General features: G+C 43.8%; 1 protein-coding gene across 6 annotated transcripts; it reads left to right on the forward strand.

Moving 5' to 3' along the window:
* Positions 1-3,166: 3,166 nt before the first annotated feature.
* Map3k8 (mitogen-activated protein kinase kinase kinase 8) lies at positions 3,167-23,447 on the forward strand. 6 transcript variants are annotated; one of them, NM_053847.2, is made up of 8 exons: positions 3,167-3,460; positions 7,177-7,535; positions 13,114-13,281; positions 14,414-14,675; positions 15,545-15,651; positions 20,405-20,557; positions 21,075-21,321; positions 22,317-23,447. In NM_053847.2, exons 2-8 carry the CDS (start codon positions 7,200-7,202, stop codon positions 22,445-22,447), a joined length of 1,404 nt encoding a protein of 467 aa, NP_446299.2. In that variant the 5' UTR covers positions 3,167-3,460; positions 7,177-7,199; the 3' UTR covers positions 22,448-23,447. The 6 variants fall into 6 exon arrangements, with proteins under 6 accessions (NP_446299.2, XP_063132092.1, XP_006254110.2 ...); XM_006254048.3 differs by lacking the exon at positions 3,167-3,460 and adding an exon at positions 3,526-3,781; XM_039095293.2 differs by lacking the exons at positions 3,167-3,460; positions 7,177-7,535 and adding an exon at positions 3,718-3,781.
* The last annotated feature ends 48,642 nt before the right edge of the window (positions 23,448-72,089 follow it).

Raw genomic sequence — 72,089 nt, forward strand, 5'->3', positions numbered from 1 at the left:
ATCCTTAGTCATCAAGGAAATGTAAATCAAAACAACCCTGAGATTCCACTTCACACCAGTGAGAATGGCTAAGATCAAAAACTCAGGTGACAGCAGATGCTGGTGAGGATGTGGAGAAAGAGGAACACTCTTCCATTGTTGGTGGGATTGCAAGCTGGTCAAACCACTGTGGAAATCAGTCTAGCAGTTCCTCAGACAATTGGGCATAGAACTACCTGTGGACCCAGCTGTATCACTCCTGGGCATATACCCAAAACATATAACAAAGACACATGTACCACTATATTCACAAGCCTCATTTATAATAGCCAGAAGCTGGAAAGAACCCAGATGTCCTTCAACAGAGGAACAGACATATAAAATGTTGTACATTTACACAATGGACTACCAGCTATTGAAAACAATGACTTTATGAAATTCTTAGGCAAATGGAGGGAACTAGAGACTATCATCCTGAGTGAGGTAACCCAGTCACAAAAGAATAAACACGGTATGTAGTCATTGTTACGTGGATATTAGGCAAAAACTTCACAATATCCACGATCCAACTCACAAACCATATGAAGCTCAAGAAGGATGACCAAAGTTCAGATGCTTTAGTCTTAGAAGGGGGAACAAAATACTCACAGGATGTAGAGGGTGAGAGGAAGTGGGAGGGGGAAGAAGGGGACAGGATCAGGTATGGGAGGAGACAGTGAGAAGTATAAAGAGTTAGGAAATTGAACAGAGATGTGTTGCAATCAGGGATGGGGAGACCCTGATTTCCAGAAAGTCCCAGATGCCAGAAAAGCAAGAGATTCCCAGGGCCCAGTGGGAATGAGACTAGCTGAAATGCCCAACAGCTGGGAGGGAGAACCTGTAGACACCATATCCAGAGGTTAGGCAAGGGCCCCAGTTGGATGATGGGGCCACCTACTTATCTCCAAATTTTTAACCCAGAACTGCTCCCGTTTAAAGGAAATAAGGAGACAAAGTGTGGAGCAGAGACTGAAGGAAAGGCCATCCAGAGACTGCCCCACTTAAGGATTCATCCCATATGTAGACACCAAAACCCAGACAATATTTCGGATGCCAAGAAGTGCTTGCTGACAGGAGTCTGATATAGCTGTCTCCTGAGAGGCTCTGCCAGAGCCTGACAAATACAGAAGTGAATGCTTGCAGCCAACCTTTGGACTGAGCTCAGTGACCCCAGTGGAGGAGTTAGGGAAAGGACTGAAGGAGCTGAAGGGGTTTGCAACCCCATAGGAAGAACAACAATATCAACCAACCAGACCTCCCAGAGCTCCCAGGGACTAAACCACCAACCAAAGAGTACACATGGAGGGACCCACGGTTTCAGCTGCATATGTAGCAGAGGATGGCCTTATCTAGCATCAATGGGAAGACAGGCCCTAGGTCCTATGAAGGTTAGATGCCCCATTGTAGGGGAATGCCAGTGTCCTTAGGTGGGACTTGGGGGGGGGGTGTGGAGCACCCTCACAGAAGCAGGGGAAGGAGGGATGGAATAAGGGGTTTGTGGAGGGGTAACTGGGAAAGGAGATAACATTTGAAATGTAAATAAATAAAATTTAAAAGTCTGAAAGTTGCCAGGAGTAGTTTATATGTACTTTTAACCCTAGCACTCCGGAAGCAGGTTTCTTAGTTCGTGGCTGGCCTATGCTTCAGAGTAAGTTCCAAGCCCAGCCAGGGTTGCAGAGAAAAACCCTGTCTCAAAAAGACAAAATATAAAATGTCTGAAAGTAAGTTTTCTAATTCACCCCACAACATAAAGTCCGTGGCTACTTTTGCCCTAAGCAGCCATTAAAGTACAGCTGTACTGGGGAGCCTTCTGCAGGGAACTCAGAAACTCACTTCCCAAAACATGCAGGGTGTAATGAGCTCATCCAACGGGGCGGGGCGGGCGGGGCGGGGCGGGGCGTGGTTTCAAGATTCTATTTTTGAAGTGTTTATAAACCCATCCTTTATTGCCTAAGTCAGCAGACAAGAGAGAGACGAATCTCACACAGCAGTAGCGGCAAACTCATTTCTAATCTGGGGTTCTGCAGAAAATCTAAAGGGTACTTTAGTTTCCACAGAGACTGGACCGATCAGCTCTCTGGCTGGTGCAGGATGCTTTTGCAAATTCCTGGGCTGCTTGTTTGGTGCAGGCTATGCTAGCTAGCTCTCTGTGAGAAGAGAAAGGTCATGTTGTCCAGAAGGGGAGCTACAGAGATTCCTGTAACCATCAAAGTATGTCAAGTCACACAATGCTCTCACATTCAAAGTAATTGCAGACGGGCCAGGCAACTTTCCTCGCCAAGTAAATCTAGTCTTGCTTGTATGTACCTTAAGGTTCTATAACGTGGGTGCAGTTCCTCACCCCAGCTTTCTGTCCTACTTCTGCCAGAAATTTTCTTAGGATGTTTTTTTAAGGGCAACTCATTTTGCAGAGGGATCATAGAAAGGTCATCATAAGGGGTTGAACCTGGTGAAGACCATGAGCCTGGAGACTGTAAAGGTCAGACTGAATACCTCAGTCAAGGGAGTGCTGGCTTCACACCTTAGCCATGGTCTCACAGGAATCATCAGTGGGATGCATATTAGATCAATTAGATCACTCTCTTGTTCTCTGGGATCTTGCAAAGTACCTGGCTGCTAGTAGGTCTTCGTTGATGGGTGGGTGGGGGGCGGGTATTTGAAAGGAGGAGCAGGAAAAGCGGTGACTGGAGTTTCTTGAAGGCGCTTTCCTTCAGTAAATTTTCTAACAAAGGAGCAAACCCCTAAATTATTACCTGGAGCTAAGGGGCCAGAGGGATCCTAGTAGGCAGCTCTAATAGTGGAACTGTGCCATTGAACAACTGGTTCCAGGAGACTAAAGATCAAAACTAGTGCTAGCAGAGACTACCGCAGGCGACTTTGGCCGAAACTTTTAAGCACAGCCAGTGCACCTGAATTGAATCAGGGCGAGACCAATCCTAGCTGCTCAAAAGACTCCCGCAGAGACTGGGAGAGCGCGTCTTCCGGGCAGGTCCTGGGGAGGATCTGGAACCGCAAACTCCGGGTGCGAGGTCGCGCTCCATACACAGATTGGGAACACAAGCTCAGGGCGGGGTGGATCCGCACGGCCGCGCCGCCCAGTTCCGCCTTCATCTCCACCCCGCGCCCCGGGGCCCGAGGGTGGGAGGACGGAATTTCCCATCGCGGGGGCTCGGGTGTCCTGGGCCAGCCGGCAGGCCCTTTCTGTTTACGGAGAGAAAGGGGAAATGGAAAAGGCGGGGAGGACGCTGGCGTCGGCTACGCCGCCCCGGGGCCAGTTCAGACGCCGAGAGTCCGGGGCTGCAGCGTACCGCTCCTCCCGCTGCGGATCGCCCGGCCTTTGGTCGGCCGCCGGTCGTCCGGACGCCCGTACGTCTGGCTCCCGCTGGCAAGCCACCCGCTGCCCACCAAGCCCGAGCTCCGGGCGGGCACACGGAACACTCAGGTAACAGGGCTTGGGGTGCCCTGAGTGTGTTTCGGGGGCGTTCCACCTGGATGCCTGGGGGTTCCCACTCTGAAACGGAGCGTGCCTCCCACCAGGGGACACTGGGGTGGCCCGCTGCACGCAGGTACAGCTGGAAAGCACCTTGCTCCGGGCCGCGGGAGGTGTGGACTCGCGGCTCCTCCCCCTTCCTCCTTCTTCCCGGATTCCGGGTGACCAGTCAGTGTCGGTCTGGGCTGAGGTGGTGGACGGGAGCACACGCACTCACCGCGTCTCCTGCGGGGGACGCTGCCTGGACGGCTGCGTTCTGGTTGCTGAGCCTGGGTGAGTGCAATTTGGAGGCTGAAGGATCCCACTATGGTTGTTCATCGCTGGGCTTCTTTTACCATAAGCAAAATTTGCTTATCTGAAGGGGCCAAGTGGGTCGAGAAGGAGTTGTAGGAAACATATTTGGGACCAGAAGAAAAACAAAATAAGTTTTTTGATAAAATGGAGGTGGGAGGGGGGCGAGTAAAGCCAAACTTGCTTAGCATTATAAGACTTCTGTTGAGGCACCCGACTTTGATGGATTGAGGCTTGTGTGTTTTGGTCCTTAAAGACTTTATCCTAGGAGAATAGGGTCAGGAGACTTGAGGCATCTTGAAGTTTTGTACCAGAGTGAATTTGATTCTGCAAGGCCAGAAAGCATGTTTCTGGGACTTTTTCAAAAGAAAAATATATTAAGAGATTATGTCCTAAGGAGCAATGGGTTGTTTCAGTGGGGGAAAACCCCTCTTTAAAACGGGAACTAACACAAGCATCACCCCCCATTGTAAGGCAGAATGTCAAGATGCTAACAGCCCAGAGCCTTACATTCCTGCTTTGGGTTTTTACAGTTGCTTTCTGAAATAATGCTAAGTTAATTTCTAGTTAATGTTTTGAAATTTAATTACCAAAAAGCAAGTCTCTGCATTTGAAATACCGATCTCTAAAACTGCACTAACTCCGTCCTGATGGCCATTTGGGTTTTGGTGAGGATTTTTACCTGACTCCGGGATCAGGCACTTTAAGCTGAGCGTGTTTGTCACTAAACTGAGGTGGCTTCACCATGCACGGAAAGAGGTGCTGGTCTTGTGTAACTCAGAAACCATTAGCTAGTCTGTGGTCTGCTTAGTTGAGCCAGGAGGGTGCAGGGCCTTTTTATGTTCCAGAGGCACCTTTTCACGATGTTGGGGCATCGGGGAATCAGATCTTTGTGACAAGAGCCTCTCAGGAACTGAGCAAGCTCTATAGAAAGTTTCAGAGTTAAATACCCCTCCATCTCCCTGTCCTCCTCCGCCCCAGTCTTGTCCCCATTTTAGTCCTGTGTGTGTGTGTGTGTGTGTGTGTGTGTGTCCATTTGGTGTTTATGTATATATGTGTGTGTCTGATGTCTTGGGCTTTGAGGAAGGCCTATAAAAGCACACATTTTGTTCAAGCCTTTCTGCAGGCTTAAAAACCCAAACTGGTCTCCTTTCCAGAACAGTGCCATAACTTGGAATTGTTTGAACCCCCTCCCCCATTTTTCTCAAGTCACACACTTTATTGCTTTCTCTGTTCGTTTATTTGCCAGTTCAGTTTAGAGTCTTTACCCAGGGGGCCTTAATGCCAAATGATTTTTAACTTCTGTTTTCTTAGTAAATTCTACAGTTGAAGAAACTGCAACTAATGGTTGTATGAAACTGAGGTTAAAGGTTCTCTCTCCTATCAGCTTACAAGACTTCCTGTGTAGCTTGACACTTAGGGGACTTGAATCACAATCTTCCTCAGCGATGTCTAAGACATCTGGGAAGGGATCGTGTGGACCATAGTCTCGATTTAAGTGTGGTGAGAACCAATACTGGTGGACTTTGAGGTCTGGGCTTGCTTTCCCTCTGTGTTTCAGCGTAGACATGATCTTTAAAAACTTACCAGTCTGGAGGAATAGGGAGTCAAAAGGGACTGGCAGATGAGAAAGGGGGCCCAGCATGGTGTCCGCTGACCTAGGTCTGTATCCTAGTGCTTGGCACAGTGTAACTTACTGCACGCCAGACACCAATTAGCTTTTTGCACGGAGCCTCTTTAATTGGATGGTAGGTGCTGTTATCATCTCACACCTTGAAGCTGAGGGAAATCGCGGCACAGAGAGAATGAGAGACGTGCCCAACCATCTCATAGGCAGAGAGGTGGTGAGATTCAGGCATAAGGACAGGAGTATTTTAGTGTGGGATGGATGCTAGATGCCTTCTTCAGTCACCATTTGTACATCAGAAGCACATGACTTGATCACGTGTGCAGATGCCCCTGGTGGAAATTTCCAGGAACTTTGAGCTGAAGCTCCAAGTTGATACAGGTGCCTGGCTTTGGTGGAGTAATACTTTGTTACTTTGTATGTGAGTATTAGTATACTGTATGCACGTGTACATCCTTGTGTGTGTGTGTGTGTGTGTGTGTGTGTGTGTATCATACAGGTATACATGCATAGTACATGTGTGTGCTGGTACATGCGGAAGCTGTACGAAGTCAACATTGGCTGTCTTTCTCAGCTTACTTTTTGAGGGAGATCCTTCATTAAGCCTAGAGCTCATGGGCCCAGTTGGAGTTGCTAGCTCGGGGGCCGCCTGCCTCCACACTCCCAACACTACAGAACTTGCCAAGTACCCGAGCTTTTACAAACCTGACATATCTTCCAGAGAGGCTGAAGTCAGACAGGTTTAAGTTTGCTTAATTCTCGTAGGTGCTCTTATTTTTTTCTCATTTGTTGTGGAGTGGAGTTATCTTGGGACCCAGAGGGACAGCATCACTTTTCATTGTCACTTTTTTTTTTTTAAATCAGCTTGCTTGACTTTTGTCACTTACATTTCCTAAGTATAGCACCTGACCATGTGGGACTGAAGTGTCACTTTGCCTGGTGAAGTCAGTTGAACTGCACCGTGGCTTGCTTAGAGCAGGTTTGATTTTCCTGGGCTCTTTCTCCTACGAAAGCCTCTCCAGGTCAGTTGATCTAGGTATTAAATTAGCTTTCTGGGACCCTGAAGATGTGTGCTTTGCTTTGTGGTATTTGGAGGGAGCTGTGACTCACAGGTCAACAAGTCACCTTGCTGATAGGTTGTTTATCTTTGGCACATCTAGGATCCCAGCTCCTGCCCCTTTCTACACAGCTGTTTAATTTCTTCCCACCAGGTTTTTCCCACAAACTTAACTTCTTACCATTTCATGTGCTCTGCTTAAACTCTGTTTCACATGCTTCCTTCTCTTTGGGACTGAGCTTGTTTGCCAAGTTAGTTCCTGAATTTTAGTCAAGTGGTTCTTTCTCTTTCAAGTCGCTTTTTCTTTAAAGCCACACTGAGCTTGGGCTGGGGGCAGGCAATGAAGTTGTGCGAGGTCAGTGATTATAAAAGGCAGGAACCTCAGTCTGCAGAGAGACCCTTACTGCTCTCTGCTGTGTTTGTGTGAAGTGAAAGTTTGTTTTCAGTGGCTAAAGCGGATGCCAGAGTGAGTGGCTCCCAGGCCGCAGCATCTCAAGTTTCCCCTACAAAGCGACCTGGGCTAAAGACTAACTAAGGTCCCTTTGAACTTGGCACTGTCCACTCGAATTCCCATGTGTGAGCAAAGAAGAACCCACGTTATGAACAGAGGCACAGAGGAGCCGATCCCCAGGCATTGTGGTCTCCAATACAAACACCTTAGAGTGAAAGAAGTGTTTGTGTTTCCTTCTGTAGACTCCCCAGCAGGCACCACAGTGATGGAGTACATGAGCACCGGAAGCGACGAGAAAGAAGAGATTGATTTATTAATTAACCATTTAAACGTGTCGGAAGTCCTGGACATCATGGAGAACCTTTATGCAAGTGAAGAGCCTGCAGTGTATGAGCCCAGTCTGATGACCATGTGTCCAGACAGCAATCAAAACAAGGAACATTCAGAGTCGCTGCTTCGGAGTGGCCAGGAGGTGCCCTGGTTGTCGTCTGTCAGATATGGGACTGTGGAGGATCTGCTTGCATTTGCAAACCATATCTCGAATACGACAAAGCATTTTTACGGATGTCGGCCCCAAGAATCTGGGATTTTATTAAATATGGTATGTTTCTTCTCATCAGTTGAGTGCTGTGTGTTCAGCTTTGTGTCCATTGATGGCACTGAACTTGGCTTAGAATGGCTGCCAGATGCAAGTCTTAAAGAATGTAGTTACTGGTAAGACTCTCGCCTCTTAAAATGGGAAGGGAATCTCCACGCAAGTTCCACTATAGGAGCCTGTGATTTAGTAGTGATCTTACAAAGAAGCAATTAGGAATATGCTTTGTTTATTAGTGGGCGTGGAAGGTAAGCATTTTACCCTAACTGTACTTCAACCTTCCAGATTTGTTTTGACAATTCACTTAAAGGCTCATTTGCTATATACACGAAAGAGAGGGTCTTAATTAGAGTTCATCGGCCAGGAGACAAATGACTTCTGGCTTAATAGTTTTGAAAGTGGAATTATTCCCTTCTCACCTTTGGTTAAATTTGGTTCTTGTAGAACTGCAGCTTACAGCTGGCAAATAGCTACCCGAAGATTCACTCCCTTTAAGTGGCCATGACCCACGGTGATGGAGGTGCTTAGTCATCGCAAGTATGCAGATACTCCAAAAATATTGTGACAAGTCTTTGTTGCCACAGTTGTCGGTCAGGTGGAGTGTTTAGGTGTGTCTGGCATTCTGTCAGGTCCTTATTGTGTCAGAGGTGAATACGTGGGCGATGGTTAGAAGGTGATCTAATTTTGTAAAAAGGACAGTTTGCAAAGGAGTAGGTAGAGAGTCACAAACGTGCCTGTTGGTAGAGATGGCTCTCTGTTGCTTGGTGCGTAGCATGGCCCATGCTGGGGGTCTTCCCAAAGAGCCTGAGTTGGGACAAAGAACATCGCAACAATAGCAACAGTAATAATAATCTTAACCGTCTCGTTTATTTAATGAAAAGTAGCACAGTAATTTAGGTCAGCTGTGAAGGGAGTTGTTTGTGACCTGTGTTCGGCTCAGTAAGACGCAAGCTTGCATGCTGCATAGGGGTGTGACTCCCTTTGGTGTGGGTCTACCGCTTAACAGTGGACTAAATGCTTTGTCTGTAGGATATGACTTCATTCTACAAATGGGAATTCATTATTTGAAGCAGTAGCCATCTCTGGTTTTCCCAGCCAGGGTAAAGCTAGAGGAGTGTGCGTCAAGATAGCACAAGCGGTCCATGACAAGTGCAGTGTGCACGCACTTCTTCCATTTCCTTAAGTATTTGATAAATGAGGACAAGCGGAATTAACTAATCGTCCTTGCTTGTAAATACATAGAGACTTGGGTGTGCTCACCCTCACTGAGGAGAGATGGACCATGGTCCGTGTACACAAGGAATACTGGGATACTTTAGAGATTCCCAGAACATGGTTTCTTGCGTCTCTTTGGGGTAGAATCAGAAGAGCGAATGCAGAATGGGCCAGAAACCAGTCATTAGGAGGACAGACAAACTTGACCAGCAAAGGTGCGAAGGAACAGTTGTCATTTCCTGCTAAGGAGCCCATGCTCAATATATGAGCAGATCCAAACTAAAAAGAAAATTACAAATCAAAGATACTGTGAAGGCAGAGCGCTTGATAATGTTAAAAAGCACTTGTATTTTCTTTTCATGCTGGAGAATATAAAATATAAGACAAGAAGACCAGAAAGAATGGGATGATAGGAAGCAGTATCGCTCATGGGCAAGTGGAGTTGTCTCCAGGCCTCTCGGGACTGTGTTTGACTTTCCTGATACTGGCATTAAAAACGAAACTGTTCCCTGTAGGTGGTGGCAATCTGTCACAGCTGTGTGCCTCATAAGTGGTCTCTGGTAAGAGCTGGTCTGGCATAATAGCCATAGGCGTGGCCTGGCACCTTCTGTGGAGCCGTCTATCGTCTAGTCAAGAGCTTTCTTTTTTCATCCTTCATCTACAGGCTTAGCAGAGCTGTGTGCTTTGGGCTAGCTTGGCTGTTCCTTATCTCTCTGCATTAGAGAATCAGCTGCCACCTAGGTTGGGTCCATAGTGAAATGCGTCTGTAAAAACTTCCTACATAGGGATAGAAACCTTTCTTTACCTACTTGTTCATTTGGTAGACATACCTGCTAGACAGAGTTCTGGTAGTCTGTGCCCCGGGGAGCTCACTGCCTTGTGCTGCAATAGCCAAGTGAATAGGTAATATAACAGCACACTCGGCCACAGCGTACCTGTTTTCTGACAGCCGTGGGAATGCTTAGACAAGATTTCTCACAGGGGAAGGAAAAAGGAGGATGTTGGCACAGGCTTGCAAGAAGAACTGGCACCCATGCCAAGGTGTAAACATCACGTTGGAGCCAGCTAAATGAAGTAAAGAGTTTTCTGTGAAGGAACAGCATGTGCAAAGGCTCACAGGCATAGAGACCTGCGTGTTCTGGCTGCCAGCACACAGAGTACTGCAAAGTTAATTAGACAGGGTGGAGAACTACAGATTAAAACAATAACCCAAAGCATGGGTATGTTGGCTGGTTCTCCCCAGGTGTGTGTTTACATGCGTGCTACTTCCCTTAAAATAACATATGTTAACGATTGCACGACGAAGCCAGGGGAAAAGCCTAGGAACTGCTCTGTGTCAGAGTGCCAAGTTATTTACAACCAGTTCCCATGTGATCTGGAGGCAAATAAAAATGAGTCCCCAGGCATTCGACCCTGGGGATTGTATGTGGACACCCCCTCCACACCCCACAAAACACACCTCCCCCTGGATTCATTCACTCAGGGTTACTGGTGTGGCATTCGGAATGATGGCCCTCTTGGAGTTGAAGAGTTCAACCCTCCACTTGGTGCTTGAACCAGGTCGTTCACAGCTCTGGTGGAATATTCTGGTTTGTTCTTCCAGACCCACTGGGAAGAACCATCACCTACCACACTCAGTGACACATTTGTCAAGTTCTGACCATAAGAAAGTCTGTTTTAATGTATAACCAAATACATCTCTGACCTCCCCCCGCCCCCCACACACACCTTAGATTCTACTCCGTGCCCCGTTCCCATCCTCTCTAAGTATATTTGATGAACCTCGGAAATTCTCACTCCCTGTCTTACTAACGAGGGTCTGAATATATGTCCTCCTCCATGTCCCCAGGAGGGTAGCAGAGATGTAGCCTTGCCTTTGTTTCAGCTAATGTGTCTCGATGGATTTAGCCAAGCCCACTCCTACTTCAAAGAGACTGAGACACACAGCTCACTCAATAAAATACCCAAGACATGTTCTCAGGTACCGCCTTGTGTGGTTTAATATAGAAATGAGTGTCTGGATGAGAGACTAGATGGCATAAGTCAAGTGTCTGTCCTGGAAAGTGACTTTGGTACATTGGAGAATGGGCAGAAATAAAGGCACAGTGTCCCTCGAGGTTGTTTGGAGCCCTAGGAAAGGTCAAAATCCATGGCAAACCCAATCAGGAAAGGCCTGGAGCTAAGGAGAGAGGCAGGAATGCTGTGACTCGGTCACTGGCTGGGACTTGGCCTCGATGGGTGAGTTTGGACGGCTTTGAAGAACTGAGTCTGCACTCTAGCGTGGCTTTAATTACAGCCATCTGGAACTCTAAAGGCTCTTACACAAAATGTGAGCACTCTGGCTGTGGGGTAAGGCAGAACCAAGTGCAAAACCTAATCCTGGCACCAATCGGAAAGTTGCTTCACGCCTTGGAGCCAGCCTCAGCTATGCAATGGAAAGAAAAATTAGAACCTAGCTCAGGCTGGCTGTAGACTTTAATGAAATGATGCAAAACAGCTAAGTAAATAAGCACAGGTCGTTACTTAGCTCCTGGAGTGCAGTGGCCGATCCTTCTGTATGTCCTCTTGTGTAGAATAAGACGGGTGGAGTTGGGTCATAGCACACTTAGTTTGGTACAAAGCCAAACTTTCATGAACATGGGTTAAACCCTGAGATGGTTAACTGGAGCATTCCGTGATGACAAGAAGGAAGGGGAACCCAAGCAAGTGTGGCCAGGGCCCTAGCCCTGTCTGAATGTGGAAGAGACTACCACCACAATGTCCTCAGCAGTGAGGTCTACAGTGACAAGAGGTAATACTTCTTTGGGGAGTCATATTTTAAATGAGATAAGACCATGGTCTCTCTTTATTTCTTGGAAGGATATATACATGGTTCCACCTCAGCAAAGGCACCCTGTAAACATTAAGTTTTAAATTTAGTGATTTTTGCATACCCAAGTATTGGGTTATTTTTCAGTTCCTTCTTCCCTGGCTAACGGCAAGCACACGTTTGTGGACTGTGGAGCTAAATTGGCAGTTCTGGAGGCTGAGGTAGCAGCCCTTTGGTCTGCCCCCAGTGGTGAGCGGACATGGCTGCATCTACAGTGGCATCAAGTGCTTGTTCTTTCCTGGGACAGGCTTAGGGGCTGCACATTCTTCTTCAGCTCTTAAGGCAGCTCAATACACTTTCATTCCTAAGGCCTGGAGTGATAGCTCAGGCCATAACATCATTAACCACACTGAGGAAACTGCTGGCGTTTTAGGAGACAGTTCCTCAGAACAGTTTAGATCAGCGGTTCTCAACCTGTGGGCCACAAGCCCACAGGGGTTGTATGTCAGATACACTGCAGATTGGATATTTACTTTACAATTCACAACAGTAGCAAAATTACAGTTAAGAAGTAGCAGTGAAGTAATTGGGGGGAGGACACTACAACATGAGGAACTATACTAAAGGGTCAAGCATTAGGATGGTTGAGAGCCACTGCTTTAGACATTTTTAAAACATATTCCAGGCCATGTTTCCCGTGGACTAGCATGTTATTTCCATTAGGGTGTTCACTCTTCATTTATTTATTTAATGTTCTTCCCGTGTCGCCTTGGCTGGCCTAGCCCTCACTATTGTCTTGCCTCTGCCTTCTCAGTGCTGGTATTTCTGGAGTGTCCTGCCATGGAGGACTTGGGTGGACATCCTCTCATCCCACGTTACTCTCAGGATATAGCTCTTGATGTTTCGATGGGACTGGTTTTGTTCTTGTTCTTTGCGCCAAAGCGGGTTTTGTTTGTTGTTTATGTATGCGGTGCTGGATGTCAGTCCCAGGACCTTAGGAGAACTAGACAGGTGCTTTACCACTGAGCAACACTCCCAGCCCCAGGTCTGCTTATCCTGAAAGTCCTGAGTCTAAAGGTTTTTGCCCATGAACCCTTTGAGGTCTGGCCCACCAATCTCTACTCATGACTAACTCCTCAACACCACACCCATCCCAGGGCACTTAGTAGGCAGGCATTAAATTAAGCAAGGAAGCCAAAGAGAAGCAACTCTGCCCTTCCTTATTTATGTCGCATTGCCAGCTCATGACTGGTATCACATTCTAATAGGATCGAGTCAACCACCAGGCTGAGGTGCAGCCTTTATTTTCAGTCTTTGGGTCACTGTCGTCAGACTCCTTAGATAAATAAATTTTCAACTTCTATTTGGCAGCTAGCTACTCCTAAGCGTTTGGAAATATGAGCAGGTTGGACCAGGAACTTGTGTCTGTTACAAGCAAGCTTTCTCTGGCTTGCTCAGGTTCTAAATATAGCCTGTAATGTCAGAATTACACACGGAACCACTGCACGAAGGGCTGTGTGTAAGCATGTTTCTAACCTCAGCACCTATATTTCCTGACAGGTAATCAGTCCCCAGAATGGTCGCTACCAAATCGACTCGGATGTTCTCCTTGTCCCGTGGAAGCTGACGTACAGGAGCATTGGTTCTGGTTTCGTTCCTCGGGGGGCCTTTGGAAAAGTGTACTTAGCACAAGACATGAAGACAAAGAAAAGAATGGCATGTAAACTGGTGCGTGCAGCCACACCGTGTCCCTGACTTCCTGGCTTAGGGTTATTTACCCTTACACTAGGTCTTACCTACGGTTCCTACCCCAAAGTGTCTGTCACTTCTGGAGTGGCTTGTGGCCCGGGACCATTCAGCTCCTACATCTCTACTTAGGTGTCTTGTAGCTTGCAATCTAATTAAAAGAACATTTTGGTGTGTATGGCAATGGCTTAGATAACACCATCTCCCTTAAGTGGGAGTAGCGGGAGCTTGCCCGAGATGGAAGATATTGGCTGCTGTCCTGTGGGGAGGGGTACATGGCAGGCAACAGAGACTAGGAAGACAGGGTGTTCCTCGGGACTACAGAGTTATAGGGCTGAATTCAATTGTACCAATTGCCAATATGACCCCATCTCTTGTTAAGCAATGACTGTTTAAAATTAATGCTTCAATACTTCAGCGCACTCCTGGGCAGGCTGACAGCTAAGAATGTACACATCTGGAGAGGCCCAGTAACTCACTGCCTAATGACAGCCAGCAGAGGTGTGTCCACTTGTGGGACTATTCTGGGCTGTTCGTTTGAGCACTGTTTGCCACGGTAGCATTCTGAGAGCTATGCAGGTGCTGACAAGTGAATGTTTATGGTCTGGAACACTTGATCACAAAGAGAATCTTCCTGATGGAGGCCTGAACTTTTGTGGGATATAGAGATGGGTGAGCGCTTATCTTCTAGGCTTGAGTCTGAATTGATCAAGGGACCAGTGACTTCTTCATATTATCACACAGTGAGGGGGAAGATTGGGAAACAGATTGTTCTAGGAACCATGGAAGTGAAGGGTGTCCATCATAGGAAATTCTTACCTCAGTCACCATTCTGGAACCTTGTTTGGATTCCTAAACTCTAAATAAAGTGAGTTTTTCCCTACTTTGTTTTTTAATGTTTGAAAAAGTTCATATCTAAGGATGACACGATATATGTAGAAGTGGGTCTGTGGTAAACATTTCTTGACACCACAGTGCCCTGTCGTACACATCAAAGTGTCCTTGTGTTATTTTGGCTTCTGGTTTTTGGCTTGAACTATATTGTCTGATATTCGTTGGTTTGTTTTATTGTCCTGAAGTTGTTTAGACCCTTGCCCCTGTTTTGTGTTGCTAGATCCCTGTAGATCAGTTTAAGCCATCAGATGTGGAAATCCAGGCCTGCTTCCGGCACGAGAACATTGCTGAGTTATACGGTGCGGTCCTATGGGGCGACACTGTCCATCTCTTCATGGAAGCTGGCGAGGGAGGGTCTGTCCTGGAGAAGCTGGAGAGCTGTGGGCCCATGAGAGAATTTGAAATTATCTGGGTGACAAAGCACGTTCTCAAGGGACTTGATTTTCTGCACTCCAAGAAAGTCATCCACCACGATATCAAACGTGAGTAGTGGTGTCTGCCTTGTTGCTGTTTCATGGGGCAAGTGAGATGCTTTGACCCGAACACACTCAGCAGCAGACACAGATTCCTTTTCTGTGCTCCTGAAGAGGCTCACAGAAGGAAGGCCGATTGCTAAGAACATTAGCAGTCAGAAGGGAGGCTGAGGACCAGAAACCGATACAGGGATTATGACCACGTGTCTCTTGGGTGCGTGCTGCCTCTGTCCTTGTATTGTGATTTAAAAACAGTGCAGAACTGAGGGTGCACCTTAGTGGTAGATCTCCTGCTTCCCCCATAGGAGGCCCTGGGTTTGATTCCCCCCCCACACAGAGAGAGAGAGAGAGAGAGAGAGAGAGAGAGAGAGAGAGAGAGAGAGATTATATAATGCAAGCACGTAGGCATATATTTTTGAGTTAATTTTCTCTTAATTTTGAGCCATAATTTGGCAATAATTCATTAAACATTCTCTTTAAAAAAAACCAAATTGTTAGAACTCGGATATAGTATAAAATAAAACAGAGAGACCCACTATAAATCTTTAATACTTAATGCTGAATTGGACATACACAGCTTTGGTCAGAAAAACATATTTATTTTTCTAACAACAGTAGCTTGTGTATGTCTTAGATTTCGAAGCCGAAGCCTTGAGCTTTCCTGATGGTTGTAGCTCCTATCCACCCACACTAGGTGGGTTCCTGGCAGGCCTCGGGTGGTTTCCGCTGACCTCCACCCTACTCGTCTCTTCTGGGTTGAAGGCAAATATCATTATCAGAAGCATTTCTTTCTGTTTTGACTGAACTTGCTTTTCTAGATGAGGTTTTCCTGTTGGGTTAGTTGCATTAACTCACATTAAAAACCCCTCTCATTGCAGCTAGCAACATTGTATTCATGTCTACGAAAGCTGTGTTGGTAGATTTTGGCCTGAGTGTTCAAATGACAGAAGATGTCTATCTCCCCAAGGACCTCCGGGGAACAGAGGTAACTAATTGTATTGGTGTGAAAATTGTTACTGTCTTGTTAAGAATAAAAGTGATGGTCTGGAAATTCTGTGGCAAACAGCAAGGAAGGGGAAAAAATGACAACATTGAATGATCTTTGTCACCAGAACAAACTCATTTTACTTTTTACCTTTTTCTATTTATATGACTTTAAATATGCATGGTTATATTTATAGACATTATTTATTACTATGTTTATTTATACAACACAAAGCACTTGCAGCCAATCCAGTGCCAAAATGGAGAACTAGTTGAGCGTTCCTAATCCAAAAGTCTAGAAAGCTAGGCAAGAGAGAGGTTGCTGAGTAAAGGCAACGCAAGCCTGAGGACCTGAGTTCAAATCCTGAGAACCCACACAAAGCCAAGTGTGATTGTCCCAGTGTGACTGTGGGTAGATCCAAGTAGACAGAAGTCTCCCCCAAGGCTCACAGGAGAGTAGCCTGGAATAGAGGGCTATGAAGAAGAGATCCTGGCTCAAGATAGAAAGTATCACATGTGCAGTGTTGTATATATTACATACACAGACAGACATGGTGAAAATGAAGCCCACAAATATACCGAATATTCCAAATATGAACTTCCAAATCTGAGATGTTTTGGTTCTAAGCTTCTCAGGTAAGGGGTACTCAGAATTTAAAACTATAAAATTGTTAGAGAACAATAGTGAACTTATAGTTTGCTTAGTACTTTAAATGAATCATTTCTTCCTTAGAATTATTCTGTATAAATACTGTTGCTAGAGCATTTAGGTGACTGCTGTTGTTCTATTTTATAAAAAGACAATGGAGAGATTGTGGCATGGTGCCTGATGTGACCCAAGTTACCAGCAGAGCCTAAAGCTTGAATTCTTGGAGAAGAAGGATTTAGTTTCTTATTTTCTAAGGATTCGGGCTCTAAATTATGGGTAACTTTTTAAACGGAACTACCACATTATTACATATCAAATTATGATAACTACTGCAACCCAGTATGTCTTCCCTGCCCTGGCTGTTAGCATTTACTGAGAACTAGCCACCAATGCCTGTCTGTCTTTCATCACAGGATAGCTTAATCCTGAAGTCCTGAGCAACGGACACACCTTGTTTGAATCTGTAGTGATAAAATGTAGCCAGTCTGCGGGTCAAAAATCAAAGCTCAACAAGAAAGCCCTTCCTGGGTCTAAATAAGCTCCTATGATTCCTTTGTTTTAATTTCTATGAGATAGGCCTCACTATACGGCCCTGGCTGACCTGGAACTCATAATCCTCCTGCCTCAGCCTCCCTGGTGCTGAGGTCAAACTAGCTTCATAAGCCTCTTTTAAATTAAAGGATGTGTGTTTCCTGCTTCTTAAGAGAGCTTTGCTACAGTAGCAAGTCTGATTGGATTTAATGCTCAGGACGTTGTCTTTGGAAGGTGTCTCTGCACTTTTTGGCATTAGTCAGGAGTACAGTTCTGGGATATCCCACCCTTTTCCCTGGAACCAGTTTGAGAAACAAAACTATTTATGGTATTAGAGAAAAAAAATAGCTTTTGCTTCCTGGCAGTGCAGTCAAGTTGAAAATTATGCAATGTTGGGGAAAATCTTGTGTGTCTGAGATTCTCCACCAGGATGGTTGGGTATAGAGTCACAGATCTTGGTCATCAATAGAGTTTCTTTTTATTTGAGTTTGGGACAGCTCAGGCTGGCCTCAAATGCACTGTATAGCCTAGGCTGGCCTTGTATCCAGTATCCTCTTGCCCCTGCCTCTTGTGTGCTTATTAGAATTATGGGGCATATGTCACACCCATACAGCACCTGAGTAGTATTTAGATGAAGTATTTTCAGCTGATGGTAATTTCCAGGTATTCAGTTCAAAACTGGTCCTGGTGTCTCTTCTCATTCCCCGCCCCCATCAGTTGTCTCCCTTGTACTGGGTGCAGCACAGTGCTCACCGTGGAAGTCTGATTGTGATCGCAAAGGGTAGTGAAGTCCTGATGCAAACTTTCAGCAAGTCTGCTTTTACTCCTTATACAAAAGAGCAAATTAGATAATTCTAGCCAGGCAAGTGGGCAGGTTTACTTCCAGTAGAACATGTGATTGTCCCACCGCTGGGAAGGCAGTGTCTGTTTCAGATTTCTGCAGAACAGTTCACAAGCTACAGACTGCACCTCTGGATAGCGCTCTCTCTCTGTCTCTCTCTCTGTCTCTGTCCCTCTCTCTGTCTCCCTCTCTCTCTCTGTCTCTCTTTGTCTCTCTCTCTCTCTCTGTCTGTCTCTCCCTCCCTCCCTCTCACTCTCCCTCTCTTTCTCTACATTAATATTCAGAGTATTAGACAGTAACTTGAGTGTTATACTGTAACATGTCATATATACCCAAAGTTAATCTGGTGTATATTTACTGGTTTTTAGTTAGATGGTTCAGAGCGGGGAAAATAGGATCTATAAATAACATAGTAGAATTACTTTGTTGTGTTTCTTTGTTTTTGATTTTTATGATTCTTACTTTTTTTCTAAGTCTAGTATTAACTTCTGTAAGTTAACATAGAATGATCATGTACACATGTGTTCATGCCTGTAAGTTAAAATAGGATGATCATGTGCACATATGTTCAGGCCTGTAAATTAACATAGAATGATCATGTGCACATGTGTTCATGCAGGCATTACATGGCAGCCTCTTTTCCTTGCTACAAAGCACAAGGCCTCAGCTCTGACCTCAAGCTCCCCTGTGCTTCCCTTATTCCCGGGGTAGGGGGTGTGTTAGACAACTCCATGACCAGTGCGTCCGCTCTGACCCAATCCTTCCGGGCAGCCAGCTCAAAGATGGACCTTTCTGACCTGCCCATTCTGGTTCTTTCGGAAGCTTGAGGAGGAACACTGAGCTGGAAGCTGCTGGCTGTGTGCCAGAGGGCCTGCATTCAGCTCAGCATGGCCGACTGCCAGCTCCAGTCATAGGTTGGGAGTGTGAGCATAGAGAGTTGTGACACTGTCCGTGTATGCATTTGCTTCGTACCTACTCTGTATCACAGAGGGGGAGGAGGCAGGCATCCTCCACTGACATTCAGCACATATCATCTCTTAACCATATTTGATGATGGTGTCAACAGCAGGAATTCCACTCTTCTTGGCAGGCTGTACATGTGTAACTCCATGTTGGCCACAGGGTACAAAGTTGAATATTTAATTTTAATTCTGAGACTGAGATTGTGTTTATTTTAAAAGTGAAGAGACACATATGTGCACTGTCTGCAGGGACAGTGGGTGGACACGGAGCCCGGCTGTAGCCGGCTGGCTGTGGGCAGAAGGAAGTGTGTTTTAGGAAAGAGTTGAGCCTGCAAAGATGGGGAAACCGGGCAATTTCCCCATTTTTGTAAGCTGATTTTCTACTTACTCAGAAATAAATTCTGAGAACACCCTTTCCCTTTCCCCATATTTACACAGCAGCATAAAACCTTTCTAAAGCTAAAGACAGGCTGCACTTCGTACCTGAGGGGCTGGGCATCTGGAGTGGTTCACACTTTTGAGATCTCCTCTCCTGACCTCTCCCCTCCCCGCCCTTCTCCTCCTCCTTCCCTTTCCCTTCTTTCTTTATTCTGCTTTCTTCCCCTCCCCCATTTCTCCTCTTTTGTTGTTTCATCTTGGAGCATTTGTGTGTTGGTGGTGTTATGAGGTATCCTGAGGATGGGACCCAGGTAGAGACGCAGGGTTCATTAACCTAAAGGATATTGGGTAGGCTATTTTAAGTGTGGCTGTGTTCTTACTGTGGCTGGTCATATGAGGGCAGATGTGGGAGTTTCCATTCATGTCATCATCCAGCTCAAAAGCTTTCGATTTCGGAGGGCTTTGTACCTTTAAGAGTTATGCAATCTGTATTGTTAATTAGAACACTAGTGCTCTGCATCTATGATGGCCCTATACTCTGTATCTATGGCAGCCATACATTGTGCCTGTGACAGCCCTACACCCTGTGTCTGTGAGGCCAGCCCTACGCTCTGTGTCAGACATAACTATAGATTATTGGTGATCAGGGCTTTCTTTAACATTTGCATCTTAAATTTAGAAAAGTGAAATTGAAAGAAACTATCCCTACTTACTCAGCATCAACTTGGGAAATCAAATGCAGATTGTGCTCTATTTTGTTTATTTTTTATCTCGATTCTGTTGGGGGGGAGGGGGGACAGAGTCTCTGTCTGTAGCCCAGGCTGTCCTTGAGCTCGGCTCAGAAGGCTCACACTCTTGCTGTGTCAGGCACTTGCTACGTAGTCACTGGGTTACTTGGCAGGAATACGTGGCTCACTGGGTCATTTTTCCAGCTTTACACTTTATTTTTCTAGGCGCTTCCCTTCTAATCCATTGGTGGAAAAACCCTGAAGGATTCTGCTACCAAATGAAAGGATAAATGGGAGAAGTGTAGGTCTAGACTCAGCTGAGTCTAAAAGCATTGGTGTCTTAATAAACAGTTGTTGTGTAACTGATGAACAGAACTCAGACCAATGGGAATCAGTAGGCTCAGATCTGTTGTGTGTTCAGTCCAGGGACAGAGCTGCTCTTCGTCGTCCTGCAGTGACGGCTCATCCAAATTGCCCTGACTTTACAGAACGTGTTCTACAGAACGTGTTGGGATTTTCCTTGGCTTGAGGGATACTGCAGTAGCATTCCCTCTGAGAGCCAGGGCATGCAGCAAATACCACATAGGCGAAGGAGCCAGCTTCTAGTACTGGACAGGGAGAAGAAAGGCAGATAGATGTAGCTTTTCTTTTCTTTTTTTTTTCAGATCTACATGAGCCCTGAGGTGATTCTGTGCAGGGGCCATTCCACAAAAGCAGACATCTACAGCCTTGGAGCCACGCTCATTCACATGCAGACAGGCACCCCACCCTGGGTGAAGCGCTACCCTCGATCGGCCTATCCCTCCTACCTGTACATAGTAAGTGAGAGTCAACCAAAGACATGGGGCGATGGGAGAATTGTGACCCACAAGAGGTGGCTGCCAATTCTGTTACTGACACAAAAGGCTGTTCGAGTGCAAACTGACTGAAACGAGACAAAATTTATATGCTACCCCATTGTGTGACAAGACACACCTAGAAGCAACAGATTCTGACAACTTGTCAGTTCTTTTTAATAAGAAAATACAGTAGTTATTGCTTTCTGTTTCTTCCAGCCTCCCTTTACTTTGCTCAGTAGCCTGGCAGAGACCAGAGCATGGGAGGAGGCAGATGCAGGTATTTCCCTGTTGCTGCAGCCACTTCTGGACCCCCATAAGAAGCTGTCACAGCTAATTTAAACCCAGCTTTATTTAAGCCAAAGCTGATTGAACCTCCCCTAAAAAATTGGAGAGCATTTGCTTGGCCGTGCAGTGGGGCACAGGTCTCTCACAAAGCCATTACTGCTGAAGATATGTCTCTACCTCATCCATGCTCACAGAGCTGGTTTGTTGACAGATCCACAAGCAGGCACCTCCCCTGGAAGATATTGCTGGTGACTGCAGTCCAGGCATGAGGGAGCTGATAGAAGCCGCCCTGGAGAGGAACCCCAACCACCGCCCAAAAGCAGCAGACCTACTGAAACACGAAGCCCTGAATCCCCCAAGAGAGGACCAGCCACGGTGTCAGAGTCTGGACTCTGCCCTCTTTGACCGGAAGAGGCTGCTGAGCAGGAAGGAGCTAGAACTTCCTGAGAACATTGCTGGTAGGACGCTGTGCTGTTTGTGAGTGGGTGTAGGCCTGTGGGTGTGGAGCCACTGGTCTTTCTCCTCCTGCCCACAGGAAAGCTCTGATGTGGGTCCTGAAAACACTTGCCTGGTGTGTGTGTGTGTGTGTGTGTGTGTGTGTGTACTCATGCACATGGAGGAATCAGGCACATCTCCAGAGGTTAAGGCAGGAAGATTGCCCAGATGCTAGCACAACATAGTGACCCTTACCTAAACGAAACAGAAAGGGGGTGACTTCCTGAGTATCATGCAATATCTTCTGAGAAACTGAAGAAAACCTTCAGGCAACACTTTGGATCAGCTCACCCATGGCCAGAACTCTAGCTAGTTTCACTGTGAACTGAGGTAACACAGTCACTGGATGTTGCCTTTGATTTGCATTATTTGAAACAGAGACTATCCTTTGAATTGAGAACCAAATGGGTAGTGCTGGCCTGCCGTTAGGGATGGGTGGGCTTCTGGGTACATTCGGACTTGGCTGGGAGTGGTGAGAAAGTACCAGATCTGATGGTACCACCTTGCTCTTTTGTCTTCTGCTTGAAAGTCTCCATGTTGGCTATGAATCCTTCCCACCTAGGAAGGTCAGTGTATCCCCTCCCCTGAGCTTGGAGAAGGCTTCTGTTCAGTAAACATAGACTCAAAGTCAGAGGTCAAACCTGGATGGAGTGCCTGTCTTTCTTTATACCTGTCTAGTTTTGCTAGATCTGGTGGGGGGAATTGAGGTACTGAAAAATATGCCAGAGTTTTGATCCATTCCTTGTCTTCTTGACCCCTACTTGAAGCCTACGACCTATGTGCTATTCCATAAGTAGCCCAGGGTGTCCTTAAGGCCGTCTGTGTCAGAGCCACAGCTGGGGACTGTCTCTTGAGCCCCATAGGGTTATTCCTTAGCAGAAGGGACATGGAGTTGTTACTTGCTGGGCTGTCTGATCATTTATGTCATTTTCCCATTGTTTCCATGTTGCTTCTGCAGATTCATCATGCACAGGAAGCACCGAGGAGTCTGAAGTGCTCAGGAGACAGCGTTCCCTCTACATTGATCTCGGAGCTCTGGCTGGCTACTTCAATATTGTTCGTGGTCCACCAACCCTGGAATATGGCTGATGGATGACTCTATTGGCAACAGTAGGGCGGATATTTCTCTCCTGGATGTTGGTTTCACAGACCCTACACAGCAGCTCTGGATAGTGAATTTTACCCAATTTTTTTAGGAAGCAGGGAGGAGGTCTCTAGTGACACAGGAATGTCAAAGCCCTGGCCCCCTTTGTGAAGCTCCTCTGGCATGTTCCAGAGCCCAAGGTTCTCATTTCTCAGGTGGTGGGACTGGACAAAAGGGAGTGGTGAGCTCAGGAAAGAATCATTTCTGATGACAATTCTATTCACTTTGCACTTTAATGGACATTAAAAAAATAGCTCTCACAAGATAGTAACCTAAAATACCTGTTCTTGGTTCTTATATAACCATGGGTTCTTCATTCAACTCAGAAGACCTGATCTGTGTATATATTTGTGTGTATTATATGGTAACTCTTTGTACCTTGGTTGGTAGAGTCTAGTATAAGTTTAGTTAATAGTATTTTGGGTGGATAGAGCAACTCTAATATTACAGCAATTCACTGGACTAGTGTCTCACAAATGACTGATTTACTCAGAGCCATTAAGCAGCAGGCCACTAGTGAGAGTTTCTGTTATGTTCCTATGGAAACACTGTGTATTGTACGTGCTATGCTTAAAACATTTAAAACACAATGTTTTAAATGTGGACAGAACTGTGTAAACCACATAATTTCTGTACATCCCAAAGGATGAGAAATGTGACCTTCAAGAAAATGGAAACATTTGTAAATTCTTTGTAGTGATACCTTTGTAATTAATGAAACTATTTTTCTTTAAAGTGTTTCTATATTAAAAATAGCATACTGTGTATGTTTTATTCCAAAATTCCTTCATGAATCTTTCATATATATATGTGTATATATTTTAACATTGTAAAGTATGAGTATTCTTATTTAAAGTATATTTTTACATTATGCAAATGAACTTCAACGTTTTAGTCCAATGTGACTGGTCAAATAAACCAAATAAACTGAGTATTTTGTCTTAATTTTTGAGATTGTATATTTCTCAGCCGGGTCACAGGGTTGGGATAGACGTTGGAGGGAGGGGCACATCTCAGGCACTAGAAACATTGCCATTTGCTGACTCCTCTGGCGCTGCCCTGGAATGTCTTCATGCTGATTGGTAAATGCTCTATCCTTGGTTGACAACACTAACACAGAAAACGGCTGTGAGTTGGGGTGAGTGGTATTCCACTCCAACCTGTGTCTTGTGTTTATATAGTTATGCTACCTCGAGTGCAGACTTGCGAGCTGTTTACTCATGAGTGCTAACACTACTAACTAACTTGCTTCTGAGATGAACCACATTCACCAAATTCCAGCGGAGACAGTTGAATGGGAAGGCAGATGAGACTTTATCCCCTAAGTGAATAGGATGTGACCTTTCCATATGTGTTGGACACAGAACACTGTGTTTCTATATGCTAGTCAGAATCCAAGCACTGAGAAAAAAAATGCCCGCGATACCTGGCTTTCAGGAAGGAAAGGTTTATTGAACTTTGGTTCAAGGTTTCAGAAGTTTCTGTCCATGGATGCTTGACTCTGTTGCCTTTGAGCCTGTAAGGAAGCAGTGTGTCACAGAGGGAGTATGCAGTGGACAAGCTGCTCACTCAATGGCTCCTGGGAGAGAGAAAGAGAGAGAGGAGAGGGAAACTGGAACTCAATATTCTCAAACATCTGACTTTATTCCCCTAGGCTGCTCCATCTACACAGTGCCATGGGCTGGGAATATGGTAAAACCATACCATGATGTTGTGTAATTCCCATGACACGAACATATGATATGTGTTCTTCTTAGGGAACAGTTTGAGTTTTGTTTGTTTCGTTTTTTTTTTTTCTCCAGAGCCCAAAGCAAGTGAGACTAGACCTTTCTGATTCCAAAATCAGGCCCTTCTTCAGTCTGCTGCTCGGGGTGGGATCATCTGTAAGGGAAAGACCGCTCTGCTGTAGGAGAAGCTCAGTACACACTGGAATGCAATGCCCTAGTTAGGGGCAGAGGCGAGTGTACCAAAAACTGATGGAGCTTCAGGCTCAGAACTCTTCACTTCCATGACCCCAGATGAGGCCTGAAAAGACTTGGATCTGCCCTTGGTATAGAGGTTTGTGTTAAGGGTGTCTGAATGAAAAGGTTCCTGGGGGGCTGGGGATTTAGCTCAGTGGTAGAGCGCTTACCTAGGAAGCGCAAGGCCCTGGGTTCGGTCCCCAGCTCCGGAAAAAAAAAAAAAAGAAAAAAAGAAAAAAAAAAAAAGAAAAGGTTCCTGGGATCTCTTGGCCTTGTCCTCTGCCTGAGAAATACAGTAACCTGATCTTCCATTGATGATGCATTTCTGCACTCAGGAAAAGCCTGTGTTTCCCCTGGAGAGCCTGAGGAGCCATTCTGTAGGTCTGAGGACTGCTTCATGCCAAGTTCCACTGGCAGCCAGGTAGAATCTGCCTAGTTAGATGGCAGATCTGTTGATGGAGAATGACGTCTTATGGGGTCAGGGGTGAGGAAAAAAACTGTGCTGCGTCCTGCAGGGCACACAAAGATCCTGGTGCTCTGTGGTGTATAATCGCAGCAGAAAGGAAGTGCATTCCATTTTGGAATTAATTGTTTGAGGAGTCTCAGTTTCAATTTGTATCATTCATTTTAAAAAAAGACATTTCTAGTCAAGTGTTAATTGACATTTTAACTTTTGCCTAAGTGCCAATTTTTACTGTTTTTTAGTATAAGAAATGGAATTGAGGGCCTCACATGTGTTAAGTAATTGTCTCAACTATAGAAAGTTGCTTTTAAAGGCCAGTTTCATCTGTGTGCCTATGGACATGCCCATTGGCAGTAACAGGAGGAGGCACCTACACCAGCCTCCCACATCTTGCTCTGGGCCAGACAGGAGCAGCATCAAGCCGTACCCATCTGACAAGCATTTGTGTACTTGTGCATGAACAGCAGGGGTTGCATCTGCCACTGGGGAGGGGAGGTTGGGTACATCAGAAGGAAAAAGGGATGTGGTACTCCTACTCCATAGGACACATCCTCTGCCCAAGAGCAACAGCAGCCTCTTCGACAGCTGGCGCCTGACGGACACATGTCTACTTCCTAGTAGGAAATAAGCTGAGCTGAGGGCAGCTCATAGATATTTCTTGGAAGAAGAGAGCATGCATTTCATTGAATTTTCCTGACAACTTGACCAAATTTGATACTTCTGCTCCACCACATATGGGAGAAACAGATGTGGAGACCTCAGAAGTCAGCGAGGGACCCCAGGGGAACGTTGTCTGAACATGGAAATTGACCTTCAGTTTACTGAACGAGTAAAGCAATCTCTCAGTACAACTCTTCATGAAGACGTCATAGGCTGATTCTAATTGGATCATGCTGGGAAAAAAATCCCTAAGCTTTTAAGAATAGGGAATGATTCACTAATTCAACCATTCAATGAAGCTTCACCTTCCCACCTTCTTTTTGCTAGGTGTGTGTGTGTGTGTGTGTGTGTATGTTATGTATGTAGACAATGGTCGCGTTGTGTTCGCCGCTCCCCATCACACTTCACTCTGTATTTTTGACACAGAGTCTCTCACTGCGTCTGCTACTTGTTCATTTGGCTACACTGGCTGGCCGGTAACATGGAGGAATCTGCTTGTGTCTACAACCGAAGCATTGTTGTGTTGACAGGCACTGCTGCATCCAGCTTTCTCTGTGGGTGCAGGCCATCTGAATTTAGGTCCTCAGGCTTACACAGAAAGTATTTTATTAACAGAGCCATCTCCTTAACCCCACAAATTTAAAATTTCACAGAGCATTTTATTTGAATGTGTTTTTGTAGTGGTCCATGTACAAATGCAAATATTCTTGGTTTTGGTTTTTTTTGTCTAATTAACATACATCTGAATATCAAAGAAGTTGAAAAGAAAGAATATTTTCAGCACAAAGAAGATTAATGGATAGCACTGAAGCCTTGGAGCTAGGAGTGGAGGACACTTCTGGTTCATCCTCCTTCTTGAAGATCCTTTCTCTTAACCCAGAGACTGAGCGCAGAAGAATGGCCTTCAAAGAGCAAAAAGATGGTCTTTTAACTATTTTAGGTTTGAATGAAAAGGAAAGAGCACATGCACATTTGTACACATGTACGTATACACACATGAACACATACACACACATATGTACACACATACACACACACTCACACACACACTCAGGTCCCCTCCTCTCTTGATTAGATGTTTTCTCTGTTAGGAAATCCAGGTCTTGCCTACCTTTTTATCTCCACAGAACAGTGTCTGAAGAGCTGCTTAACACATCTTCCAACTCTCTGTGTGGACTTACCTGTAATTTAACTGGGAAAGCCAGAAAGAGAATATAAAGAAAATTCATTCCAATTTTCTAACTGAAACCCAGGAAGTACTTTTGTTAGGTCTGGCCAGAAAGCAGGAGACAGCAGAACATTTGACATTTGCTGTAGTGGCTATTCCTGGTTGTCAACTTGACTGTATCTGGAATGAACTATAATCCAGAATTGAAAGGCTCATCTTTGATCATGATCTTGAGACTGGGAGATACAAGTTTCTGACCTGGATCTTGGCATGGAGATCTTGAGGCATAGTGGCTATGAATTCCAGGAGACTAAGGCAAGGAGATCTCTGAGTTCAAGGTCATCTGGGACAAAGCAAATCCCAGATCCAGGCATGGTGGTACACACCTTTAATCTGGAACACATCTTCTGCTGGAGACCTGTATAAGGACTTTGGAAGAAGGAAGATGCTCTCTTCTTTGCCTGCCTGCCTTGTGGGACTGAGCCACTATTAGATCCTTGGACTTCCATTCACAGCTGCTGATGACCATTGTTGGGGAGTTGGACTACAGACTGTCAGTCATCAACAAATTCCCTTACTATATGGAGACTACCCATAACTTCTGTGACTCTAGAGAACCCTGGCTTGCCTATCCAGCTTCCACCCACTCCTGTTACGTCACCCTAACCGTCCTGCAGTATAGCCCCTGCTAGTAACTGCAGGTTGTTCCAGCATTCACAAATTGGTGATTCTATGCCAGCAAACATACACGCAGTAACATAGTTTATACACATCTATGTGTCCTTTTGCTAGAACACTTTCCAAATATTACAGAGAGAAGCATTTCCCTAAGCTCGGCCCTTAGCATGAGTCTTCCTTTCTAGGAAAACTATCCTAATCATTCCTTCTGCACAGTGGGAGCCTTTAATTTTCCTTGTGCATTTCTTATTTCTTCTGAAAACTGGGGGTAGAGTTGCATCTGGCCCCTGAATCTTTTTTTTTTTTTTTTTAGGAAACAAAATTGAATGGCAAACAACTTATCAATCTGTCCCAGGTCCATATTTACTTGTTTAGAGAACAGGGGTAGGAACCAGAGTCACTTAATTCTAACTGCAGGATTTTACCAGCAGGATGCAGCATTGTTTTCTATTTACTGCTTCTTTCCCAATGTCTTTGCCTGGGAAACGCCAGAGCAGAAGTAAGGCATCACATCATACTAATGCTAACTTCAAGCTATGGGGAGTTGATAATAGCTCTCTGGCTAGACTGACCAAGGTTCTCTTGTAAACACAGTGAAGGATTAGACCACTGAATGTCACCAGTTAATTGAGAATTGGCTGGAGGAGGAAGAAGCTGGGGAAGAAAGGAAATTTCCAAATGATATTACAGAAATGATACTGTTTGGGGATAGAAAACTACGTCATGACCTCCCCACTGAAGTTAGTGGGAAGAGATGAGAAACCATGTGTACTGGCTGGTTTTGTGTATCAACTTGACACAAGCTGGAGTTATCACAGAGAAAGGAGCCTCAGTTGTGGAAATGCCTTCATGAGACCCAGCTGTAAGGCATTTTCTCAACTAGTGGTCAAGGTGGGAGGGCCTACTGTGGGTGGTGCCGTACCTGGGCTGGTGGTCCTGGGTTCTATAAGAGATCAAGCTGAGCAAGCCAGGGGAAGCAAGCCAGTAAGTCACATCCCTCCATGGCCTCTGCATCAGCTCCTGCTTCCTGACCTGCTTGAGGTCCAGTCTGACTTCCTTTGGTGATGAACAGAATGTGGAAGTGCAAGCTGAATAAACCCTTTCCTCCCCAACTTGCTTCTTGGTCATGATGTTTGTGCAGGAATAGAAACCCTGACTGAGACACCATGTTTGCCCAAGGGTCTCTGATGCTGTGTGTCACACTCCATGGTCACATCCATTAGCCAACTCAGTGGCCCTCAAGGACTTTGTCTTAGTGTTACTTTTGTTATTATAAAACACCATAACTAAAGCAACTTGGGGAGGAAAGGGTTTATTGGGCTTACTCTTCCATTACTGCTCATTGTTTAAAGAAGTTAGAACAGGAACTCAAACAGGGCAGGAAACTGGAAGCAGGAGCTGAGGCTATGGAGAGATGCTGCTCACTGCCTTACTCAGTCTTCGTCCTTATAGCCTAGGGATGGCACCACCCACATGGGCTGAACCCTCCCACGTTAATCACTAATTAAAAATATGCCCAACAGGTTTGCCTGCAGCCTGATCTTAAGAAGGCATTTTCTCTACTGAGGTCTCCTCCTCTAAGATGACTCTAACTTAGGTCAAGACTAACCAGCATATAACTTTTTGTGGAAGCCATAATGGGGTGTTCTAGTTCTGTTTAGGAGAAAAAGAATTTCAGAACTCTATGACGTTGGCAATCTGAGGTCATAATATTCTCAGAGGAAACCTCTTCCAAATTTGTTTTGCACTAGAATTAGCATGTGTGTCAGGAGTATTGGTTTCCTTCCTAAAGCCAGAGTAGGACTGTACGGGAAAGCCTAGATGCAGGCAGGGGTTTACAAAAGCCCATGCTTGAGCATTCCAGAGTTGGTTCAATTAGAAACAGTCACAATGTACCTTGACTTCTTATCCTGTGAAGCTTTCATTTCGCAAAGCTGGTGAACAACCTCAGAGAAAATGAGCAGGTTCTTTATCATGTGCGTGATTAGCGACAGTCCTTAGCCAGTGGAAGACTGAAGCTGCGAGAGGCTGTGTGTGTCGCAGGTAGACACTTGCTAGTGCACTCTAGACCTGAGATGTCTATCTGGCTTCAAAATTTGAGGCCCTTCCACTAAATAGTACAACTCTGTGAAATTTCTGGAGGAAAAGCGAGAAAGAAATTCTTTACTAAAACTTATGAAAATAGGAATTCAAGCTGGGAAAAGGTGACTTGATGTACAATCCCAGCACTTGGGAGGTTAAAGCAGTAAGACTGTGAATTTAAGCCCAGCCTAGACTATCTAGTGAGACTGTCTCAAAAACAACCAAATAATGAACGAACGAATGAACAAACACATGGATAAATCAATAATAAAATAGGAATCCAAGTATGGTGACATAGTATTCAAATTTTAGAAGCAAAGTTATTAACATATTAAAACAAAATTGCTGTCGAACGTGTTCTCCATTCCTAAGTCTTTATCAATCTGTTGGCCAGTGATTGCAGGAACCATGAGAACAGCAGGAGTGGGGCATGGGATGGAGTTACTGACAGATGTGAATGGTGTATGCTGGGTGCAGCTTTGTAGAAGGTAAAATGGAAGCAGTCTGGGCTGTATTTGTTCACTGGCCAGGAAGGATCCACACTGTCAGCATAATTCTTAGGCTGGCCTTCCTAGAAGCCCAACCATGAAGTGGAGCTTATGTGCGTGTGTTTTTTGGGGGTTTGGTTCCAGGGAAGAGAGTCTCAGAGTACAAGACAGGGAGATAGACTACAGCAGAAGGAGATGTCAGTATCCCTGAACACTGCAGTGAAGGGAAACAGGAAGGAGTTTTTCTGTGTCCTTTCTGTCATTTGTTAAGCGTTTCCCAGGAGTATTAATTCTCTTGCCCTTTGGGATTTTGTCTAAAGATACCTTTGGGAAGTTTCTTGAAAAAAAATTTCCATGACCAAAGTTTATAAGCACATCTAAATTTATGGGGGAAGAGACCAGAGGCTCCTGGGTCTGGTCATCTCTAGACAATGGAGCTTCTGTGGCTCCTGGTGACATAGTGGTAATGGTCGCTCCATGTTAAACTTGCTAGCTTGTGGTGCTTGGGAAGGTGGTGGACCCTTCAGGAGGACCTTTTAAGAGAAGTGAAAACACTTGGGAGTTGTCCTTGAAGAAGCATTGCACCACTATAGGCTCAAGAGAGCAGGGCTAGGTGACTGCGACCAAAACCCCTGAAACCCCCAGCCAGAACCTTTAATTTTTCAAAGTTGGCTGTCTCTGGTGTTCTATCACAGCAACAGCACGGTGTGGCTGGGTGACCAGAGAAGAAGGGTAGGAAAATTACCACCATCAGGAAAGAATGAAGACCTTATAGAACACTACAAGGGTTGCCATGACCCAAAAGAAGGGAAGGAATATAAGAAATACTGGCATTTTGGGGATTGTATTTTGATAGGTTTGGAATTAGTTGCTATTAAACCTAGAGACGAAAATAGCATCTGTCTTGGGCTGAACCTGTCTAACTTTAGGAAAAGGGGAAGCTGAATTCAGGAGTGTACCTATGAAATTGTTAAGGAAACCAGAAATGAGGAGTGTACCTGGGTGCTGACGTAGCCTAGGTGCTTGTCAGTATAGAGCAAGTAGTCATGTTTTCCAAAGGGGAAAATGATAAGAGGTGCATTCGTCCTATTGCTCAGACAAACAGCAATGATTTTGGCAGAAAAAAAATCGGGCACCATTCACAGCAGTGCTGTGGGCAGGGGTGATGATAGGTTTGGATGGGACCAAGTTAAGAGGGAGGAGATCCATTACTTAAATTTCTCCTCTAATGTTGACATGTGCAATCAACGGTGTTATTCATCAAAGGACAGAGAAGCCCTGTGTCATGGGAGTGGGCATCCAAGGAGCAGGTCATAATCTTCATGCCTGCAGATTTAAAATGAGTACAATTAGTGTGCATGGGGTCTTAAGTTCAATTTCCAGCACCAAACATTAAAAAAAAAAAGTTGGGAAGGGAAGAAGGGAGGGAGGGAGGAAGGAGGGGGAAACTATAATCAGTTTGAGAAGCTGATAAAAGCTAAGTCTTCAGTTTCCCAAACATGAGATTTCCAAGTCAAATCTCCCCTAATAAGAAAATGGCAACATCTGGCAGGGGATCAGAATGTCCTAAAAGCTGCTGGTCAGTTCCATCAAGAGAACACCACAACCAACACTGAGAATGTCTCTGGCATCTTCGCTAACCACTCGTGCTCGTCATCTTTTTGTGGGTACACTTGAGTTTTTAGCCAAGCTGAATCTTGCTCTTCCCCATTGGTTCTAGAGGAAGTGGCCTCAAGTTGTAATTGGTGTTTGTCTACTTGCTTGCCTGTTTTGTTTTCCTACTGTGGGGACTGGACACAGGGTCCCTGTATCTCAATCTAGCATTGAAGACTTGCTGTCCCTTTAGGTGGTTTTATTCCTACCTATTAAAGTCAGAATTCATCCATTTATTTTCAGAGAAGTTGTTTCAAGCCCTGAATAAGTAGTAAAAGCAATGCATACTGGCGTTCTTTAGCTAGACAGAAAACAGTTGTTAAATCCTGGACTGGGGGACTTGCGTGCTCTGTAGCCATGTTTATACTGATATTCAAGTTCATTTTGAGGTATCTTTCCTTTTGGTAGGAGGTAACTATCGAATGTACAATGTCCATTGGAGCTTCTGAATAGTGTTCAGCTGAGCATGAACCTTTGTGTGTTCCAGCCAATTGTAAGACCCCATCAGCGTAAAGTATAATTCAGCAGAGACCAAAGAAACTGAAGGCGTTCTCAGAGCCTTCTGCACAGAACTGCGTGCACTGTTGTAGAGTTTACAGCTATGGGCTGTGATGTGCAGGCCAGTAAGCTGGCTCAGCAGGCAGGGTAGATTGTCACTAATTTATCTCCAGGACCTGTGATGGGAAAGAGCCAACTCCTGGAAGTGTCTTTTGACTTCCACACATATGGTATGGCACACACATGATCAAGCATAAACATTGATTAATTAATTAAAAAAACAAAATAATAAATACAAGATTTATTATATACTATATATTTATTATATATACTATATGTTTATTATATATAAAATAAACTAGTAAAATAAAAATAAATTAACTTTCCAAGCAAGAGGAAAAAATAAAAAATAATAAAATTTAAATTAATATGTAATATCCCCAGCCAATTGCTAATAAAGACAAAGTATTATACATGAATATGAAGAAAATAATTTTCTCAAAGTCGTTGACAGATTTGTAGGAGTTAGAGTAAGAGACCAGAAATGAATTACCATATTAATAACTTTTCCTCTCTCAAAAATATATCCAGCCATTAAAATGAATCATTTGCTTTTGCTTGTTTGTCATGTTTATTTTATTTATTTTTGCTTTTTAAAAACTGGCATTAGCATTTATTTTAATTCGATAGAAGAACATTTTGTTTTCTGTCCTTCATTTCTGGCTGTAGTTGTAGTCTACTTCATTCCATAAGTATGACTGAAGAGAATTTTGTCCTAGACAACAAAGATGTGTTGCAATGACTTGCCCTGTGGATGAATCATGTAAGGCATGCCACTGTATAAGGAGGCTTTTTCTGGAAAGATACTCAGGTAATTCAAAGACTTCTAGACTGTAGATCAGAGTTTGAGTCTTGGGCTGGGACTTAACTCCTACAGAACCTTACCCAGAGTCAGGTAGATTGCAATGTGACCAGAAAGCTCACAAGAGTTGGAAACTTTAGTTCATATGTCTCAAACAAACGAGTGCACAGAGGCTCTTTCTGTGGGAGTCCTCTGTGTACATAAGGGAACATCAGATTCCTAATAGAACTTAGAGAGTTTTAAGACATACTAAGGAGAGACCAAAGATAAACATGGCTATTAGGGCCATAATCCTGAAACAGTTGTAAAATTTGGTATGGGGGTTTTAGTGTTTTGTTGTACACAGCCTGGTTCTTAAGAAATTACAAACCATGAAAGCAGACTTGGTTCCTTAATGAACAAAGCACCTTTAATGTAAAAGGAAGTACATGGTCGGAAAGGATGACAGAGAAATGGAGGGTCCCACTGTCCCCACACACCCACCATTGAGCATCGTGCACATTGGCTCTTTGAAGCCAAAACTGAGAGATGAGATGTGGTGATTACGACCTCGGCAGCTCGATGCAACCTCAGCACTGAGCATTAACCAAGGCTCCAGCAGCTCATCTGACCAAAAATACCCCAGCTACTCAAGAAGGAGGGCTACTTGTTTCCTTCCTCTTCTAGTGCACTCACTGCTGGTAATTAAGAACTGAGCTGGAATAGCTTTATAAAGGCCTCAGAGAAAGAGGAAGTGCTTAAAATGAGTTCTTAGCAGACCAAGGGCTTGCTGCTGTCTCCCCTGGCCTTCTCCAACTAGGATACCTAACTGCAGAAGGCTGAAAGGGTGCTGGGTAGGTCTCTCCTTTCCCACCCCTCCCTCTCCCTCTCTCTGGTGTGAAATGTAGTCCTTGGCTCTTTCTCATAGTTTCTGGAGGGCTCCACTGGAAGTTCTGTAGTGGATATAGATAGATAAACATCAGCGATTCTGTTCCGGTATTTGGATATTAGTTTTTCTTTTGAAAAATATTATTTTAACTTCTGAGGCATATTTATGAGCTCTTGCTGCTGCTTCCATCCAAGCACACACTGCATAATGAACAAATCTGGGGCATTACTAGATCTGCCACATCAAACTCTTCATTACACCCTCTCTTATGATCTCAAATACACAAAGTGTTCTTATGAATCAGCATCCCCATTTTGCCCCACGTAATGTAGGACCATGTTCCCCCTTTCATCTAACTTTAGCTTTGTAACCCATGAGCAACCTCTCCTTAACACTGTCAATACCAAACTAGCATCAGGTAAACATTGTTCTAGGATCTAGACTTTCCTTCCCGGAAACCAAGGTTTATTTATAGATTCCTCATCTGAGTGGGGTCATAGAGAGCTAGTCCTTTATATGGCTTGGTTCACTTAACCTAGAGCCAGTTACAACACACACACACACACACACACACACACACACACACACACACACACACACACACACACAGATTTTATGTCATCAACCTAAGAATTCTGTCATGAAGAATTAATGATAAAAGGGGCTCACTCCTGCTCAGCTGTCTAGTCAGTCAATCTGACAGTGCTTAGTGGTCAATCTCCCTCACTGTTCTGATGGACTACAAGGTCAGCGCCTGGCTTCCAGGTCCTTCCTAGACCCTTTCAGTCTTTGAAGTATCCTTTGCCTCCCTCCCCTCTCGGCTTCATGCAGCTCCCCCTCAGCCTTCAACAGTCCTTCCCTACTGCACAAGGGAGCCCTGCAAATTTTTCAGATTTTGCTTGGACCTTCTCTTACTGCCCTCACAAGACCCATCTGGGGAACAAGGGTTCTAGATTCTTCAGTGCCACAGCTGTCCTGTTTCCTCTGCTGCTACGGAAGTAGACTGGCCAGGAGTGCTGTATTCCCAGGGTGGGACTGAGTCCTTCGCATGTGCAAATGCCCAGTTAAGTACTTGATTAATGGCTTTAAGCATGGAGTGAAATTGCAAAATCAACAATCATCACATGATTGCATTATTTTACTAAAAGAGTACATTTTGAACAACAAAGCAATACAAAAATGTTAGTATTATCATCACTAATGTTAGTATCATCATCAGCCCTTCTATTGCAGTTAACTCTCTTCTTCCTTCCTTCCTTCCTTCCTTCCTTCCTCCCTTCCTTCCTTCCTTCTTTTCTTTCTTTCTTTTCTTCTGTTATCAAGAACTGTTTGGGTAGTTCACATGTGTGACCAAAAGAGGAAGGCTATAAATTCAGCACTGCACTTAGGAACTGTTTCAAGCATAGTGCCTGTAAGCATACTTTGAGAAAAAAAATGTAAAAGGCTAGGAAGTCTGGAGAAAAGGCAATTTAGGTTTCTATAAACTACCCTGCTGCAGGCCACAGCAATGACAGGCTCTCTGAGAGGGGAAAGGAAACCTGTCGCAGGGCCACCCTGAGCCTGCTGGAAAGATTGTGGGTAAGGAGGAGATAGAGGGAGAGAAGCAGGATCTTTGGATACAGAAGAGCTAGAGACAATGCTAAGTATGATGAGAAAGAAGCCAGGGATAACTCGAGTGTGGCTGTAGGTGGGAACAATGGTTAGCTCGCAGCAGATTTCATGCAATGAGAGGAGAATGGGCTCCTAGGCTTAGATGAGGAAGGGAGCAGGACAGAGATTCTATGTAAATCAGATGGCACCCAATGTCCTATTTGCATGGGGACAGACCGGTTTGGCTCCTCGGGTATATAGGGAGCAAGACCCTGGACAAACATGCCTGGTCCTTGACAGAGGGAATGCCAGTTCATCTGACAGCAAGCTGGAGGTGTCAGAAGGAACAGTGTCAGAGGTGAAGGGCATGTGAGAACAGAGGGAAGATGAGGAAATGGACCCACGTGGTGAAACTCAGCTGAAAGTTGACATGCTCATGACTAATCTAGTGAGCAAGGGACACAGCCTGACCCCAGGAAGAACTGGAGGAACGGGCACTGAGCGGGCGGAAATGAGAAGCTGTTTGTTGTGCTAGAAGAAACTGGGTGGAGGTGCGTGTCACAGGCAGCCGGCTTGTCTAGTGGGCTGGGGCAATAAAAAAGGACAGCGTGTCAGGGCATTCTCAGAGGCAGCAGGAGCAGCAAGAAGAGCTTTAAGGCAGCTGGGCCCTTAGAGGGCTGCAAACATGCAGGGACATGAGGGTGACTGGCTCAAAGCAGAGGGAGCCTTGGGTGGCCTCCCCTAGCTTTGATGGGCAGTACTAGGTTCCAGGAGCTCATATCCTGGCAGCTACATTCTCTCCTCAACCACTCCTTCCTTCTTCTGTTAGTTTTGACCAATCAGCTTCAGTGGGTGTCAGAAGACAAACCTATGTAGGTTTCAGTGTGGAGCTTTGAACCTGGCCTTTTCTAAGACCCAGTATGCTGAAATCAGTTCTCTCTACCAAATGCATTAAGTTGTGCCAGACAATGATCACATGCCCCGATAGAACAAAACGAGCATCGTCTTTTATGCAGCCATTAGCCATTGCTGACTAAAGACTTCAGCAGAGACCTTGGCAGGGACCGGGTCTTGTATCTTACCCCCAAAGCCCAGTTCTGCCGATGCAGAGATTATAGTGTACTAGGACCAGTATAGTGTACTGGTTCAAGCAGTCTCTCACAGGGATCCAGACTAAGGTCTTTGCCAAGACTGGCTGCAGGTCCTCCCAGCCAAGCATGACCTCAGGGCTACTGGGATTTCATGTGTCAATCACACACATAAGCAATGATGAGCTATGAATCACACACACACACACACACACACACACACACACACACACACACACGTATACAGCTTTGCTCCTCATTTGTAGCCTTTAGAAGAAATCAGGAAACAGAACTCAGTGAAGAGGGTGATGTCTAGAATCAGGAAACAGAACTCAGTGAAGAGCGTGATGTCTAGTTCCCGTTCCCCATTTCCAGTGGCCATCTTAACATTTATAGAGAATCATGAAACAGAGGCCAGGGATGCTTCAGTTTAGCTGGCCCTTTTCCTGGAAGTGACTCAGGCCCAGGCTGCCACCACTGTCCTTTTCTGTGTCAGAGACACTTTTGTTGTTATTGTTATTTTGTTTTGTTTCTTGCCACTGTTGTTTCAAATTCAAGTCTTAGCCTGGGAAAAATCAGGTTGGTGTTATGTCTTAGAGATGTTATGTTTTGAGAGGGGAAGAGTCAGACTTTGGGGAATGGTAGACGGAAGATGGAAGGACCCTTTTCCCATGGGTCCTTTCCTTGTTGGGGTGGAGGTAGCGGGTGGGGGGGCTAGGGCAGATGCTTTTACTATATTGTCTTCAAGGTCTGTTTCAAGCAGTCTCCTTCATAAGCATTAAATACATTAAGTGAAAACAGAAAGGTGCCACTTCCTATAGCCAGGAGGAGGGACCCAGGAGTCTCTCATAGCCATGTTTTGTTTCCTGTCCAGATGAGATCATGGTTAAGATGAGGCTAGTATCAGGACCTCAGGAACTGTGTCCTGTGCTCCATGGGAAGGCTGCTTATCTAGGGGACAAACATGGAGGCCCAGGAGCTCTAGGATCTCTAGCCACATCCTGGACCTCAAAGTCCCATGAACGTTCTTGGATGTTTGAACTCCCCTTTTGAACTAGTCTGGTTTGAGTTGGATTCTGTCTCTCATCATCAAATTGGTACACACAGGCCAGCAAATCACAGTGCTAGCATTTAGTAGTAGAACACAATTCTGGGGGTGAGCCCCTACAGGAGCAGACTGTGGGACATGGGTATTTATAGCTCTCACCTCCTTTGAGACTGGTCTGGCGAGTCCTTTAGGAGCTGTCTGCAGGAGTTCTGGGGTAAGACCCTGAGTGAGAGGTGGAAGGTTGGGGCAGGTGGGGGAGGGGTTATCTATAGTTGTAGAGAGGGCAGCAGTGCATGAGTGCAACCCCCATGGCCTTGGCTGTGATGCCACCACAGACTTAACCACTCCTTTCGGGAGCTTGTCCTTTAAAGCAGAACTTTAACTGGTCTAAGGGACAGGCAGAGACCTGCAATACACATAACCCAAAAGACATGAATGTATCATGCAGGCTAAATGACTGCTTCATTCTGATAAGATCTGAATGTTAGTGGAGCTCACAAAGAGACCTGTGGCATTTCAAACGGCTGGCCACCGGTCTGCAAGTTGTGGGCTCACTCTCAGTCTCGCTTGGGACCATCTTGTCTTATGCCTGCTATTTTGGTATAAGTACTAACAGCACTTACTTTCACTCTCAAAATATCTTGATTTGAAAGGTAAAAAAAAATCTACTGTCCCCTGGTGAACAGGCAAGAGGATGTGGTATTGTAACTGAAAGGAGCCTTGGGTTCAAGGGCCCAACATGGACGCAGATTAGAAACCACTGCCCAAAGAGTAGAAGGAGATGGAAGTGGTGGCTTTGGCATGAGAGAAAAATAAAGCTTTGTCCATGGTGGTCAGGAAGAGTTATGTGGGGTATTCAAACAACATTGAGGTGAAATCAATCAGAAAAGTGGCAGGTGGCAGAACTAAGCTTCCATGGTCAGGCCTGGTGATCTTAGAACCATGGAGCTTCACGTTCCTGGCCGAGCGGGGGCAGAGAAGGGTGACCTTGGAGGACTCTGAAGTGTCACTAATGGAGACGAGGCAAGGCGAGTCATGGAGGTAGAACTGGATTGGGTGTAACCCCGCTCTGAGTAAATCAGGGCAATTGGATCAGCATGTGTCACAGTCTGACTCCAGAGCCCTGATGAGGATGACAAAGGCGTTGGATCACCATGCCCTGAGCCAAGGTAGAGAAGGCTGCCAGCAAGTGCTTGGAGGAAGTGAAGCTCTGAAGCTTTGTGACTGACTCATGCTTTTACCACTGAGAAATCTGAGCTCATTGGTCAATGCTGACTTTAGGACAGACACAGGTTACTGTAAATATAAACATCTCAAGTCAACCCCCTTCACTTGGGCACAGAAAAGGAGACCAGGGGAGATAGCAACTTGTGTACACATGCAGTGAGGTGGATCTAGATTTAGACTCCCCCAGCTCTCTCTGGGGGCTCCCTAGAGTAAAGAACACATTTCCACAGCCCCTCACAAGTTGCTCCTTTAGGAAATTAGTTGCGGGAGCAGTAGAGCTAGAAGCCAATGAGACCTGGTAGAGAAATGCAGCTTAGCTCAGGATTTTCTGACCTTCACCACTGTGGGAGAAAGGTCTAAAACCATACAGTGGAAATGAGAGACAGGAGGTCCTTGACTGCCTAGACCCAATTTCCCTGCATCAAGAGCACAGTTTCATCCCAGGAACCATGCACAGTGGGTTTGAACATTTAGCTGAATACTCTTGACCTTTAGAATAATAAATAAGAATGTGCATTATGAATCTTACTGGGTGAGATGGTCAACAGGCTGTGGGCTCTACATGTGCCTCTCTACATCCCTTCTCCAGTACTGCCATATCCTTGCTCAGCAGGCTAACCTATCCGGACCAAATTACTGACCTTGTCACCTCCCTGGCAGGAGAAGTGAAGCCTGTGTAACCCTTTCATCAGCCCACAGAAACAGTGGATTCCAGAGAACTGCAAGTTTCCCAGGAATCCACTACTGGCTGTGGGATGGAAAGGTAGCTCTGACAATGGATCACACTACCTTGTATGGTAGAATGAGTCACCACAAGAATGTGTCTGTGATGGTCAGGACGAAACACTGATCAGAGTTTGCTTAATTATATATTCCTCCCTCCCTTTCTCCTCCCCCCTTACCCACCTCTCTCTCTCTCTCTCTCTCTCTCTCTCTCTCTCTCTCTCTCTAGTAGTGGGGATTGAATTTATGGCTCATTGTGCACTTCAGGCAACATTTAATAATATATATAATATATAACACACAACATATATTTGCAGCACCTAGTCTTCTGAAAATTCTCCTTTTCCAATGCTCCATGAATAAGAACCAAAAGCCATGTATTTTTAAGCTGGACTTTGTAGGAATCACATTTTGTGCCAAGTACCCTATCTGGTAGATGGATGCTTGTTCAGATTACCTGTGGTGGTTTAAGTGAGAATGGCCTCCATAGGCTCATATATTTAAGCGCATGTCCCTAGTCAGTAGAACAGTCTGGGAGGGATTAGGAGATATGGTCTTATTCGAAGATGTGTATCACCGAGTGGGCTTTAAGGTTACACACTGTCCCTAGTTAGCTCTCTCTCTTTCTTCACACAACAGACACTCACTGTCCTTAGCTCCAAGTTCTACACCATTCATGCCAGTGGCTCTCTGCACTTTGCTCACACTTTCATAAGCAGGCTTTTTATCACAGTCTTCTCAAATTGGGACTTGTGCTTCTGGGACTTTGTGATGCAGACCTCGTTGCTGAATACAATTCATTCATCAGCGAGTATTGACGGAGTGCCTGGGGTGTGAAGACCTGCTGCCAGGGACAGGGATTCAATAATGCACAAGAATGGACAGGAAATAAAGTATGGGAACAAATCAAGCTTATCCAAGGTTGATTGGGAAGAAAATACTGTACTGTCCTTGAGCATGGAAACCATTCCCATCTAGTTAGGCACATCTGAGATCTACAGGTAGAGAATGTGCAAAAACCAAAGAACTCTCTAGGGATAGGAGAGACAAAGGACTCAATAGAGTGCAGGTGGGTCTGGGATATGAAGATAGATTGCAAGGGACTATGGGACAGAGGGAAGCTTTGAGTTTATCACTTGCTCCACTGAGTAAGTGCCTGAGTTCCCCACCTCTGCATGTGGCCCAGACATTGCTTTCCAATGTCTTTTCTCTTCTCTAAGCAGAATAGCCGATAGAAGGAGTGGGGCTTATGTCATGAAGCAGTACACTGCAAGCCAGACTAAGATGTGGCTGAATATATTTACTTACAAGAAGAGATTTATTAGCTGGTTTTCACTTTAGAGGCTGCCCCTTCCGTTGCATGGCACCCCCTTACCATGGATGCTACTGTGCAAATCCCCAATGCCATTTATGAAGGTCAGTCGGGCTGAGAAGCACCTAGGAAATCAGCACAATGTACTCTGGGCAAGCTTCCAAAGAGAACTCTCACATGCTTGGTAGAGTGAGTGGAGAAGCCGCCATGAATATGAGTGCACCATGGGGGCAGGGGAGGGGGCAGGGGAGGGGGCAGGGGAGGGGGCAGGGGAGGGGGCAGGGGAGGGGGCAGGGGAGGGGGCAGGGGAGGGGGCAGGGGAGGGGGCAGGGGAGGGGGCAGGGGATGCAAGAAGGGGAGGAGGGGAATTGATAACGAGCAGCTAGATCCTTTTATGTCGATTGGGTTTCTTTTACTGCTGTTGTCCATGGCAGTAGTCTTCGAATGTAGACTTGTATCAGTGATTCCCCAGGGAGCAGCCAGCCCTTCCCCTCTGGACTGGGGCTGCCTTCTGGATCTCTTTGTTCTTAAGTTTCTGGGATGGAGTGGCTACTGATTTCTCAGCTCTCGAGCTTTCAGACAGCCACCATGGGACATAGTCAGCCTCTGATGAGGAAGCAATCTAATCCATCCCTCTTATAGTTAAATGCCTTCCATTGGTTCTTTCTTTTGAAAGACTCTGCCTAAGACACCAGTCTAGGCCCTAACTGTGCCCACTTCCCTACAGTCCTATTCTATCTCTGAAGTGTACATTGCATAGCTCTCCCCTCCTCTGCCTTCAACCATCTTCCAGGCCCTTCTAAACACATCATCCTTCCTCAATGCAATGGTTCCATGTTCTTCTAGCATGAGCTCATGTTCCCAAAGCCCACAATGGCCTTGCCTCTGCTGTCTGCCTGGCATCCAGCCCAGCATATGGGCTCTTGTGCCTTCTACTCACACACTACATTCTCAGCCTGCAATATCCCTTCCTCCTTCTAGTTCTCTCATCTCACAGACATGACATTTGCTTCTTTAGGAATGGGCTCAAGAATATCCTGAGAGCCTCTGTCTCTCCTATCTTTTGTCCTCAACTGAACTCCATTCAGAAAGACCATGATATTCCTTTCCTGTATTTATGTGCTGAGGACATAATGCATATCTGAATTGATAAATAAATTAATATCTTAAAAAATGAAGGAAGAAGACAACAGACTAGAGCTAACACTGAAGGACACAAAGTAGAAAAGGCAAAAAATGAAGCAAAGATCGGAAGAGGAGCAGAGACGACTCACCTCGTGAAATGCTTTCCACTAGAATCTGAGTCCGTGTACACAACTCAGGGAAGGCTGGGGGGTGTGGTGGTCGGCCCTTAATCCAAGCACTTGTTAGGGGAAAACAGGAAACCTCAAGAACATGCTTAGTAGCCTTATTAGCTGAATTGAATGAAAGACCTACCTGCATATCTAAGGTACAGGGTGCCCGATGTCAACCTTTGACATCCATATACATGCACACACATACTTGTGTACCTCAAGGTGGTTAACACATGTATAAACATATACATAGAGAAAAAGAAATAAAGGTTTTGAAGAAATAGAAACCCTCACTCTCAAGAAGTAGGGAAAACTAAAGGGGCTTAAAGATGGGACCACACTGGTGTGTGATAGCTGGTGACAGACTATAGACCTGGGAAGCCTTTTTAAAGCAACATGGAAAAGGAATGCTGGTGAAGATTTTTGCTTGGTGGGATTAGTGAAGACTGCAGGTTTATTCCAAATGAATGGAAAAATATTTAAAGATATAATAAAATAATATATATTAAAAAGTAAAAGTAAATGCAGAACAAAAGCAAGGAACGTCAACTTCCATTGTGGTACAAGCTGCCCTGGAGAGGCAAGGAACCCCTCCACTGTGCTAGTGGGACAGCATTGCACAGTTAGAGCGCCTGCTCATGCCACACTGCAGACACATTTGTGACTGTAACACAGAAAGGCGAGAAAGGGCTGAGTATGGCCCAGGGGTCCAGCAATTGCCTTGCATGCACAAGGCCCTGAGATCCATCCCCAGTACTGCTGGGAGATAAATAATAAAACCTTTCTTGTGGGGCTGTGACCTCTGCTCCTGCACTTTCTCCATCACATAAATATTTTGTGAGGCTCACTCACTATTCTGCAGGCTTTTGTTAACTCTCACGTGCCAGTTAAACCTAACCAGTTGCCATTAGCAGAGGCTGTGAACAAGTACCATCTGTCCATTTCCTCTTGGAAATGCTAACCATTTCAGGCACGAAGCCTACATTTTTAGGTGATGTTATGCAGTAGGAAAAAATCAATACAGTAGAGGCATTGAAAGCTACCAAGAAAGGAGGATATTTATTTGTTCAACTTCTGTGAAGTAATAGGCATTCCTGAGATGATTTATATAATTTTCTTACCGGTTTTTCTCTTATTCATGATCTCCTTTTCTTTCTTTCTTTCTTCCTTCCATCCTTCCATTCTCTCTCTCTCTCTTTCTTTCTTTCTTTCTTTCTTTCTTTCTTTCTTATATCTCTAGGCCATTTTGGGAAGATGCTGTCATGTAGACCAGAAAACCCATTTGTAGTCACATGGTTTCAATTTTGGTGTGACCAGAACATGTGTGATAGGTGTCAGATGATCTGCCGGAAGACAAGGTTCCCTGCTGGTCGAACATTCCACCCAATTTGTCCTGTGTCTTGGCGTCCTTGGATAATACTCAGAGTAAAGTACCAGGGGATAAATGTGGTATGTGACTTTCAGTGTTGAATTAAAAGTTGACAGTGCTCAATGGAAGGAACCAACCTACAAGGTGAATCTTTGGTGCTGCAGACGGTGTGTTCTGTTGTCTATAAGTCTGGTCAGAGTGAGAAAGATGTTGCTGCATTTTTTTTTCTGTTTCAGACGTTCACCAGGATGAAATGGGGAGAAGCAGCTGCCATGTCCCCCAGAGAACTGCTGTTGCTGCCGCTTGGTCTAGCCTTTGGCTGCTCTGTCCTGCTGCCCAGGAACCTGCTGATTTCCTTTACTTCATGGTCCTTACAAATCTGTTCTCTCAAATTAACCTAAGCATAATTAAACTTTTCTTGTTCAAAACAAAATGTTTACATCCCCATCAGGACCATCTGCTGAAGCCAAGTTCCCAGCACAATGTAACTATAAGGCAGGTCTTCTGGAAGGGTTTACATCAGATGGGCAGAATCCTGGAAAATGGAATTAATTTACTTTTATATAAAATATACCCCAAAGTATTCCCTGTTTTCTGTCACAACTTCCCGTGATAGTAAGAAGATAGCTGGCCATTGCCATGTGATATAGCTGGGCCTATATGGTGTCAAATGTGTTAATATCTTGATCTGTGAGAAATGCATTTCTTTTGTAAGTAATAAGTTTCCCAGACAGTGGTATTTTGTGATAGCTGTACAGACAGACTAAGAAAAGGTCCTGTCTCAGGGGTGGTTGTGTTGCTAGCTAAGGAGCACAATAATATATATGTGAGGCTGATCCTGATTTCTGAGTAGTGAGTGGTGCTCCAGGCCACGTGACATCAAAACTGTGGCCCTGTGTCTGCACTGATCAATTGAATGACTTCTTTGTTTGCAATTTTGAAAACTGAAATTTCACTCACAGAGAAGTCTGTAGATTGTGCCAAATATTATTCAATGCTTTTCTGCTTGAAAGGCTAAAATACTGCTTGAAGTGGAGAGCAGAAAAAGCAAACATGATTGCTGCCACCTCTTTGTCACCTGTCATAAATGATCTGGACATCAGAGACCACAGGGCAGGTGGAGAACCTTTGGCATGGGTGTTTGGGGAATCATTGTGGCGTGCAAGTCTGTCAACAAGGTTTGAGAGGGAACTTTTCCAGGTTCTGCAGTGATATCTGTTCATCTGGTTGGATATACGATAGACAGACAGAGTACTCTAGCTACTTCCTCCCACACCTTCTCCGCCAACCTCAAAAGCTTACCTTAACACCCAGCCCTTACATAAATGCCTGGTCTAAAATGCATACTAATGCTAGATCATCCCATAACCAGCCTTTTAGAATCAATAACCAGGCAGGATTGCTTACAACAGTGTAGATATTTTTCTTTCTTGATCTTGTTGCTATAATGATCTGAATAGTGAGTTAAGGATAAACTAGAAGGTAAAAGAGTCACCAGGTTTCACACTGGAAGAAAACAGGAAAAAGTATCGAGCAGGCACTATGGAGACAATCCTCTATGACAAGGACCTGGTGGTCTAAAGATTGCGGCCTATCAGGGTCAGGGACAGAGAAAGAGTCTGGGCTCCTGGTTCTTGGGACTGCCAGTCTAGTCTCGGTTTTACTATAACAGGTCAATATAAAGAGATGTCACAGAGTTGGGGATGACTGTTAATGACCGACTTTTTTTTTTTTAACGTGAGATGTAAAAAGGGCTTACTCTGGGTAGCTTCTTGGTAAAACTTAATGATATTTTAATGGAAAGCCACTTGGCCAGAGACTGTAAGACAAACACAGTCAACCAGACAACTTAGACATAGTTCCAACCATCAGGTATCTATAGAATTCTGGGCCAAAGGAGCTCCTGTCTTGGATATTCTGATAGTCATTCCAGGACTTATGAGAGACAATACAGTGGAGGCCGCGAGCAGGGAGAGGCAGATATGTGGCAGGGGATACTCTACAGGTCAGACAGTCACAGATTTCATCACGGAATGGGTGTGGATCCAAAGCTTATAACATGGCCTTGACATGCCTAAGCCCTCACCTAGTGAGTGAGGTAAAGTGTTCACATCTGGCTGTTGATGTGGGGCCATGGCAGACTGCCGGCCTGTCAAGTGTAAAGTCTTGAATCTGATGCCCACCGCTATAACCGAATAGCAAACAGAGAGAACCAGTAGTTCAATCATGAGCTTAAGTGTAAAAGTGGGGTACCAAGTCCGGGGAGATAGCCAAGCTGGTCAGGGTCCTGTCACACAAACATCAGAACCTGAGTTTGGATCTCCTACATTCTTGTGAAAATCCAGATTCAGTGACATACATCATAAACTGGGAAGGGGGAAGCAGAAGAAGCCTGGATGGCTCCCTGGCAAGCCAATCTACTCAAATCAGTGAATTCCAGGTTTAACGCAAGGCCTTGTCTAAAAATCAAGCTAGAGAATTAACTGAGGAAAACTGTTAATCTCTGGCATCCACATTCATGCATGAACACACATGTACACACACACACACACACACACACACTCCTACCCCTCTATACCCTACTCACACAAACACAGACACACACTCATGCACACATGGAAACATGCTCACACATACCTGCACACACACTCGCACAGTGCACAATGCACACACATGCTCACACACACTTGAGTATACACATGTGCACACACATGCACACACTCAGATACACACACACTCACACACACACACACAGGTACATACATGCACACACACTCAATGGATTAACATAGGTAGAAGTGATTGAAATAAAGCAGAATAATTCTCTAACTTCTTCATAGTTTAAGTCATAGAAGCCAAAGGAGAGGCTGAAAGGAGAGGAAAGAAACATTCATTCTTACCTGAGTGTGAACCAACACAGGTACTAGGGGAGATGGCAAGGAAAGCAGGCCCACCTGCAGGAGAGACAAGCCCCCACCACCATGCTCTACCCAGAACCTTAACCCACAGGAACCTACTCACATCATTCAGAGGCTTGACAATTATCAATGGCTTTTGAGATCAAATGACAATATTTCATACAAATACATAGGGGAAGTAGAGTAAAGTGCTTTGCAGACAGTCCTGCTAGGCATAGTTGCCCAAGTTGTAGACCCTGCACACTTTGGATATGTTTAGTCTATACAACCATCGCCCCTAACTTTTTTTAAGCTTCCTTTCTGGTTTTGGGAAATGCCCATCTGTGTGGGTCTTCCTGACAGCGGGGCCTGTCTTATTCTCTAGAACCCAAAATGGAGAAAGCACTCAGTCACTTGTCTCTCCAGGGTCAAGTGTGAACTATTGACCAAAACTAGGCTAACTGGATGTTCTCATAGAGAACTGTTGATCTTGAAGGGTGAAGGAGAAACTTGGGGCAGTTAGAGATGCAGGATAGTGTCAATCAGCAGACACCAGACAATCCATGCAGGGAGCTGAGAAACAACCGCTAACACAGTCCAGCTAGTGACAGCTTCTTCCCCGGTGCAGCCGCACTCTGCAGCTGCCCAGCCTCCTTGGGCTTTGCAGTGCCCTGAGCACTCATTCAGCATGTCTCTATTAAGTTGATTATTTGCACATTTGCATGTCTTTTCTGAAATTATTGTTTATTTTTTGCTACCAATGACTCTAGTTGGAACTGATACCTTTTCTTAGCTGAACATATTTGTGATTTATTCCTTTTCTTTTCCTAAATTCTCAGGCCATTAAAATACAATGATAAAAATGGAGGTGCAAAGAAATGAAAAGAAAATTGTGTAGGTTACTGCTTTCAAACACATTAGTGAACTAATTGTCTTAGGGACCGGAAACAGAAAAGCAGCAGATAGTCTTACCAACTATCCCCTGTGTAGTCAAAACCACAGTTCTGTGACTTCTTTATTTCCTAGTTTTACTTCTCTGAGCCAGTACTCATTAAAGGCTGGCATTTTTCTTTAGAGGTGATCTCTGTTTCTTCAGCCTCAATAGCAATCAAAGCAACATGCAGAATACAGCTCTAAATCCTTCCCAAGATTCACAACTTGCATATGGTTTCATTGCCTTTGGAATAAAAGCATAACACTTGCCCTAGTTTGGGCTTGTTTGACTATGATGGAACATAAAGACGTTGGAAAGAATATTTTAGTTAAGCAGCTCTTGTCTGATTTGCTGGAACTTCTTCAATTAGCTCTTCTTTCCTGGGTATGGTGAGGTGGGAGTGCAGGAGAGGGCTTGTGTGTTCAGTATGACTCACCTGAGGAGAAACCCAGCTCACTTCTTGTACTTAGGAAGTGGCTTTGCTGTTGGAAAGACGTCACTCACAGAGTGACAGGAGGTGGTCCCTGCACAGCTGGCTGCTCTAAGGCTTGCAGGGTGTCCCACTGACAGGATGCATGGGCCACCAACAATAACACGTCATGGTGGTGCAGATGAACCCATGAGGATATCGTAGCACTGTGCTCAAAGGAATGACGCATGAATGCAGAGCCAAGAAGCCCCACATCCCAACTTCACATCGATTTCTTCTAAACCCATGGCTGAGAATGGCTTTTAGACTCAAAGTTTAGTTCTTTTCTTTCTTGTCACCACAGCATGAAGACTTTTCATTTCCTCCTTGTACTTTTTTGGGACATTTGAACATTTCCTAAAATCCCTTCCCTCCTTGGCCTTTGTGACTTGTGTCACAGTAGGCTGGTTAACTCCTGACAGGAACTCTGTCATCTGCCACTACCTTAGTGATTATTGTTCTTTACAACCCTCCCTCTCCCCTCCAACAGTTGTTTCATACCTGCCTGCTGTGGAGGCTCAAACTCCTTGCTGTATGGCTAAACATTAGTCCCACAGAATATCTGAAACTGTGGAATGTTCCCTGATCCCTCTGTCTCATCATCTACCCTCTCTTACACACCCCTCTGTTCTGTTCTCTGTCTCTGTCTGTGTCTGTCTCTGTGTCTGTCTCTCTCTGTGTCTCTGTGTCTCTGCCTCTCTGTGTCTCTGCCTCTCTGTCTCTCTGTCTCTCTGTCTCTCTCTGACTGTCTCTGTTTCTCTCTGTACTACCTCTTCCTTCTGTCTCTTCTAGCTGCTTCTGGAAATGTTCCATAGGTCATGGCCCAAAGTTTCTTCTCACTAGACTCTTCCTAAGTCTGAGTCTTATCTCATCACCTGAGTGGGCTTTATCAGGTCCTTGGTCTATTTGTTTCCACACATGTGGGCGGAGACCAGATCTTCCTTGTCAGGCCACACTGGTCCAGTAACACTGACTGGCCACATGACACCCTATCCTAGATGACCTCCTTAGGGAGATCACATCCTTAGAGATACAGAGCATCTTCCTGTCCTTTAATTCTCAAGTCTTTGGCTTGACTTTCAGGACGTGCCACATATGTGTAACTGGTATTCCCAGGTTGGTCAGCATAGGTAGTACCATATTCCATACCCTTGTTGCCACCTCACTCAGCACATTCTCCCTCAGATACAATCTCAGGAAAAGCCCTCAAACTGATCCGGGCACTGAAAAACCATGTCCAAGACATGTAGAATGAAGACCTTTATGTCTCACGGATTGTCCAGTCGCCTTGCACATTTGTTCTCATTGCTCACAGTGCTGAGAACTTGGACTGGTTGCTCAAGGGTTCTAAAGTTGAAAACTTCCAGTGTTCTTTGTGTTTTTCAAACAGAAGACGGTAATTCCCTAAACCATCCTCTCCTCAAACTTCTCAGCCTGGAGTTGACAGATTTTTAACAGCCTTGAAGGATTTGAATGATTCTTTGAATGATTCACCCATCATGGTAGCAACCTGCTTCTTATCTGCTATTCCAACACTGGCTTCTGAACTGGCAAGACGCTGGCTTAGTTATCTTTTGCACCCAGCCACTGCTACAGCCATGGGTAATTCTAACATAAACTACGATTCAGTTAGAGGACAGTATATGTTGACATTGTTATTAGGCTTCTTCAAACTGAGTCACACAGCAAGCTAAGCTCTTGCCATTTGAAATTGAGCATTAATGTGGTGTGTGTGTGTGTGTGTGTGTGTGTGTGTGTGTGTGTGTGGTGTGGTGAGAGTATGTACACACAAGTATGCAAGGGCAATCACCCCTGATGATGCATGTGAAGGAGAGAGAGAAAGAGAGAGAGAGAGAGAGAGAGAGAGAGAGAGAGAGAGAGAACTTCTATATTTTATTGAATAGTATTTAAATTTACATTTCAAATGTTATCTCCTTTCCCCAACCACCCACCCCTTCCCGCCTCCCTCCCCTGACATGCCCCTACCCTGGGGAATCCAGCCTTGCCAGGACCAAGGGCTTTCTTCCTTTTGGTGCCCAACAGGGCCATCCTCTGCTACATATGCAGGTTGAGCCATGGGTCTGTCCATGTGTTCTCTTCGGATGGTGGTTTAGTCCCTGGGAGCTCTGGTTGGTTGATATTGTTGTTCTTTTGGGGTTGCAAACCCCTTCAGTTCCTTCAATCCTTTCGCTAATTCCTCCAATGAGGACCCTGTTCTCAGCTCAATGATTAGCCTCTGTATTTATCATGCTTTGGCAGAGCCTCTCAGGAAACAGCTGTATCAGGTTCCTGTCAGCATGCACTTCTTGGCAATATTGTCTGGGTTTGGTGGCTGTATGTATATGGGTTAGATCCTCAGGTAGGGCAGGCTCTGAATGGATGTTCCTTCAGTCTCTGCTCCTATTTTGTCTCCATATATCCTCTTGTGAATATTTTTGTTCCCCCTTTTAAGAGGAACTGAAGCATCCACACTTTGATCATCCTTCTTCTTGAGATTTATGTGGTCTGTGGATTGTATCTTGGGTAATTCGAGCTTTTGGGCTAATATCCACTTATCAGTGAGTGAATACTGTGTGTGCGGGTTTTTTTGTTTTTGTTTTTGTTTTTGTTTTTGTTTGTTTGGTTTGGTTTTTTGTGACTGGATTACCTCACACACGATAATATTTTCTAGTTCCATCCATTTGCCTATGAATTTCATGAAGTCATTGTTTTTAATAGCTGAGTAGTACTCCATTGTGTAGATGTACCACATTTTCTGTATCCATTCCTCTATTGGAGGATAAGCATTAGCCTCTGTATTTGTCATGCTCTGGCAGAGCCTCTCAGGAGACAGCTATATCAGGCTCCTGTCAGCATGCACTTCTTGGCATCAGCAATATTGTCTGGGTTCTTTTCAGCTTCTGGCTATTATAAATAAGGCTGCTATGAACACAGTAAAGCATGTGTCCTTGTTATATGTTGAAGCATCTTTTGGGTATATGCCCAGGAGTAGTATAGCTGGATCCTCAGGTCGTACTATGTCCAATTTTCTGAGAACCTCAAGAATGATTTCCAGAGTGATTTTACCAGCTTGCAATCCCACCAACAATGGAAGAGCATTCCTCTTTCTCCCCATCCTTACCAGCATCTATTGTCACCTGAGTTGTTAATCTTAGTCATTCTGACCGGTGTGAGGTGGAGTCTCAGGGTTGTTTTGATTTGCATTTCCCTCATGACTAAGGATAGTCTACATTTCTTTAGGTACTTCTCAGCTATTTGATATTCCTCAGCTGAGAATTCTTTGTTTAGCTCTGTACCCCATTTTTTTTTGGTTCTTTTTTTCGGAGCTGGGGACCGAATCTGTACCCCATTTTTAATAGGGTTATTTGGTTTTCTGGACTCTAACTTCTTGAGTTCTTTGTGTATATTGGCTATTAGCCCTCTATCAGATGTAGGATTGGTAAAGAACTTTTCCCAATCTGTTGGCTGCCATTTTGTCCTAATGACAGTGTCCTTTGCTTTACAGAAGCTTTGCAATTTTATGATGTCCTATTTGTCGATTCTTGATCTTAGAGCATAAGCCATTGGTGTTCTGTTCAGGAAATTTTCTCCTGTGTCCCTGTGTTTGAGGCTCTTCCTTAATTTTTCTTCTATTAGATTCAGCATATCTGGTTTTATGTGGAAGTCCTTGATCCACTTGGACTTGAGCTTTGTGTAAGGAGATAAGAATGGATCAATTTGCATTCTTCTGCATGCTGACCTCCAGTTAAACCAGCACCATTTGTTGAAAATGCTGTCTTTTTTACACTGGATGGTTTGAGCACCTTTGACAAAGAGCAAGTGACCATAGGTGTGTGGGTTAATTTCTAGGTCTTCAATTCTATTCCATTGATCTACCTGCCTGTCTCTGTACCAATAACATTTAATTTTCATCACTATTGCTCTGTAATACAGCTTGAAGTCAGGGATGGTGATTTCCCCAGAAGTTCTTTTATTGTTGAAAATAGTTTTTGCTACCCTGAATTTTTTGTTATTCTAAATGAATTTGAAAATTACTATTTCTAACTCTATGAAGAATTGAGTTGGAAATTTGATGGAGATTACATTGAATCTGTAGATTGCTTTCAGCAAGATGGCTATTTTTACTATATTAATCCTGCCAATTCATGAGTATGGGAGATCTTTCCATCTTCTGAGAACTTCTTTGATTTCTTTCTTCAGAGACTTGTACTTCTTGTCAACAGATTTTTCACTTGCTTGGTATGAGTCACACTGAGGTGTTTTATATTACTTCTGACTATTGTGAAGGGTGTTGTTTCCATAATTTCTCTCTCAGCCTGTTTATCCTTTGAGTGGAGGAAGGCTACTGATTTGTTTGAGTTAATATTATATCCAGCCAGTTTGCTGAAGTTGTTTATCAGACTTAGTAGTTCTCTGGTGGAACTTTTGGGGTCACTTAAGTATACTATGATATCATCTGCAAATAGTGACACTTTGACTTCTTCCCTTCCAATTTGTATCCTTTTGAGCTCCTTTTGTTTTCTAATTGCTCTGGCTAGGACTTTGAGTACTATATTGAAAGATAGGGAAAGAGTGGACACCCTTGTCTAGTCCCTGATTTTAGTGGGATTGTTTCAAGTTTCTCTCCATTTAGTTTGAAGTTGGCTACTGGTTTGCTGTATATTGCTTTTACTATGTTTGGGGATGGGCCTTGAATTGCTGATCTTTTCAAGACTTTTAACATGAAGGGGTGTTGAATTTTGTGAAATGCTTTCTCAGCATCTAATGAGATGATCATGTGGTTTTTTTCCTTTGAGTTTGTTTATATAGTATATTGCATGCATGCATTTACGTATATTGAACCATACCTGAATCCCTGAGATGAAGCCTACTTTACCAAGATGGATGATTATTTTGAAGTGTTCTTGGATTTGGTTTGTGATAATTTTATTGAGTATTTTTTGCATCATTATTCATAAGTGAAATTGGTCTGAAGTTCTTTTGCATTATTGGGTCTTTGTGTGGTTTAGTTATGAACATTATTGTGGTTTCATAGAAGGAATTGGGTAGTGTTCCCTCTGTTTCTATTTTGTAAAATAGTTTGAAAAGTATTGGTATCAGGTCTTCTTTGAATGTCTGATAGAAATTTGCACTAAATTCATCTGGTCCTGGTTTTTTTTTTTTTTAATTTGGAAGCCTTTTAATGACTGCTTCAATTTCTTTAGGAATATGCGACTGTTTAGATGGTTTATCTGATCTTGATTTAACTTTGGTACCTGGTATCTGTCTAGAAAATTGTCCATTTCATCATGTCTCCCTTTTCATTTATGATTTTGTTGATACTGTCTCTGTGCCTTTTGGTTAGTCTGGCTAAGGGTTTATCTATCTTGTTGATTATCTCAAAGAATCTGCTCCTGGTTTTGTTGATTCTTTGAATAGTTCTTTTTGTCTCTACCTGATTCATTTCAGCCCTGAGTTTGATTATTTCCTGCAGTTTATTCCTCTTGGGAGTATTTGCTTCTTTTTGTTCTAGAGTCTTTAGGTGTGCTGTCAAGCTCTTAGTGTATGCTCTCTCTAGTGATTTTTGGAGTCACTCAGAGCTCTTATGGGTTTTCCTCTTAACACAGCTTTTATTGTGTCCCATAAGTTTAGGTATTTGTGCCTTCATTTTCATTAAATTCTAAGAAGTCTTTGATTTCTTTATTTTTCCACCTCCAGGGTTGAGTTGTCTCCCTTTGTGATTTCTTTATTGTTTCTATCTCCATTTTTAGATCCTAGATGGTTTTGTTCAATTCTTTGACCTATTTGGTTGTGTTTTCCTGTGATTCCTTTAGGGTTTTTTGTGTTTCCTCTATAAGGACTTCTACCTGTTTACCTGTGCTCTCCTGTATTTCTTTAGGGGAGTTATTTATGTTCTTCTTAAAGTCCTTTATCATCATGAGATGTGATTTTTAAATCAGAACCTCACATTTCAGATGTGTTGGTATATCCAAGACTTGCTGTAGTGGGAGGTGATGCCAAGTATCATCTGATGATGCCAAGCAGACTTGATTTCTGTTGCTTAGTTTCTTGTGCTTGCCTCTTGCCATCAGGGTATCTCTGGTATGAGTTGGTCTTGATGTCTCTGACTGGAGCCTGTATCTCCTGTGAGCCTGTGAGTCTGTGAACTTAGAAGTTACAGCACTCTTGTGAGAACACCTCTCTCCGGGCAGGATTTGGGTTGGGATTGCTGTAGCACAGAGTTATCTCAGGGGCACGGATAGAGGCCAGAAGGATTCTGTCCCCAGTAGCTGCTCCACAGTTCCTGAGCCTTGTGGTTTCCTCATAGGTCCCTCTTTGGCTAGTTATTGGAGCAGAAGTGTTTGTCTTACCTGTGAACTTAAGAGTACTGCACTCCTGGGAGATCAGCTCTCTCCAGATGGGATTTGTGTCTGGAGAGCTGTCCCACAGGGTTAACTTCAGGGCACAGATGGAGACTGGATGGATTACCTGGATCTTAAACTACTCCGCACCATATATGTGTTAGTTAAGAACTGCAGTTTAGGGATGGAGAGATGGTTCGGCTGTGAAAATCACCATCTCCTCTTCCAGATCTACCCAGGTTCAGTTCCCAGCACCTACATGACGGTATAGGTTGATGTTGTAGGTGAGGGCTGGTACAAATTATGGCAAGGCCATGACTGGACAGTTAAAAAATAAGGTGGGGACAAAGCTTTGTAAGGAGAGAGAGAAGGAGAAGGAAGAGGAATCTAGATGAAGATGGAGAAGGATGACCCAGATCCAGGTGATCTTGAATTGCCAAGGTAGTTGAGATAGATTTCTGTAGGCAAATTTACCTTATCTAGGTGGGTGGTTTATATCCTTATCAATTGGTTGTGAATCAATTGTGTAGATGTATGTGGATTGAGAATTTAACATATAAATCTGATTGTTGGGCTGCAGTTGGTTGAGTCTTTATTTTAACAGGTTGTCAGGAGTTTATACCATAATTATTAGGGGGTAGATGCTGGGAATTTAAACAGAACAGCGGTAGAGAGTTCCAAGAGGGTAGCCACTGCTGGGACCAGTAGTTGGATGCTGGAAGTGTGAGCAAAGTACACAGTAAGAGAGTGTTGAAATAGGTGGTCTCTGTATGAAACTGATGTGGCAGTGACCAGCCTGGGTTGGAGAGTACTTGGGGGCCTGAGAATGTTTTATTTTCTAAGTGAAAAAGGACTGGCTCCATGATGAGTCACATGATGTCCCAAGTGCGGGAACCTAAAACAAAGGAAGAGAGGGGAGTCTGATCACAGACTCTAGGTTCCCTGCTATGAAAGTACAGGCTGCTCCTAACTACATAGAATTAAAAATTGGAAGTTGCCTGCTTACTTAGCAGGTGTTGATTAGGGTATGATTCATTAAAAAAGACAGGTTTATTTGCTTTTACAATACTATATACAGAATTTGTCCAAATCACATGGGATATTTCGCCCATGATTTGTAACTAGGTAGAAATAAATATAAGTCTATAACACCAGGCAGAGTGAATATGGACATTATATTATAGGAGTTATTAAAATATAAAAGTCTGACACTCGAGGTAAAAAGCTTAACCGACAGATGGTATATTTTGGTCTACAGGAAACTCAGATTCTCTCTAACATGGGCTCCACGCGAATTTTGGGTTAAAATCTTGGTTTGACCCACAACTCCCTGCTCCCAAACCTTGTGTGAGAGAGAGATCATCGCCCAGACGTGTGGGCAGTCCTGAGACTGCAGGACAGGAGAGACCGCCACTCCTGCACACCTTTGCCCACATCCCTGGCCCAAGAGGAAACTGTATAGGGCCTCTGGGAGCAGGAAGATAGGGGCACTCAAGCTGCAGGAGCCCTGCAGTCCAGACTGTGACCAGATCTGAAGGGACCCAGTCAACCAGCTCCCAAATCCTGTGGGAGAGAGAGTTAGATCTTCAGGGGGCAGACACGCCTGGGAAACCAGAGGAGACTACTCTTTGCCCACATTTCTAACTCTAGAGGAAAACACCTAGCACCATCAGGGTCCTCTGCACACAGGGATCCAGAAGTAGGGGCAGGCCCTTCTGGTTGCTGCCCTCACAGAGAGCTGAAACCCAGCCCTGAGGAACAACTTCAGGCTCAAGACCAGAGGCAAGACCAACGTTTCTGCTCAAAGTGACCTGCTTGGTGGACTCAGGACACATGCCCACAGGAACAGCTGAAAGCCAGCAGACAGGAATTACTACACGCCTGAAAGCAGAACACTCTGTTCCCATAACTGGCTGAAAGAAAACAGAAAAACATGTCTACAGCACTCTTGACACACAGGCCTATAGGACAGTCAAGCCCCTGCCAGAAATAGCAGAACAAGGTAACACCAGAGACAACCTGATGGCGAGAGGCAAGCACAGGAACCCAAGCAACAGAATCCAAGACTACATCACATCACTGGAGTCCAATTCTCCCACCAAAGCAAACAGTGAATATCCAAACACATCAGAAAATCAAGATCTAGATTTAAAACAACATTTGATCATGATGATGGAGGACTTTAAGAAAGACGTAAAGAACTCCTTTAGAGAAATGCAGGAAAATACAAGTAAATAAGTAGATGGCTTTAGAGAGGAAACACAAAAATCCCTGAAAAAATTACAGGAAAATGCAATCAAACAGGTGAAGGAATTGAAAATGGAAATAGAAACAATAAAGAAAGCACAAAGGGAGACAACACTGGATATAGAAAACCAAAGGAAGAGACAAGGAGCCATAGATACAAGCATCACCAACAGAATACAAGAGATAGAAGAGAGAATCTCAGGAGCAGAAGATTCCATAGAAATCATGAACACAACTGTCAAAGATAATGTAAAGCGGAAAAAGCTACTGGCCCAAAACATACATGAAATCCAGGACACAATGAGAAGATCAAACCTAAGGATAATAGGTATAGAAGAGAGGGAAGACTCCCAACTCAAAGAACCAGTAAATATCTTCAACAAAATCATAGAACAAAACTTCCCTAACCTAAAGAAAGAGATGCCCATAAACATAAAGAAGCCTACAGAACTCCAAATAGATTGGACCAGAAAAGAAACTCCTCCTGTCACATAACAGTCGAAACACCAAATGCACAAAACAAAGAAAGAATATTAAAAGCAGTAAGGGAAAAAGGTCAAGTAACACATAAAGGCAGACCTATCAGAATTATACCAGAATATCACCAGAGACTATGAAAACCAGAAGATTCTGGACAGATGTCATACAGACCCAAAGAGAACACAAATGCCAGCCCAGGTTCTCAATTAACATAGATGGAGAAACCAAGATATTTCATGACAAAACCAAATTTACACAATATCTTTCTACAAATCCAGCCCTACAAAGGATAATAAATGGTAAAGGCCAACACAAGAAGGCAAGCTACACCCTAGAAAAAGCAGGAAACTAATCGTTTTGCAACAAAACAAAGAGAAGAGAAGCACACAAACATAACCTCACATCCAAATACGAAGATAACAGGAAACAACAATCACTATTCTTTAATATCTGTCGACATCAATGGACTCAATTCCCCAATAAAAAGACACAGATTAACAAACTGAATATGTAATGAGGACCCAGCATTTTGCTGCCTACAGGAAACACACCTCAGAGACAAAGACAGACACTACCTCAGAGCAAAAGGCTGGAAAATAACTTTCCAAGAAAATGGTCCATAGAAGCAAGCCGGAGTAGCCATTCTAATATCAAATAAAATCGATTTTTAACCAAAAGTCATCAAAAAAGATAAGGTAGGACACTTCATATTCATCAAAGGAAAAATCCACCAAGATGAACTCTCAATCCTAAATATCTATGCTCCAAATACAAGGGCACTGACATACATAAAAGAAACCTGACTAAAGCTCAAAGCACATATTGCACCTCACACAATAATAGTAGGAGATTTCAACACCCCGCTCTCATCAATGGACAGATCATGGAACCAGAAATTAAACAGAGACATAGACAAACAGAATAACAGATATTTAAAGAGCATTCTATCCTAAAACAAAAGGATATACCTTCTTCTTACGACCTCATGGTTCTCTCTCCAAAATTGACCATATAATTGGGCACAAAACAGGCCTCAATAGATACAGAAAGATAGAAATAATCCCATGCGCCCAAACCCTTAGCCAGACTAACCAGAGGACACAGAGAGTGTGTCCAAATTAACAAAATCAGAAATGAAAAGGGAGACATGACTACAGAATCAGTGGAAATTCAAAAAAAAATCAGGTCCTACTGCAAAAACCTATATTCAACAAAACTTAAAAATCTGAAAAATCTGGAGGAAATGGACAGTTTCATAGACAGATACCAGGTACCGAAGTTAAATCAGAAATAGATAAACCATTTAAACAACCCCATAACTCCTAAAGAAATAGAAGCAGTCATTAAACGTCTCCCAACCAAAAAGAGCCCAGGTCCAGACGGGTTTAGTGCAGAATTCTATCATAGAAGACCTCATACCAATACTATCCAAACTATTCCACAAAATTGAAACAGATGGAGCACTACCGAATTCCTTCTATGAAGCCACAATTACTCTTATACCTAAACCACACAAAGACCCAACAAAGAAAGAGAACTTCAGACCAATTTCCCTTATGAATATCGACGCAAAAATACTCAATAAAATTCTTGCAAACCGAATCCAAGAACAAATCAAAACAATCATCCATCATGATCAAGTAGGCTTCATCCCAGGTATGCAGTGATGGTTTAATATAGGGAAAACCATCAACGTAATCCACTATATAAACAAACTGAAAGATAAAAGTTTGACAAAATGAAACACCTCTTCATAATGAAAGTCCTGGAAAGAACAGGAATTCATGGCCCAAACCTAAACATAGTAAAAGCCATATACAGCAAACCAGTAACTAACATTAAACTAAATGAAGAGAAACTTGAAGCCATCCCACTAAAATCAGGGACTAGACAAGGCTGCCCACTCTCTCCCTACTTATTCAATAGAGTTCTTGAAGTCCTAGTCAGAGCAATCAGACAACAAAAGGAGATCAAATGGGTACACATTTGAAAGGAAGAAGTCAAAATATCACTATTTGCAGATGATATGATTGTATATTTAAGTGATCCCAAAAGTTCCACCAGAGAACTACTAAACCTGATAAACACCTTCAGTAAAGTGGCTGGGTATAAAATTAACTCAAATAAATCAATAGCCTTCCTCTACGCAAAAGAGAAACAAGCTGAGAAAGAAATTAGGGAAAGGAAACCCTTAATAATAGTCCCAAATAATATAAAGTACCTCGGTGTGACTTTAACCAAGCAAGTGAAAGATCTGTATGATTAGAACTTCAAGGGTGTGAAGAAAGAAATCGAAGAAGATCTCAGAAGATGGAAAGATCTCCCATGCTCTTGGATTGGCAGGATTAATATAGTAAAAATGGCCATTTTACCAAAAGCGATCTACAGATTCAATGCATTCCCCATCAAAATTCCAATCCAATTCTTCATAGAGTTATACAGAACAATTTGCAAATTCATCTGGAATAACAAAGAAACCCAGGATAGCTAAAGCTATCCTCAACAATAAAAGGACTTCAGGGGGAATCACTATCCCTGAACCCAAACAGTATTACAGAGCAATAGTGATAAAAACTGTATGGTATTGGTACAGAGACAGGTAGATAGACCAGTGGAATAGAATTGAAGACCCAGAAATGAACCCACACACCTATGGTCACTTGATTTTTGACAAAGGAGCCAAAACCATCCAATGGAAAAAAGATAGCATTTTCAGCAAATGGTGCTGGTTCAACTGGAGGGCAACATGTAGAAGAATGAAGATCGATCCATCCTTATCACCCTGTACAAAGCTTAAGTCCAAGTGGATCAAGGACCTCCACATCAAACCAGATACACTCAAACTAATAGAAGAAAAAGTGGAGAAGAATCTCAAACACATGGGCCCTGGAAAAAATTTCCTGAACAAAACACCAATGGCTTATGCTCTATGATCAAGAATCGACAAATGGGATCTCATAAAGCTACAAAGCTTCTGTAAGGCAAAGGACACTGTCGTTAGGACAAAACAGCAACCAACAGATTGGGAAAAGATCTTTACCAATCCTACAACTGATAGAGGGCTTATATCCAAAATGTACAACGAACTCATGAAGTTAGACTGCAGGGAGACAAATAACCCTATTAAAAATGGGGTTCAGAGCTAAACAAAGAATTCACAGCTGAGGGATGTCAAATGGCTGAGAAGCACCTAAAGAAATGTTCAACATCTTTAGTCATAAGGGAAATGCAAATCAAAACAACCCTGAGATTCCACCTCACACCAGTGAGAATGGCTAAGATCAAAAACTCAGGTGACAGTAGATGCTGGAGAGGATGTGGAGAAAGAGGAATACTCCTCCATTGTTGGTGGGATTGTAGACTGGTACAACCATTCTGGAAATCAGTCTGGAGGTTCCTCAGAAACTTGGATATTGAACTACCTGAGGACCCAGCTATACCTCTCTTGGGCGTATACCCAAAAGATGCCCCAACATATAACAAAGACACATGCTCCACTATGTTCATCGCAGCCTTATTTATAATAGCCAGAAGCTGGAAAGAACCCAGATGCCCTTCAACAGAGGAATGGATACAGAAAATGTGGTACATCTACACAATGGAATATTACTCAGCTATCAAAAACAATGACTTTATGCAATTCATAGGCAAATGGATGGAACTGGAAAATATCACCCGGAGTGAGGTAACCCAATCACAGAAAAACACACATGGTATGCACTCATTGATAAGTGGCTATTGGTCCAAATGCTTGAATTACCCTAGATGCACAGAACACATGAAACTCAAGAAGAATGACCAAAATGCAGATGCTTCACTCCTTCTTTAAAAGGGGAATAAGAATACCCTTGGGAGGGGGTAGGGAGGTAAAGTTTAGAACAGAGTGTGAAGGAAAGCCCATTCAGAGCCTGCCCCACATGTGGCCCATACATATACAGCCACCAAACTAGATAAGATGGATAAAGCAAAGAAGTGCAGGCCGACAGGAACGGGATGTAGATCTCTCCTGAGAGACACAGCCAGAATTCGGCTAATACCTAGGCGAATGCCAGCAGCAAACCACTGAACTGAGAATGGGACCCCCATTGAAGGAATCAGAGAAAAGACTGAAAGAGCTGAAGGGGCTTTAGACCCCATATGAACAACAATGCCCACCAACCAGAGCTTCCAGGGACTAAGCCACTACCCAAAGCCTATGCATGAACTGACCCCTGGGCTCCAACTGCATAGGTAGTAATAAATAACCTAGTAAGGGCACCAGTGGCAGGGGAAGGTCTTGGTCCCCCAGCCAAGGCTGGACCCCCAGTGAACGGGATTCTTGTAGGGAGAGCGGTAATGGGAGGAGGATTGGGAGGGGAACACCCATATAGAATCGGAGGGGAAGGCGTTGGGGGATATTGGCATGGAAACCAGGAAAGGGAATAACATTTGAAATGTAAATAAGAAATACCCAATTCAATAAAGATGTGGGGGAAAAAAGAAAAAAAAATCTTGGTTTGACAAGTTGCCTATTTTTTTTTTATTAACTTGAGTATTTCTTATATACATTTCTTTTTTTTTCTTCAGTGTGTTTTTTTTTTTTATTATTAACTTGAGTATTATATACATTTCGAGTGTTATTCCCTTTCCCGGTTTCCAGGCAAACATCCCCCTCCCCCCTCCCCTTCCTTATGGGTGTTCCCCTCCCAACCCTCCCCCCATTGCCGCCCTCCCCCCAACAGTCTAGTTCACTGGGGGTTCAGTCTTAGCAGGACCCAGGGCTTCCCCTTCCACTGGTGCTCTTACTAGGATATTCATTGCTACCTATGAGGTCAGAGTCCAGGGTCAGTCCATGTATAGTCTTTAGGTAGTGGCTTAGTCCCTGGAAGCTCTGGTTGCTTGGCATTGTTGTACATATGGGGTCTCGAGCCCCTTCAAGCTCTTCCAGTTCTTTCTCTGATTCCTTCAACGGGGGTCCTATTCTCAGTTCAGTGGTTTGCTGCTGGCATTCGCCTCTTTATTTGCTGTATTCTGGCTGTGTCTCTCAGGAGAGATCTACATCCGGCTCCTGTCGGTCTGCACTTCTTTGCTTCATCCATCTTGTCTAATTGGGTGGCTGTATATGTATGGGCCACATGTGGGGCAGGCTCTGAATGGGTGTTCCTTCTGTGTCTGTTTTAATCTTTGCCTCTCTATTCCCTGCCAAGGGTATTCTTGTTCCCCTTTTAAAGAAGGAGTGAAGCATTCACATTTTGATCATCCGTCTTGAGTTTCATTTGTTCTAGGCATCTAGGGTAATTCAAGCATTTGGGCTAATAGCCACTTATCAATGAGTGCATACCATGTATGTCTTTCTGTGATTGGGTTAGCTCACTCAGGATGATATTTTCCAGGTCCAACCATTTGCCTACGAATTTCATAAAGTCGTTGTTTTTGATAGCTGAGTAATATTCCATTGTGTAGATGTACCACATTTTCTGTATCCATTCCTCTGTTGAAGGGCATCTGGGTTCTTTCCAGCTTCTGGCTATTATAAATAAGGCTGCGATGAACATAGTGGAGCACGTGTCTTTTTTATATGTTGGGGCATCTTTTGGGTATACGCCCAAGAGAGGTATAGCTGGATCCTCAGGCAGTTCAATGTCCAATTTTCTGAGGAACCTCCAGACTGATTTCCAGAATGGTTGTACCAGTCTGCAATCCCACCAACAATAGAGGAGTGTTCCTCTTTCTCCGCATCCTCGCCAGCATCTGCTCTCACCTGAGTTTTTGATCTTAGCCATTCTCACTGGTGTGAGGTGAAATCTCAGGGTTGTTTTGATTTGCATTTCCCTTATGACTAAAGATGTTGAACATTTCTTTAGGTGTTTCTCAGCCATTCGGCATTCCTCAGCTGTGAATTCTTTGTTTAGCTCTGAACCCCATTTTTAATAGGGTTATTTGTCTCCCTGCGGTCTAACTTCTTGAGTTCTTTGTATGTTTTGGATATAAGGCCTCTATCTGTTGTAGGATTGGTAAAGATCTTTTCCCAATCTGTTGGTTGCCGTTTTGTCCTAACCACAGTGTCCTTTGCCTTACAGAAGCTTTGCAGTTTTATGAGATCCCATTTGTCCATTCTTGATCTTAGAGCATAAGCCATTGGTGTTTTGTTCAGGAAATTTTTTCCAGTGCTCATGTGTTCCAGATGCTTCCCTAGTTTTTCTTCTATTAGTTTGAGTGTGTCTGGTTTGATGTGGAAGTCCTTGATCCACTTGGACTTAAGCTTTGTACACGGTGATAAGCATGCATCGATCTGAAGTTGCCTATTTCTTAATGATAGGTACTAATGGAAATTTGATTAAATTTGTTTTTTTAGTTAGACGGAGACAGTACAGAGTTTATTCAAATCACGTGGGGAATTTCACCCACGATTTGGAACTAGGTAGAAATAAATAGACATCTGTACACCAGGCAGAGTGAATATAGACATACATTATAGGAGTTATTAATAAATAAAATCTGATGCTCCAGGTAGAGCGCTTAACAGATAGATGAATTTTGGGCTAAAATCTTAGTTTGACAAGTTGCTTACTACTTATTGGTATTTGTATTAATAAAAAGACGATTACATTATTTTATAAATTAGCCCGCTAATGCCATATGGCTCTACCAGGCTGGCTAGCAAGGGTTTGTGGTTATTTTGGTGTTTACCACAGCAGGTCTCTCATATTCTCTTAATGTGGGCTCCACAGGAATTTTGGGCCACAAGAGAGACGGCAAGGGTACACATGTGAATGAGTGTGTGCCCACCTCCCGCCTTTTTTTTTACCACAACATGGCAGCTCATGACTGTCTGTAACTCCAGTTCCAGGGGATCTGACACCCTCATCTTTTCAGGGAAAACACCAATGCATGTAAAATAAAAATAAATAATTTAGAAAAGGAAAAGTACTGGGTTTTTGTTGTTGTTCTTTGTTTGTTTGCCCCCCCTCCTTCTCCAAGTGAAATAGAGTCAACTCAGCAGACTGCATAATTTTAGGGTCTCAGAATCTCAGAACATGAAAGGGAGGGTAATGGTGATAGCCTCTGACAGAGCACTGGGAAGATTCAGTGGGAAGATGTCTGTCAGGGCTCAGCAAGGGGCTGCAGAGAAGCTAATTCACACAGTTAACATTACAGAAGCCAACAGAGGACTCAGTTTGTGGCAGGGGGGCCTGGCTGTAGCATCTTCAGCCTCATAGCCTGCAAGTTTCTTGACTTTTCTTTGTTTTCATTTTACTTCTATATAATAGTTGTAATAAAGCTTCAAAGAGCTGTGAGGAGTAAATGAGGGACGTCAGTGGGTGTCGCCCACCAAAGTGCTCCTTCGCCTTCTTTAGGGATTAGAGCTGTAGGTTCACGCAGGCTCCTCTGGAATAGTGTTGGTTCCCCCTTGAACGTGTGTGGTTTTTTTGTTGTTTTCCTTTGCTTTTTTACTTCCTTTTTAGAATGCTGTGCTTCAAAAATTAACCAAAACTTGCATTACTACATGAGAGTATATTAAACAAACAAACAAATCCATGCCATACTATGCCTACATTTCCATATTGGGCTTCAAACTTCAAATCCTCGTGAGCTGCTTACTACCCATCACAATGTCCACCACTTTAAAATATACTTATATTAGATGCTGAATACCCCTGAGTCCTTTGTGTAAAAATAATCCACCATAGTACTGATTAACTGCCACAGATACAAGTGACACTTTCCAATGAATAAACATTATATGCACTGCCTCTCAGTGTGCAAGAGAGTGTTCCAGAGCCCCGGACACGTAGAAGTTGTAAACTTTCAACCAAGTTTAGATCAAGATGCCCCGATGTTAAGATAAAGGGGAAATTTTGTGAGTCTTTGCCGGAGTGCAGAGGGTGATATGCGGTTTAATCGCCCCTCACTTCTTTGCAGTAGCAAAATTGTGTTCAAGACTGAATGACAGAGGAACCACAAGCGTGGTGGATGCTTTCCCTGACTACAGGAAATGTAGTTTTACAATTTCTATTCTGCGGTTGTCATTTTTGTGTCACGTGACTTAGTACCTAACAAGAACAACCCAAGGGAAGAAAAACTAGTTTGGACCCCAAGTATCAGAAGGTTTTATGCCTGTTGAGTTAGCATTGCCATTTAGTTGGAAACCCAGTTTTAAGAGTCAACCAGGTTTCCTGAAGAAGTCATGTATCTCATGGGATTTACTTCAAAATCGCTTCGGAGAGAAGTCAGTGGAGTATGAAGTCATGAGAACATCCATGAAAATCACACATGCTAAAGATGAATTTATTCTTTTTGCTTTCTATATATGTGTATACATGTGTGTATGTGTATATGTGTATGTGCATATTACACATTGTCTTTGTTGTTAGTCGTGTTGTTGGAGATTAAACCCAGAGACTCATGTATGCAGGGTGTGTCCTCCACCACAGATCTGTATCCTTACCCCTTAATTTTCTATATGTGAGAAGTTCTGTTTAAAAGCAATGAGGATTCCTTCAAAGCAGTTTAGCACATGGCACTAGAAAGCCCATTTGCACAGCTTCCCTGCTGCTGTTGTTTATTACAAACATAAGAAAGCCCCTGGCCTGAGTGGGAGGAGGAACCAGCACAGGCTTTCTCCAGGGTGCTGGAGGATGACTCACTACATAGCCCTGTCCAGCAGCCCTGCTGCCAAACCCCTCCTTGTGCAAACAGGTGCAAGATATGTCTCTCTCGGACAGGGTATTCCCCTGTGCTGTCCTGGGCTTCAGTGAATCATTCCTAAAGTCAGATTTCACATCTAACTATAATGAGTATTGATTGTCAAAACTGGAACCCAGGGCTGGGTTGAAGTGATGAGAGACTACTCCCCTTCCCCAAAAGGTCAAAGCTTTTCTTCAGAAAATACTCATCTCTGGTTGGGAGCCTCTGCACTATGTCACCTCAGCTATGAACTTCAAAGAGGATGATGTTTCCTAAAGATGCATTCTGATCTGTGTGAGAGTCTTTCTAGGGATGGGAGTAGCTCCAGTCACGAGCAGACACTTTATGTTTTCAGACACTGGAACAGAAGGTGCAAGCTGTCTCAGCTTGACTCTGTGCCCTGGGAATGGTGAAGAGGATACAGAGTGTCACTGTTGGGGGATGCTTTTGTGGGCTGTGTATTCAAATGCTGATTTCTATACTCAGAAATCTGGTTGTGGTTGGGACTTTTGTATTGTATTATTTTGTATTATTATGAAGCACCTCCTGACTCCAAGACCAGGAGAGTTGCCAAGAGAATGCAAATGAATAAGGAGGTGCTAGAACATTGTGAGGTAAGATGAGTTCAGGTCATGGGTGGTGGACATGTTTGCAAAATGTGAATGAATTGGAAAACTAAAATCATTCAAATGGCAGTTCCTCCTCCTTTTCTTCTTCCTCTTCCCTACCCCATACCATGTTTCCACACTCCAGCTATAGCCTACCACCGAGGTATATCCACAATCCAGAAAATGTTGTTGTTTATTTTGCCACATAAGACAAAAGGAAGATGACTGTTGAGTAACTGAATTATAATTCCTTTAGAACAGTAAGATGGCAGGTAAGGGCCTTGTGGCCAGGAAGTAGCCTAAAGCCAGCATTGTTGCTTAAATAGCTGAGAATCTGTCTAGCTATTATTCTTGAAGCTTTTAATAAATATGCAAATCTCCATGACATCCGAGCAAGGGCAGGCATAGAAAAGCCCCTACAGTTAGGTACACATCATTCTTGCTCTCAATACCAATGAGACCTTCACTGAAGAACCTTCTTTTCTACAGGGGCAGAAAGAAGATTGAACAACTTAATCACAGTCACAGCTGCCATACCTGAGCTGATTTTGAGGTCCCCTTCTGGGCTGTCAAGTATCAAGAAATTCTATCTTCTACGAAGAATTCAAAGCATTGAGACATTTCTCAATGATCAAAGCTTTTGAAAGGAATGTGGTAGAGATGAGAGCAAGCCAGTACAATGGTTTCCTGAGTCAACTCCCTTGACACTGAGTCTGCTGAACTGTAAAATAATTGTTTTCCTGCTTTCCCTTTAGCTTTGACAACATAGCACAGGAGGAACGTGCTTGGCTCAAAAAGATAAACACTACTTAATCTATTACCTAGAGCTGTCAGAATAGTAAACTCTGTGGAGAAGGGGAAATTGATATTTAAGTAGTAAGGTCAGACAGTCAACATTGTGAGGTAAGATGAGTTCAGGTCATGGGTGGTGGACATGTTTGCAAAATGTGAATGAATTGGAAAACTAAAATCATTCAAATGGCAGTTCCTCCTCCTTTTCTTCTTCCTCTTCCCTACCCCATACCATGTTTCCACACTCCAGCTATAGCCTACCACCGAGGTATATCCACAATCCAGAAAATGTTGTTGTTTATTTTGCCACATAAGACAAAAGGAAGATGACTGTTGAGTAACTGAATTATAATTCCTTTAGAACAGTGACAGAGTGCATTGCAATGGTTATTTCAATGGACAGGACCTGGGCCTTGTGCATGCTACGTAAGTGTCCCTCAGCCACAGGTACCCTGTTGCTCTATGGGTTTCCATGGGTCCCACAGCTCTAACAGAGCTCAGTTCTTTTTCAAGCTTCACCCAGGAAAGCTTAGTACCAGTTGATAGGCAGATGTGTTTGTCTCATTCAAAAGGAATTATAGTTTTGTATCATGAATTTTAAATAATTGTCACTAGGATCAAACACATTCTTTATTATTAAAACAGGAACCATATCAGTCAGCATGTTTTTGCTGAGAAATGAATTTTTCTACAACTTTCTGGTTATGGATTAAAATTCCAGTAAAATGTTGTCAAGATGCTTAAAGAGTGTTTAGTTGGTGAAAGGTCAGATGAATACAGCAGACGAGGTAAATAAAGCTTCATGGACAAATCCAGCAAACTTTAAGAGTGTTGGTTGGTCTTAGACATCAGATTACACGTTGTCCTGGAGAATAAATTGGCCCTTTCTGTTGCCTGGTGATGGCTGTAGAGTGTGTGCGTGTGTGTGTGTGTGTGTGTGTGTGTGTGTGTGTGTGTGTATACACATTTTTCCATACATTTCATTGGTTTGCTGAGCACACTTGCCAGATGTGATGTAATGGTTTTGCAAAGCTATGGCTGGTCAGGGCCTCAGACAAGCACCAGGCAGTTACTATTACAATTTTTGATTCAAGTTTCACTTTGGGGGGTGCTTTGGAGTTTCTTCCCCATCCTCCCACTGAGAGGGACATCTCTGTTTGTCATCATGCTTTGTTGTCAGATTGAGAGGGGGCAACAGTTCAGAATGATGACTCTTTGGACATTTTGGCTGGCTCATGAAGCGCTCGCTTTTTGAGTCTTTCCACCTTGCCATTTTGCCTCACACCAGAGCTCCTGTGGAATGACTAATGCATGCTGAGTTCTTTGGAAACTTCCCTTGTAGGCATGTAAGGTGACTGCTCTCAGCCAGTCACTGTCATCTTCTTGATAATCTCTTGGTTCTCCTCTTTGGAAAACTTCTTTTTAAAAGAGTTATTCGTGTGTTTGAGTGTTCTGTCTGGTTGGTGTATGTACCTGTGTCACATGAACCAGAGGAAGTAGAAGAGGATGGCGGATCCTCTGGAACTGGAGTTATGGATGGGTTGTGAGCCTTCATCTGTGTGTTGGGAATTGAGGCTGGGTTCTCTGCAGGAAGATGAGCTTTAAACCGTGGAACGAGCCCTTGCAGAATGTCTTGAGCCACCCTACACTGTACATCCATGAGCAGTTCCTGGGGCAAATGTATTGATGACAAGGAGCGTGTCTCCACTGCTTTACGACCCATTTAGAACTGGGGTAGAAAATTTGCTCAAGGGGTCGAGGATTTAGCTCAGTGGTAGAGCGCTTGCCTAGCAAGCACAAGGCCCTGGGTTCAGTCCCCAGCTCCGGAAAAAAAAAAAGAAAAAAGAAAAGAAAATTTGCTCAAGCTAGTTTGTTATCTAATATTATTTTCATAGTAAAATCAACGAATCAACGTAGCATAAATGGAGAGGCGAAGACGATGGCTCAGTGTCTAGGAGCAAGTGCTGCTTTTGCAGAGGACCCATGGTGGCTCACAGACTATCTGTAACTTCATTTCCTGGGGAGCCTTCTTCTAACTTATTTGCACCGCACACATGTGGTATAGTAGTATATGCAGGCAACACACATACAAAAATGTAAATAACTTAAAATACTACAAAATGAACAAAGGGCAAGAAATAAGTCACTGGAAAAACCACAAAGTGAAGAATGTGCATTAATGTGTGCATAATACAACCACATTTACCAAGAACGCAGCCCCATATCAGACAGCAAATCTCAGCCATGCAAACACAGTTACTTTTGCCTTACCCTGTAGGCGTGAGGACAGGGGGAGCTCATTGAAAACCACTAAGATTTTATGCAGTGTGTTTCTCAGAGTTAGCAAACAAGACAATTTAAAGTATATTTGTTCACTGTGTGAGTGTGACACACATGCACACACACACGCACACACATGCACAGGCAGCAAATACATTTGAAGGTCAGGGGGCAACATGTAAAAGTCGGTTCTTTCCTTCTACCAGGTGGGTCTGAGGATCGAACTTCGCTCGCCAGCCTTGGAAGCAAGAGCTTTATCCTTTGTGCATCTTGCTAGCCTCCAGATGGATTTAAATACAAACATACTCCAAAGTTTAAAATAACCCAGATAACTCATTGCCCTGACTTTCCACAGTTCTGTTCAAGCATAAGAGCCGGATTCCAGCAACCACTTGTTTTGCCTTAAAAAAAAAAAATCCAGTCTTATCAACATTTTATGTCTACACGACCCAAGTATAACTTATTTCTGCTCATCATTAAGCTTCATTGTACTGTGCGAACATGCTTCCAACCTTCTGTTTGGGTGCCCTGACTCTCACAAGCATACTCTATAAAATATGGTTTATAATTTCATTCTCTTGTCAGATTAAAAGTATCACGAGTTGTTTCCACTCCACTGTCTACGTGTGTTCCACAGGCTGCTGTCTAACTTCAGTTAGTAGCTCTAACGTCACATGGGAGCTGTTATCTTGGTCCCTAGGCTTGCATTTGTTCCTGCACCCTCTGGGCCTTCGCCATGCTCTAACGCATAACTTCCGGTGCTCACAACTTCCGGTGCTCATTTCCTTTTCTCTGAGAGTTGAGAGTTTTGGAGGTTCAGATAGTGGTAATCACCTCAGCTTTCCCCCTAAAAAATGCCTCTATTTTACATTATCTTCTTAAAAGTTGGCTTCTCTGGACAGGCAAGTCCAGGTTAACAGTCATCATTTCATAGTTTCAATGTTACAGAGATTAATTTACCATTTTCCAGTTTCCACTTCTGCTATTGAGAAATCAACTGTTCACTTTATTTTCATTGCTTGTAGATGCTTTTTCTTGGCAGTAATTTTTAAAGTTTTTGATATTTTCAAGATTATTTTAAAGATTATACAGAAATGCATTTACTATTATGATGTTTGAGCTTGCCAGACTTCCTGAATAAATTATTTCAATTTTCCCAGTGTCCTGGCTTATTTTCCCGTGTTGCTTTTCCCATGCTTGCTTTGCTCTTATTTTTCTAGACCCTGAGTTACACTGCATGCTGGACCTGCTTGCCCTGCTATGTGTCATGTTCCTTTAGCGTGTGTGTGTGTGTGTGTGTGTGTGTGTGTGTGTGTGTGTGTGTGTGTACGCATGTCATGCTGAACTCAAATTTTGTGCTTCTATGATATGGTTTAGATAATTTACTCACATGTGTTTCATTCTACTAATGAGCTCTTTAACAGTGTCTACCTTTCTGTATACTCTTAGGGCTTTAATGGTATATTTATTATTATTACAACAAATGGGGTATTTATATATATTCATGTGTGTAGGTATGAACATGCACAGTACACATGTGGAAGTCAGAGGACAGTTGATTCTTATGTTACTCCATGTGGGTTTATGGATCCATGAAGGTCGTTGGGCTTGTCGAATGCATTTACCTGCTGAGCCACTGTGCCTGCCCTCGTTGAAGAACTTTATGAGAGATGCTTATGTTTTCCCTTTCAACTCATTCTTCCTCATGGCGACATGTTCCCTGGGGTGTTGTCTCATATTTGACTGTGAGTTTAAGCTTTGGGGAATTCTATCTTTGGAGACTGTTGAAGGCCCCACTCGTTTGAGCGGACATGTTTCCAGATTGTATTTCTGTATTTGTATTTGCCTGCCAGTGAGAACATGATCAAAGCAACCACTCTTTGAAAGAAAACTGTCTTCTCGTGGTTTGCCAGTTATCATGAAGACACCGTGCCAACCTGAAGACTGGTCAGTGGCCACCAACACGCACGGATATTTTACAATTTCTGCATAAAAATTGTATAATCATAGTATATGTAGAGCAGTGTGATTTAAAATAAAATTTATATCATATTATAAATTAATTCAATTAAATTAACACATGTCGGGCTCCCTACTCCCACCTTGTGGACCCAGAGGATCAAATTCAGGGAAGCAGGCACCCCGGCCATCGAGTCACCTCACCAGCCACAGTGTGGTACTCTGACACATGATGAATACACATACAATGACCAAGTCAGATTGAACCCATCCATCTTTTCCAGTTGTGTATGTGCGTGCGTGCATGCGTGTGAGCTTTCAGGATGCTTTCTTCAGGCTTTTCTGGAATACACAGCACATTACTGATATCTACTGTCACACATCCACAACTTCTCACACCAATCTATCTGTCCCACAGTCTTCATTCATGGACCCCTCTCCCTGCCCTCCTCACCCAGCTTCTCCCTAGCCTCTGGAAAGTACCATTCTGCTCTCAGATGCTGAGATGAGCAACTTTTAGTTTTCAGAGGCATGAGTCTGGGTCCTCTCAAGTCTCTCTTCCATGACAAGCAAGCAGCCTTATTGCCTCAGTGGTTAGGGAATGCATCGAGGACAATGCTCTTGACGAAAGCTTTATTCCCAATGTTCCTTTGTTGTTGGATGTATCCTGATATAAAGACGTGTTTAGGGGCAGTCGGCTAAGTGAACAGAAATTCCGCTGGAGACCTGTGTGTTACTGGCATGTCCTGGGCGTGGAGTTTCAGGAAAGCTGGCCAGAGAATGCCATCTGCTACTGCTGCCACTCTGTGGTCAGCCCTTTCTGAGAGCTTCGTCCAAGTTCCAGGAAAGGCGCATGAGATCTGGCACAGTTCTGAAGGCT

Source organism: Rattus norvegicus, chromosome 17 (genome assembly GCF_036323735.1).
Source record: "Rattus norvegicus strain BN/NHsdMcwi chromosome 17, GRCr8, whole genome shotgun sequence".
In the NCBI taxonomy this organism is placed as follows: domain Eukaryota; kingdom Metazoa; phylum Chordata; class Mammalia; order Rodentia; family Muridae; genus Rattus; species Rattus norvegicus.

What these genes read in the sequence shown, in the direction of transcription:
- Map3k8 (NM_053847.2), top strand. Translation starts at nt 7,200, where the DNA reads ATGGAGTACATGAGCACCGGAAGCGACGAGAAAGAAGAGATTGATTTA. An exon ending in CTGGGATTTTATTAAATATG is followed by an intron (nt 7,536 to 13,113) that starts GTATGTTTCTTC and finishes ATTTCCTGACAG; the next exon opens with GTAATCAGTCCCCAGAATGG. An exon ending in ATCCCTCCTACCTGTACATA is followed by an intron (nt 20,558 to 21,074) that starts GTAAGTGAGAGT and finishes GTTTGTTGACAG; the next exon opens with ATCCACAAGCAGGCACCTCC.